This window comes from Poecile atricapillus, chromosome 31 (assembly GCF_030490865.1).
Source record: "Poecile atricapillus isolate bPoeAtr1 chromosome 31, bPoeAtr1.hap1, whole genome shotgun sequence".
Lineage (NCBI taxonomy): Eukaryota > Metazoa > Chordata > Aves > Passeriformes > Paridae > Poecile > Poecile atricapillus.
Window position 1 is genome coordinate 2180548 of NC_081279.1, and position 71758 is coordinate 2252305.

Sequence of the window (71758 nt, forward strand, 5' to 3'; positions counted from 1 at the left end):
GGATTCAAACCCAATCTGAATCCCTGGGCCGTCCGTCACAAGGGGTTTGGAGTGAGACAATGGAACTCGTTGCCTCCCCCGAGGCACATCACAACATCTGCTCCTTTTTTTTTTTTCCCCTTCAAAGTTTAATTTGGAGCTTAAAAATGTTTCCAATGTTTCCAAAACTTACAGCATAAAACTTACAGCTCTGCTTTGCTCTGTGGGACACTAAAAACTCAATAACAAAACATGTTAAGCAAACAAACAAACAGAAAAAAACTAAATTAAAAACAAACACTTAAACAGTGATGGTACTTAATACAAACGTAACGCTTTTTTAGTTCAGTCTCTTCCAGTTCTGGAGTTTCTTTCAGGAAGGGCGCAGCTCTTAGATCTCCTCTCACGAGGGGCAGAGTTCTTAGATCTCCAGCTTCGGCTCTGGTCTCGTAGGTGTGGGCGTTGCCACTTGAGATGTTCTTGGTGAAACGCTGGCTTTCAGAGCTCGGTTCCAGGTTTGATTTCCCCAGAGGGGGTGTTGCCCACCATGGAAAAGGCACAGCCCCCAGGGGTGGAGCAGCCAAAGAAAGGGCTGGGAGCGAAGCAGGAGTTACTGGGGGAAGGGAAGGTTGGGGGCCAGAAAAGAAGGAGCAAGGCGGGAAAAAAGGAATCCCAGACCGCGTGGGCAGTGCCATCTTGGGAAGAGGGCAGGGTCCGGGATGGACTTTTCCGGCCAGGGAACGGGAATATGGAAAGACAGGGGGTGAAGGAGGACACGGAACGGCGGGCAGACGGCAGCAGACCCGCAGCACTCTGGATGTTCCCCGTCCCTTGCCTGCCTTCAGGAAAACAGGGGATGGGATGGCAGAAAGACACCGGGGTGACGGGGAGTCGGCAGCAACCCCGAGCCATCTTGGCATTTTTCACCCTTTGTCCTGCCCTTAGGAACAGAAGAGAGGGGAAGATACAGGGAGGTATACACCAAAAAAAAAGAGGGACTTCACAGAAGCCAAAAAACAGTCCACAGGAAGGGCCATACTGTCCACAATAGCCAATAATCGTCCATAATGTTAATCTCGTCCATAAAGGTCCTTCCCATCTATATAAAAAAACCAAAACCCTCCATAATACGTCTCGTTGGGTGATGTTAGATGTTTGTCCCAGTGTCTGGTCTCTCGGCTCCCCCACCTCCATAAGCCCTTTTCCCCCATGGCCCTGAGGCACTCCCAACTTGGCCCTCCTGCCAGGTATTCTCGACTCCTCCTTTCTAAGGCGGGAGTCTCTCCGGCTCTCGAGCCATCAGCCGGGGATTTACGGAGTGTCCATGGAGCCGCTCCTGCTGTTCTCCTGGTGCCTCGCTGGATGCCGTGCATTCTCCACCATTTGTTGCAGTCCGCAACTGCAGGATCAGGTCCAGGGATGATATTTTCTGGAAACCGGCATGTACTACAACGAGAAGCGCCTCTGTTCATGAAACCATTTCTTCAGCACGGGAACAACTCAGATCCAGAACAGAGAGCCCCCAACAAAGGCAGGGCAGGGGTTTTTGAGGGACAGAACCCTTGAGGGTCTCCACCTTTGAGGGTGGAGTTCAGGGTCAGGGACCACTAGAAACACAACAAGGGAGAAACCCCCCAGGGACTGAAACCCAATCAGAACCCCTGGGCCACCCTTCACAAGGGGTTTGGGGTGGGACAACTTCATCCAGGGCTCCCACGCCCATCTCCCAAAGCAGGAGGTCAAAATTCACTAGCTTGGCTTACAGCCATGCCTCTCCTGTAACAATGCTTATCTGAAACTAACTCTTTGCCTCCCTGAAGCACCTCCCAACAGTTTATGCTGTCTCTTTCCATGTTGATCACTCTCTCTCTCTTCCCCTATCTCTGGAAAAAAGGATGAATTTGCAAGACTCACCTGAGTAGGGAGCAGGTTCAAGTCTTGCCCAGGCCTTGTGGATGGTCCCGGGATCTCTGCCGGAGCAGCGGCTGGAGCTGTCTGCACTAGAAGATTTTTTCCCATGGCTGCTGTGGGGAGTGTGGCCATTATCTGAGCACGCTGCAAGCTCCTATCTTTCCCTGCATATCTTTAGTGGGCAGTGTGTGGTGAAACTGAGCAGCGGCAGCAAGTGCAGGCCAGGCAGGGAGCGGCCTGGCCCGGCAGCCCCGCTGTGCAAGGCCCAGCCAAGCCTCTGAGAAGGGGCTCCTGTCACTTGCCAGTCTCCATCCTCCCCGGGAAGCGCAGAGCTGCGGCCAGCCCCGCTCCCCTCCCGTGGCCTTGGCTGGCCTGGGGGGAAGGAGGCTGAAGGGGAGCCCTGGTACCTCTTGAAAAGGCGGAAAGCAAAGAGAGCAAGGAATTGCCGGCCTTAGGTCTTCAAGTGCTGTTCCCAGGTTGATGTCACTTTTCAATGGTCCCAACTGCTGTCAGTTCTCAGCATCGGCCATTTGTTGGCCAGGAGAAAAACTTGGTGGCATTTTGAGGAGATCTGGGGAATTTTGAGGGATTTTTGTCGAAGTTTCTAAGATCTTGAGCAGATTGAAATAATTTTGTGGGATTTTTGTGGATTTTTGTGAGATTTTTGTGGAATCTGTAAAATATTTATAGAATTTTGTGTGATATTGAAAAGATTTAAATAATTTTCTGGGATTTTTGTAGAATTTGTGGGATTTGTCTGGAATTTTGAGGGATTTTTCTTTAATTGTTGGAAATTTGTGGGGATTTTGTGGGATGTTTCTGGAATTTGGTAAGGTTTTGAGATTATTTAAAGAATTTTGTGGTATTTTTCTCAAATTTTGCAGATTTTTCTGCTATTCTGTGGTATTTTGAGGAGACTTGAAGAATTTTGAAGGATTTTTCTTAAATTTTGAGATTTGTGGAGATTTTGTGGGATGTTTCTTAAATTTGATGGGTTTTGAAAAAATGTAGGGAATTTTGTGGGATTTCTCTGGAATTTTTGGGCTTTTTTCAAGAATACTGAGGATTTCAGAGGAGACCTGAAGAATTTGGAGGAATTTTTCTTAGATTTTATGGAAATTTGTGAGGATTTTTTTGGATTTTTGTGGAATTTTGTTGGATATTGAGGGGAGGTAGGGATTTTGTTGGATTCTTCATAATGTGGTATTTTCTGGATTTTTTTGGGGATTTTGCGGAGACTTCAAGAAGTTTGAGGAATTTTTCTTATATCTTGTGGAAACTTCTGGAGATTTTGAGAGATTATTTTTAATTTTTGTGGACATTTGTGGAGATTTTGTGGGATGCTACTGCAATTTTGTGGGATATTGTGGAGATTTAGGGAATGTTCTGGGATTCTTCCGTAATTTGGTGGGATATAGAGGAGACTTGATGAATTTTGCGGGATTTTTCTTAGATTTTGTGGACATTTGTGGAGATTTTGTGGGATGTTTCTGGAACTGGGTAGGGTATTGTGAAGATTTAGGGAATTTTGAGGGATTTATCTGGAATTTTGTGGGCCTTTTCAAGGGCTTTGTGTGGTTTTGAGGAGAGTTGAAGAATTTTGAGGAATTTTTCTTAGATTTTGTGGAAACTTGTGGAGGTTTTGTGGGATTTTTTGTGGAATTTCGTGGGATATAGAGAAGATTTGGGTATTTTGAGGGATTTTTCATGTATTTTGTGAGAATTTGTGGAGATTTTGTGGGATGTTTCTGAAATTCAGTTGGGTTTTGAGAAGAAGTGGGGAATTTTGTGGGACTTCTCTGGAATTTTGTGTATTTTTCTGGAATTCTGTGGGATTCTGCGGAGACTTGAACAATTTTGAAGATTTTTTTTTTAGATTTTGTGAGAATTTCTGGAGATTCTGTAGGATTTTGTGGAATTTTGTGGGCCTTTTCAAGGACTTTGTGGGATTTTGAGCAAACTAGAAGAATTTTGAGGAATTTTTCTTAGACTTCGTGGAAACTTGTTGAGGTTTCGTGTGATGTTTGTGGAATTTTGTAGGATATTGAGGAGATTTAGGGATTTTGAGGGATTTTTCATGTATTTTGTGGGAATTTTTGGAGATTTTGCGAGATGATTCTGGAATTCAGTTGGATTTTGAGAAGTTTTAGGGAATTCTGTGGGATTTTTCAGGAATTTTGTTGGCTATTGAGGAGATTTTGTGGGATGTTTCTGGAATTTGGTAGGGTTTTGGAATGATTTAGGAAATTTTGTGGGATATTTCTGGAATTTTGTGGGGCTATTCAAGAATTTTGTGGTATTTTGAAAAGATTGAGCGAATTTTGTGGTGTTCTTGAATTTTGTGGGAATTTGTGGAGATTTTATGGGGTGTGAATTGTTATGGTTTTGAAATGATTTAGGGAATTTTGTGGGACTTCTCTTAAATTTTGTGGGATTATTAAAGAATTTTGTGGGATTCTGAGGTGACTTGATGAATTTTGAGGGATTTTTCAAGGATTTTGTGGAAACTTGTGGAGGTTTTGTGGGATTTTTGTGGAATTTTGTGGGATATTGAGGAGATTTAGGAATTTTGAGGTTTTTTCATGTAATTTGATGGAAATTTGTGGAGATTTTATGGGGTGTTTCTGGAATTTGGTAGAGTTTTCAGAAGATTTAGTGAATTTTGAGGGATTTTTGTGGGATTGTGTGGGAATCGGTGGAGATTTTGTGAGACATTCCTGTGAATTGTTATGGTTTTGAAATGATTTAGGGAATTTTGTGGGACTTCTCTTGAGTTTTGTGGGATTTTTCAAGAATTTTGTGGGATTCTGAGGCGACTTGAAGAATTTTGAGGGATTTTTCAAGGATTTTGTGGGTATTTGTGGAGATTTTGTAAGATGTTTCTGGAATTCAGTTGGCTTTTGAGACAATTTAGAGAATTTTGTGGCGTATTCCTGGAATTTGGTACAGTTTTAAAGTGATTTAGAGAATTTTGTGTGATTTTCCTTGAATTTGATGGAAATTAGTGGGGAATTTGTGGGATGTTTCTGGAATTTGGTAGGATTTTGAGAAGATTTTGTGAATTTTGTAGGATTTTTCAGGAATTTAGTGTATTTTTCCTGTGAATTGTGTGGGATTCTGAGGAGGTTTGAAGAATTTTGTGGGATTTTTCTTAGATTTTGTGAGATTGTGAGGCAGCTTGAAGAATTTTGAGGGATTTTTCATGTATTTTGTGGGAATATGTGGAGATTTTGTGGGATCTTTCTGGAATTTGGTAGGGTTTTGGAATGATTTAGGAAATTTTGTGGGATATTTCTTGAATTTTGTGGGATATTGAGGAGATTTTGGCATTTTGAGGGATTTTTCATGTATTTTGTGGGAATTTTTGGAGATTTTGCAAGATGATTCTGGAATTCAGTTGGGTTTTGAGAAAATTGAGAGAATTTTGTGGCGTATTCCTGGAATTTGGTATGGTTTTAAAATGATTTAGGGAATTTTGAGGGATTTTCCTTGAATTTGATGGAAATTTGTGTAGATTTTGTGGGATATTTCTGGAATTTGGTAGGGTTTTGGAATGATTTAGGAAAGTTTGTGGGATATTTCTGGAATTTTGTGGGGCTATTCAAGAATTTTGTGGTATTTTGAAAGGATTGAGGAAATTTTGTGGTGTGCTTGAATTTTGTGGGAATTTGTGGAGATTTGATGGGACGTTTCTGGAATTTGGTGGGGTTTTGAGTAGATTTTGTGAATTTTGTAGGGTTTTTCAGGAATTTTGTGTATTTTTCCTGTGAATTATGTGGGATTCTGAGGAGGCTTGAAGAATTTTGTGGAATTTTTCTTAGATTTTGTGAACATTTGTGGAGATTTTGTGTGATTTTTGTGGAATTTTGTGAGATTGTGAGGCGGGTTGGAGAATTTTGAGGGATTTTTCATGTATTTTGTGGGAATTTGTGGAGATTTTGTGGGATGTTTCTGAAATTCAGTTGGGTTTTGAGAAGATTTGGGGAATTTTGTGGGACTTCTCTGGAATTTTGTGGGGTTTTTCAGGAATTTTGTGGGATTTTGAGGAGATTTTGTGGAATTCTTGTGGAATTTGGTAGAGTTTTCAGAAGATTTAGGGAAATTTGAGAGATTTTTTTGAAATTTTGTAAGGCTTTTCAAGGATTTTGTGGAATTTAGAGGAGACTTGATGAATTTTGCTGGATTTTTCTTAGATTTTGTGAACCTTTGTGGAGATTTTGTGTGATTTTTGTGGAATTTTGTGAGATTGTGAGGCGGCTTGAAGAATTTTGAGGGATTTTTCATGTATTTTGTTGGATTTTGAGGAGATTTTGTGGGATTTTTCTGCAATTTGGTAAGCATTTGAGAAGATTTGTGAATTTTGGGGATATTTCAGGATTTTTGTGTATTTTTCCTGTGAATTTTGTGAAATTCTGAGGAGGCTTGAAGAATTTTGTGGAATTTTTCTTGGATTTTGTGGAAACTTGGGGAGGTTTGTTGTGATTTTTGTGGAATTTTGTGGGATATTGAGGAGATTTAGGGATTTTTGAGGGATTTTTCATGTATTCTGTGGTTATTTGTGGAGATTTTGTGGGATGTTTCTGGAATTCAGTTGGGTTTTGTGGAGATTTAGGGAATTTTGTGGCATATTCCTGGAATTTGGTATGGTTTTTAGGTGATTTCGGGAATTTTGTGGGATTACTCTTAAATTTTATGGAAATTGGTAGGGATTTTGTGGGATATTCCTGGAATTTGGTATGGTATTGAGGAGATGTAGGGAATTTTGTGGGATTTTTCTTGGATTTTGTGGAAATTGGTGTAGATTTTGTTGGATGTCTCTGGAATTTGTTGGGTTTTGACAAGACTTCGGGTATTTGGTGGGATTTTCAGGAGACTTGAAGAATTTTGAATGATTTTTCTTGAACTTTGTGGCAAGTTGTGTGTGCTGTTTCTTTAATATGGTGGGGTTTTGAGAAGGTTTAAGGAAATCTCTAAATATCTCTGGAATTTTGTGAGGTTTTTCAAAAATTTTGAGGCATTCTGAGGAGATTTTTAAAAATTTTGTGGAATTTTTCTCAGATTTTGTGGGATTTTTGTGGAATTTTGTTGGTTATTTATGAGATTTAGGGATTTTGAGGGATTTTTCTTGAATTTTGTGGGAATTTGCGGAGATTTTGTGGGATGTTTCTGGAATTTGGAATAATTTTCTGAATATTTAGGGAATTTTGTGGGATTTCTCTGGAATTTTATAATATTTTGGGAAAATTTAAATAATTTTAAGGGATTTTTCATGAGTTTTGTGGAAATTGCTGGAGATTATGTGGGATTTTTCTGGAATTTTGTGATTCTTTTAAAGGATTTTGTTGGATTCTGAGGGGACTTGAAGGCCCGTCTCCCCTAGGAACACGCACGTACTGCCCGCCCGAGTGGATCGGCCTTCGCTGCTACCACGGCGATGGGGCGACCATCTGGTCCCTGGGCGTGCTGCTGTTTGAGATGGTGTGCGGGTACTTACCCTTGGAGAAGGAGCGAGACATGGTCTTGGGGCAGCTCTTCTTCCCGCAGGAGGCCTCTCCAGGTTGCTATGGGGCCTGAAGAAGGCAGGCTTTGGCAGGTGGCAGCGCGCAGCCCAGCCCGGCCCTCCCGCAGCTGCGCGGGACGTCCATGTGCCCTCAAGGGCCGGCTGCAGCAGGTGGCCCGTGGCAGGCTGGCTGTGGCACGCTTGGCTGAAGGAGGGGACGCTTGTCCTGCCGTGCCGCTCTCCCGCCAAGGGCAGCTCCCAGCACACGCAGCGTGGCCCGGCTTCTGCAGGCGCCGGCAGCAGCTGGGCAGGAGCCTTCTGCAAGTGAGCGCCGCTTTCTGCCTTCTCTCCCCAGAGTGCCAACATCTGATCCGCTGCTGTTTGTCCAAGCACCCCATGGATCGGCCACTGCTGGAGCAGATCTTCTACCACCCTTGGGTGTTGGGCGGCCATTTCTGATGCCTTGCCGCAGCCTCTGCAGCACCCAGTTCCCGTGTCCCACGCAGGACTGAGGGCCCAGGAAATAAACAATCTGAAATCCACTGCAGGCTGGCAAGTCTGGTCCTTGTTAGCAACTTCAGCTAAGGGAACCTCTTGGCAAAAGGGGTAATCAGAGCGTTCCCTTCAGCCTTTGTCAAGCTTTTGATGCCTTTCCTCCAGGTTGTCCCTCAAAATCAGAGAGGGGTAGAGCCTGCACCAGTCCCCCCAAATCGGTGGGAGGCAGAGACTACTCCCAGGCCCCTCAAAACTGGAGGAGAATGGAGACAATCCCTGGGCCCCCAACACTGAAGGCAGATAAATACCCGCCCCCCCCCAAAATAAGAGATGGATGGAGCCCACAGCGGTCCCCAAGTCAGAGGGGGAAGGGGAGACTGCCAGCCCCCCTAATGATGAGGGGAATTGTGCCTGTGCCAGCCCCACAAATTGCAAGGGGACAGAGAACAGCCCTGGCCTGTCAAAGGGCAAGGAGCGGCCGGGGGCTGCCAGGATGGTGACAACACTGGCACCCCCCAAATCAGAGAGGGACAAAGAGCCCGCACAGGCTTCCCAGGAGAAGAAAGGGGGCAGCAAATATCCCCTGTACCCCTAAGTTGGAGGGGCAGAGTTACAATGCCCACCCCCCCCATAGCAGAGCAGGACAGACAAAAAAGATCCCACAAAAAGAGCATGGGGAACCAAGAGCACTGCTGGCCCCACAAAGGTAAGGAGGATGGAGAAACTCCCCATCTGTCTTTGTTTTGGAAGGAGGGCCTCCCCTGGAATGGAAATGTAGACCCCCTCCCTCCAAATCATTATAATTCGTAACTCAAGAGGCTCTCCGGCAGAGATCTGGGGATAGGTATAACAGTTCTTTACTAGTGTGTATAACGAGGCACACAAATAACAATAACTAAAGCGTTAACAACAAAACAGAACCAGGGACCCCGTGACAGCCTTCTCGGCCAACATGGGAAAGGATGGAGGAGAGGCTTTGCTTCACAAACCCCCTCGGGTTGGCAGTCAGTGCCAGTGCTCCTGCAGGGCTCTGAGGAACACTCAGCTGGAACAGCAGGGATGAGCTGAGATCCCGGGCCGGTGGCTGAGGTGGATCACCATCTCCACGGCGGTGCCTGGCACTGCCACACGTCCCGGCAGGACAGGGGGTGTGAGGCCACCAACGAAGAGGGAAGAAGGAGAAGGAGAAACAGCAGCTCTGTCTGGGTGATGGCAAATTCCCTTCTCTTTACCGCAACAGCTCCCAGCAAAGTCTCCTTCTCTGAAGCTGAAGAAGTCGCCAAACTGTTCCCACCATCCCCTTTTCCTGCCCCCTTCAGCCCTGGGCCAGGCCGAACTCTTTGTGTTTCTCAAGTACCACCCGCAGTCAGGTTTTCCCCCAACTAATGGGTAAAAATTCAACAGGTGAGCCAGAACTAAAAGAAGGACACCTAACCCCCAACAGCTTCTCATCTCCATCTCTTTGCACTCCAAAAGCCAGGAGGGATCGATCTGTCACCTCAAAACCACTCAATCCCACTGAAAACAGCTCCATTTTACCCCAAAAGGGCTCAATCCCAACTCAAAAGGGCTTGTTCCACCTTCGAAAATCTCAATCCCACACCAAAATTACTCAGTTCCACGGCTGCCAAGTGAGATGGAGTGGGAAGGTGTTCTGGTTTAGGGCAAATTTGGAAGAAAACCTCTGAATGGGGTCCCTGTAAAAAGCAAATTAAAGTTGCCCCTCCCCTGAATATTTCAGGAAAACATTTTCTTGGAGAAAAGTGGAAAAACGCAGCTTGCTTAACAATCCAAGTATCTACAAGCATGAGCAAGATGAATAATATTAAAGAATAAATCCTCTGGTTGTTTGAAGAGATGGCAAAGCCAGAAAAGTCCTTTCCATGGGGTGTAGCTCAGCTCGCTCAGTCTCTTATCAGTTCCTCCAGCGCTGGAAAGGGCCCAGGCCCCCGTGGGCCACAGCCGTGAGCTCCTGGGGTTTGTCTGGGTTCTCAGTCCAGAGCAGCTTTGAACAGATCCAAGGAAAAAGGCAAAAAACACTCTGGGGAACTCCTGTGCCTCAGCTAGCTAAAAACCAACTAAACTAAACTAAAAACTAACTAAAAAGGAAACTGAACTGAAGTGCCGAGAAGCAAAGGAGAGCTCTGTCCCACTGTCTGTCCCTGCTGCAGACAACACAGGCCAGGGAAGCGTGCGGGGCACTGAGTGCCATTTCTGCAAACAAACTGCAGCTTCTTCTTCCCCCCCTTGGCTCTCAGAGCCAGTCTTGAAGGTGCAGAACTTAATAGGCAGCAGAAACAGAGCAGACACCTGGGGATCCAAGGATCACAAAGTCACCCCAGGCCAGAAGGAGGTTGGGAGAAGTGGGATCCACATTTGGAGCGGTGGGATGGGGATTGTGTGGGGCTGGCTGGCTGGGCTGTATTTGATAGGAAATCAAACTTTCAGAGTTCCTGATTTCTGTCCCATTCATTTTCAGTCAGGTGCAGCTCTGTTTGCAGAGGGTCGCTGCGGCGCTCGAGACGGACACACGACGCAGCGAGGTTGGCACGGCAAGAGCAATCTTTATTGTTCAGAAGCTGCTTTTCCATGGTTGACTGCGGAGGCTGGGGAGCTGCCTGATTCAGAGATCCTGGCCCTTCCTTGGAGGCAAGATACTTTTTTCTAAGAGAGGGTAAAGTATCAGTCCCAGCAATCTTTGAGTTAGTTATGTTAAACTGTTACACTCCATTGCTGTTCTCCCCTGCCATCCCACCCCCATACCTGTATCCCAGTGTCATGGAGTTACTTTACCTTTAAGGAAAGTTGGAGTTGCTCGGGACTGTCTGGAGTCTTTTCTCCTGACCAATTATCGGTCATTGCTGAGAATTGACAGCAGTTTTAGCCATTGAAAAGGGGGATCAACTTGTGAACCCTACCTTAAAGTGTAAAACCAGAGCTTTTTTGTGCTCTTTGTTTCCTGGCTGTGAAAGGTAACTGAGCTCCGGCCTCTTGCTCTCTGCCTGGCCATGCGGCCGGGCGGGGGCTGGGCTGGGCCTGCCGTATCTCCCGGCTGGGAGATGGGGCCTGCGGGGGCTTACCCCGGGCCAAGCCCGGCCAGGCCGGTTCCTGGCTCGGCTGCAGGTTTTGCCGTGTTGGAATTTACCAGAAACTGCTGAGTGAAGAAGGAGAGGGGCTCTGGGCCTGCAGCAAGCAGAGACACCGACTACACTCTCTAGAGCAGCTATGAAGAACTTTCCATCGCAGACAGCTCCAGCTCCTGTTCAGCAGAGATCACTGAAACATCTACAAAAGCTTGGGCAGGATTTTAACTCTTTCTTACCCAGATGAGACTTGCGGATTAATCTTTTTATCCAGAGAGAGATAAGGAGAGTGATCAACATGAAAAGAGACTTTATAAACTACCAGTGACAGGAAAGAAAAGAAGCTTCAAGAAAGGTAGAGAATTAAGAAGATGCTTTAATTAAGCTGAAATATCTTTCTGTTAAAACTATGGGGATGGACAATGAAGTCCTGAAAAGAACTCCTTTAATTCATGACAGAGTATGGGGAGGAATAGAGTGTTCTAAGTAAAATTTGAGTAAAAGGTAGAGTGATTGTGGTATAGTGAAGTGCTAGAAACAGTAAAGCAAAAATTTGAAGCCTTGGCAGGGCAATGAGAAAAACTGTTTTCTGGTGAAGCTCACAGAAAACAGATGAAGAAAACTTTTGCTTTTGAATAACTTATCCTTAAAAATGCTATCCCCAAACTCATGACCCATAACACATTTCAGAGTGATGTGGAATGGGAGGGGTGAGCTCTGATAACAGCAGCTGTGGGCAGCTGGTATCAGCTGATAAACAGAAAACTATAACAAAAATAGTTTTCTTGTGAGAAACTCCATAAATTAACAGAAAGAAACTTCTGTTTCTCTACAGAGACTGGTGAAAAGACTGTAGAAAGAATTGGGACTGTTTAAACCATCAAAGTTCTAAAGTTTTTGTCTCTGTTGTCATGTGAACAAAGGAATGGTGGGCAGTAAGAAATGAAAAGGTTTTTCTGGAAGTTTATTCTGGTGTTCGTATTCTTGTAGTTTGTCAATAAACTTTCTTTATTCCTTTTAAGTTTTATGCTTGTTTTGCTCTTGTTTTAATCCATATCTCACAGCAAGAAATAAGTAATTTTTTTTTTCCCCTTTTGATAATTACTGGTTTAAACCCACGACACCCAGTTTCCCCCCAGCCCCTCTCCTCCCCTATAAATACCCCAGTTTTTCCCCTGTTCCAGAGAGAGCTGCTGTCACTGGCTCCCTTGGCCGAGGGCCCGGCTGTAATAAAGGCCAGTTCTCTGCGGAACGCCACACAGCGCTCTGCTCTCTCCCTCCGTGTCGCCTGCACGCTGCCGCTGAGCTGAGCTGAGCTGAAATCACTCGCCGGGCAGAGGACGTGTCTGTGCCCCGGGCAGCCCAACCGCGGACCGCTTTTCCGGGAGTCGCGGCACCCCTGCCACCTCCACCGCCGCGGCAACCTATGAGAAAACACAGCTGGGTTCTGCTCAGTGCATTTCAAACTACCTGGGGTATTTGAGACTTGCCCTTGCAAAGGCAGCATCTCAGGAAAAGTCCAAGTTTCTCTTCATGGACTCCCAGGATGTCTTGCCTTGGAAGGGACGTTAAAGCTCCTCTTCTTCCAACTCTCAGCACACTCACGACACCTTCCCCTAGACCAGCTTGCTCCAAGCCCCATCCAACCTGGCCTTGAACCCTTCCAAGGGTCAGACAATCACAGCTTCTCTGCAACCTGGTCTATTCCTCCCAGATCTAAAATCAGACCAAACTTAGCAGCCTCAGAGACAGATTTCTATTGAATATCTACATTTATCTAGGGAAGAAATATGGCAAAACTTGTTTGCATCTGACTTTGCAAAATCAACACGAGCTCTTCAGAAAGGGATGCCGCCCGCCCACTTTTCTTATTTTTCCCCATTTGGTGGAACATTTGCATTCTGTTGTTGTTTGGAGCAGTATTTTAATGCATCTGGCTGAGGCTGCTTCAAAAAGTCCAGCGAGATACCAGGGGGTGAGGGGTGGAAAACTGAGCTCTTACACATCCAGTACTTCTCTTGTTGGAAGTCTTCAATCCCACCTCTCTGCTGGGATGAAATAGGTGCAACTCATCCAATTTCTAAAGTATCGTGCATCAAGCTGACACTATTTTAAGACTTCAAAATAAAAAAGCCAATTGAAACAAACCTCTGCTCCTTTCCATTTTCTCTGTTCCACAGTTTAGGACAGAAGACAGGAGAGAAAGATTGTTTTGGCAACAATGTTTTCAGGACTCTAAAAAGAATATCAAAACAGCTCTGCCACACTCTCAGCTCTTGCAGTGCCAAAAAGCACTGGCTCTCTTTGCTCACAGAATCACAATTGTGGTGGCATTTCTAGCACACCACAGGACAGCGATGTTTTTCCTTTTCTCCTGGAAATACCAACAGCACTTCTGGCTAGCAAGGCAAACATGAGCCTCTTTTAGTGACCCTTGAAACTGGACATGTGAAATGAGGTACACAAAGCCCCAGGCCAGCTGAACCTGGGATCTCTGAATGGCTCTTCACATTCTTCCCAGGAAGATGAATGGCAAACACTATTTTGGCAGGGAAACTGCATCAGCTGGCAATTTGGTGTAGAAAATGTGCTTTCTGCTCCTCTCAGAGCCAAAACTCCTACCCATTTCTTGCAAGTCCTTCTTAGATAAGGACCATGTTCAACTGAGCGACAGTGAAGCCAAATGGCAATCCAGGAATCAATTGTCCTGTACACAATCTCCTCCATCCACGTGGAAGGTTACTCAGGGGCACACAGGAGGAAGGAGGAAACCCAAATGCATCATTGGACATAACCCAATTTCCTTTTTTATGAATGACTGGTGAAGTTGGAACAGCCAAACTCCAGAAAATGTAAACCAGGCTTGACTTTCCAGAAATGACTTTTGGCTGGCTTTAGCTGCATTCCCCAGCATCAGGATCACCAGGAGATATTTCCAGGTTTTGCTCTGCATCATCAGCTTGCCCAGACTTTGCTCAGTGTTTCACCAATGGAGAAGACAATGGATATTTTGCCAAAGCTCCTTTTAAACAACAAAGCTTGGGGCAGCACGACAGAAAAGAAGAAAAGAAAATCTTTGCCAGTTAGAACAGAGCCAGAGTCCCACCATTTTCCCCTCCACTTTTATTGATTTTCTACATTTAGAGGCAAAGCTTCCATCTCCAAAAGCTTCCATCTCTCACTTCCTGATGCTCTTTGCTACCCTTTAGCCTTCACCCCCCACGCATCGGACTGCTGTCCATGTGGGGCTGGGGATGCTCAGCCTGGAAAGAGAAGGTGCTGGGGAGGCCTCCCTGCAGCTCTAGGAAAGATGGGCACAGAGAGGAGAAGCCTTTCAACTGCAGGAGTGAGATTGAAGTTGCATCTAATGAAGCTGCTCTTTTCCACTCAGGCTGCTGGGGCACTGGCCCAGGCTGTGCACACAGCCTGGGGATGCTCCATCCTTGGCAACATCCAAGGCCAGCTGGGAGCAGGGCTCTGAGCAACATATTCTGGGGGAAGATTGCTCCGCTTGGAACAAGATGGTCTTTAGGGTCCCTTCCAAGCCCAGCCACCCAGGGATTCCATCATTCTATGGTCTCCGTTGTCCTCTTCAGCCTGGGCCTGGGCTCCTGGCAGTGATGTCACAGTGCACGCTCCAGCTAGAACTTCCAGCATCCAGCAACTGCCACAACACAACCTGTGATTGGTTCGTTGTGTCAGGACGCTCTTCACCCTGCTCCAAGCCAACCCCTGTCACCTTGTTTGTCACCAGCTACCCGATACCGTCCTCAGTCCTGAAAGCTCCCCATTCCTTGGATTTTGCTGCCCATCCCTGCAGGATGTCTGCATTTATTCCAAAGAAGGTATGGTACTATTCCATGGAGGTGGACACCCCGCAGCTGCCTGGGTGGGCTGGAGCTCTGTGGGATAGTGCTGGAAAGGGACCCCACTCTGAGATTTTGCTACCGCTGCAGGCTGTCATGGACAGAGAGGAGGAGATGGAGGTGGATACACAGATGGATATAGAAGAGAAAATGGAAGTGGATGAAGAGGACACCAGAGAGGAAGAAATGGAGGTGGAAATTGGTGACTACGTTGAGTTGATGGATGTTGATACAAAAGACGAGGAGGAGGACATGGTCTTGGGATGAAGACCGATGCCAGCAGCAGAACAGGCAGGTGCTCCCCACGGGCAGAGTGGGTCCCCTGCTGCCAGGCTGGGGCTGGGCTGGGCACTCCCTGCTCAGGGACACGCTAGCCCATGCACTGGATTCTGGTTGCCAACCCTGGCCTGGCCTGGCCTTGCTTTGGGCCACACAAGCCCTGTTCCAGTGCCTGGACCACAGCCCCCAGCCCCAGCCAGGCTCACTTCTGGCAGCAGAGTCCCCCTGTGCCAGTGTCCCAGCCTGGCAGCACATGGAACACCCCTCCATGCCTGACTGCACTGACCGTGCTACTTGTTTTTCTTCCAGGACTGAGGCACATCCCGAACAGAGATGCCACCCATCTGTATATACGTTTTGGAGTTGTTGTGTTCAGGATAGATGTTTTAGGGTTTGCTTAAGTTTTTTGTAAATACGTTTCATATAGTTTTGTTAGATAAGTTCTTAAGTTAATAGGTTCTATAGTTTGTTGTTGTTGTTGTTACAAATATTCTGACAATGTAAATATGTTGTGTAGTTCATTCTTGTTCCTTTTCTTCTACAAATAAACATTCTTTGTTTTTCACACCCCAGTTCTCTTTGCATTTGCTTCGGGCACATTTCCAAAGTTGTGCTTTCCACTCGCTCCAGGTTCCCAGGGCTGGATGTCCCGGAGGGAGCTGGCACAGCCACCCCAGCAGTGGCTCCCTGTGCACAGGGGGTCCCACTGACAGAGCTCACCCTCTCCTTGCAGTTTCTCTGGACCCACTTGGGAGCTGGAGGGGCAAATCCCAGTGGGCCCTGTCCCATGGCATCCCACATGGGAGCAGGGCTCAGCCTCATCCATGGCTCTTCCCTGGCTAGCCCCAGGGCTAAGGAGGCTGCACTGGGCTGCGGGCAGCCTGCTTCCTGGGCACCCTGAGGGGCTGGAGCCAGCCTGGAGGGAGCCTCAGCACAGGGGCCTCTGGCCTACATGCACCAACATTTCCTTTGCAAACCCCCTCTGTCACCACACTCTGCTACAAGCACAACATCAATTGTTCCTCCTACTTCAAGGGGAGACCTTAATTGGCACAAATTTGTCCCTTGGACTTTCTAGCACAGCAAATGGCAGCGCTTGCAATCCCTCTTCTGCACTCCCTGCTCAGGCACCAAAACACTGGAACCTGCCAGAACATCTTGAATTAGCACCAACCTGCAGAGAGTTACAGGGGGAGAACCTACCCCCAACCACACAGGGACATTGATGGGCTGGGGCAGAGATGAAACTAAAGTATTTTAATGCCAAGAGACAGGATTTTTTATTGCTGAATTCATTCTCCCACAACAAGAATGAAAGCTTTCAGTCTCCTCACCTGCCACACATGTCTATTGCCAAGGTTTGATTCTGGGTTACCACTGATTTTTATTCATCTCTTCACAACTCTGAAGCTCTTCCTGCCTAAGGTGCAGAGATGATATTTCAGAGCCAGATGAACTCAGCACAGCTTGTGCAACACGCAGGATTTCCAGACCCAGAGATTCAGGCCATGCAAACTGATACTTTTTCGTCTGTGTGCTAAGATCACTGGAAGGATGTCGGTGATGTACCACACACTTCTCAGAGCTGTCCCTTCTATCCAGCTCTCCCCAGTCACTTCACACACTTCACTCCAAGCAGGTTCTGATCGAGTTCAGTAGCACATGGGATTTCATCCTGGCTTTTCTTCATTTTCTCCTGAGCTGTCTCCAGACACAGTGTGTGGGCACTGCAGCAGCATTAACGGGGCACCTCCCTGACACTGAGATTCATGTCACAACTTTTCATCAAAAGCAGCAAAGAAATGATTCCCACTGGGTCCCACACGGCTCCCTGGCAACTTTGTGCTGCTGCAGCTCCAGCATCAGCTCTGGTACACAGGAATTTCAGGTGGAGACACACCGAAGGAATCAGCCATTCCCAGAGAAGAAACATCTGTTTGCATGGCCCAAATCCCCACAACACTGCAGACTCTGGTGACCCACACTCTGCATTTGCACTTCAGCCTCTGTGCCTCACTTTTCCTCTCACTGAAGTCCCCCCAGTTTCCCTCATGCTCAGATTCCCAAGAGAATTCAAAGCAGCATTAGGAGCAGGGATAGGTGAGGGGAGCTGTCCCAAGGCTCGACCAAATTTCTCAGGCCTGACAATTCTAGCCAAGGACAGAGGAAAAAGCTGCATGAAAGAGGTGTGAAATGAAAGCAGGAATCAAATTTAGGTAGAATGAGAGAAGCTGAAGAGCTTTTCAATGTTTGCAACAAGATTAGAAGCTCCAGGCACAGGAGGGATGGGACATTTTCCCCACTCTAACAACTCTGTGATGCAAATTGATGCTCAAATCCTTCTCCCCAGTTCTGGGACTTGTTCAGCCCCCAACATGGTGCTTAATTTTTCAAGCAAAGTGGAAGCTGGTCAGAGAGGTGGCTTGCAAATCAAAATCACAGCGGACAGCTTGGAAGCACCAGCCAGAGCAAAGAGAGGCAGAGCCTGGCCCTGGGGTGCAGCACAGCCACACAACACATTTCTGAAACTCTAAGACATGAAGGAATTTGCCACAGGAGATAGAGAAGGTGTCGCTATCCCTCTCCTCGGTGGGACCCCTCTGTCCCACCCCCCGTGGTGCGAGCCAGCTCGTCTCTGGGCACAGGCAGCGGAGGGGGTCCTGGAGTGGAAACAACACGGACTCAAAGTATCTAGACACAGGAGGCTCAAACTTGCTGGAATAATCCCGGGTTTATTGTCTGTGTTCCATCCGGGGCAAGAGAGAGACCAAAATGCTCAGGGTCTTATCTCTTATACCAGGGGGCAGGGGTGATTAGGGGATGCAGGAAGGTCACAGCCAATGGGAAGGGGGAAGGGAAAGAAGGTTCTCAGGTAGGAACTAACATTACACAACCCAGAGGTGAGTTTTACCCTTGGGAGGTACCAAGATTTTTAGATGCACTACAACACCTCACCCTTTTCTGTTATATGAAAATGAAAAACATGGATTTGAGTAAGAGGTAGGTTATTTCTACAAAAAGAAAAAAAGAGGAACAGAAATTTTTTAAAACATAATCACAGCTAAAGTATGCAGGTCAGAGGCTAGAGAGGTTTCTTCTTGCTCTCTTCAGCGGCGTCTTCTCTTGGAAGCAACAGCCACTTGCTTCTCCTTTTTTCTTGCTGGTGCTGGATTCTTTGGAACAAAAGGTTTTACAAATTTCTGAGGAATCCATCGGGGGCCTGAAGGGGGGGATACACACGCGTAACCACGCCCCCAGGTGACAAGTTCATAGGGACCCTTGGTCTGCCAAGTTTCAGAGTCTCTGATTAAAACCGGTGGATGTTGTGACAATTTAAACTGACCACCAATGTTAAAATGCCGGGTTACAGGAGGATTCATGTTTTCAAATGAGCAGTTTAGGAAGTTAATGGTAAACAGAGCTTTACAGAGTTTCTGTTGTGGAGACATCCACACTGCTTCACTGCCTTGCCTGGCTAGAACTTGTTTGAGCGTCTGGTGGGTACGCTCGATTACAGCCTGACCTGTGGGGGAGTGCGGGATGCCAGTTTTATGTTCCACTCCCCACTGCTGGACAAATTCCAGGAACTCCTTGGATTTATACGCTGGGCCATTATCTGTTTTAATTTCTTTAGGGATTCCCAATGCAGAAAAGGCCTGTACTAAATGTTGTTTAGCATGCACAGACTTTTCTCCTGCGTGAGCAGAGGCATACACCGCTCCTGAGTATGTATCAATACTCACATGTACATACTTAAGGCGGCCAAAACTGGGGATGTGAGTGATATCTGTTTGCCACACCTCACAGCTCTTAAGGCCTCGGGGATTAACTCCGATGCCTAATGATGGCACTGCCTGGAGCTGACAATTGGGACAGGTAGCCACGATGGCTTTAGCCTGGTCCCGTGTCAGCTGGAACTGACGGATCAGTCCTGGCACATTTTGATGGTATTGCTGGTGACTTATTTTTGCCTGCTGAAACACATCAGGGAGACATACTTTTTCCGCTGGGGCAGCAAGGGAATCAGCCCTTCGGTTTCCCTCAGCAATTTCACTTGGCAACGGTGTATGCGCCCTTATATGCATTACATAGAAAGGTTGTTCTCTATTTGAGACCAAGTAAATCAGTTTTGAAAGCAATCTAAAGAGATGTTCGTTCTCAATGTCTTTGAGAACTGCCTGTTCCGCTCTGGACACCACTCCTGCTACGTAGGCTGAGTCAGTAACTAAATTAATTGGTTCTGAAAATTTCTCAAAGGCTCTTACGACTGCAGCCAGTTCAGCTATCTGGGGTGACCCCTCTACAAACTCAACATCAGCTTCCCAAAGCTGAGTCTGTGGATTTCTCCAAGTCATCACCGACTTGTGGGACGTCCCAGATGCATCAGTGAACACTGTGAGCGCCTTGAGTGGCCTTCGGCTCCTTTTCTCACGAGGAATGAGATGGAATTCCTCATGAAACAATTTGTGTGATGGTGCATGAACTGAAATCTGCCCACTATAGCTGTCCAGAGCTAACTGGAGGTTAGCATTGCTCTGCAGCAGATGCTCAAACATCTCTTTGGTCAGTCTCTCAGGGGAGTGTTTGCCTTCTCCAGAGAGCCTGACTGGGAGGTGAATACACATAAAGTCACAACCTGCTAGTTCCCGCAGCCTTATCCTGGCCTTTTGAATCAGCTGAGCCATCAGCTCTTGTGGCTTGATGATAGTTTTGGGCCTTTGATGAGAGAGGAAGACCCACTCTATGATTAAGAGTGCATCTCTCTGCCCCTCAGCCCATTGGAATATTAACCCATGTAGGTGTGGTAACTTCCCCAGGACAATAAATTTGAAAGGCAGCTCAGGTTTGAAGCGGTGTGCCTGTCTTTCTGTCAAGGCCTTTTGTGCCTTTTCAATTACAGTTTTTGCTTCTGGAGTCAGCTCCCTGGGAGACAGTAACTCTCTCTCCCCTTTCAATAAATTGAGTAGGGGACTCAGGTCCTCATTTGTGAGACCTAGCCATGGTCTGACCCAGTTTAGTGACCCACATAGAGAATGGAGATCTGCTAGAGTTTTAGGATTACCAATAATTTCCAATTTTTGTGGAACAACAGTCCGTGCAGTAATTTCCAGGCCCAGGTATTTCCAAGGTGGCATCCTTTGAACTTTGTCTTCCTGCAACTGAAATCCAGCAGAGGTTAAAACTTTAACCACTAGGTCAAGGATATCTTTCAGTATGTTGTTATTGGGACATGAAATTAAAATATCATCCATGTAATGCAAAATGATAGCTTCTCTCTTTTCAGCATGCACTGAGGACAGCAATGACCCCACATACCACTGGCAGATGAAAGGGCTGGCTTTCATCCCCTGAGGTAATACTGTCCAGTGGTACCGTTTCATTGGAGCTTCCCTGTTAATTGTAGGAATGGAAAAGGCAAACCTTGGTGCATCCTCTGGGTGCAGGGGAATTTGAAAAAAACCAATCTTTAATATCAAGTACCGCTAGTAGCCAATCCTGTGGTAGCATGGTGGGAGATGGCATTCCTGGTTGGAGAGATCCCATATCTTGTATTTTTTTGTTTATTTCTCTTAAATCTTGAAGGAGACGCCATTTATCTTTCCCTGGCTTTTTTATTACAAACACCGGGGAATTCCAAGGGCTGGTTGTTTCTACTATGTGTCCTTTAGCCAATTCTTCTTCCACTAATTTTTCTAGCGCCCCAAGTTTTTGTTTGCTGAGAGGCCACTGGTTCACCCAAATTGGATCATTATCTAGCCAAGATAACTTTTGGACCGGACGCTCTGCAGTGGCCTCTATCAAAAATCCTGAGGTGTCTCAGGAATTGTTAATTTGACCCCCCATTGCGACATGGTATCTCTCCCCCACAAGGGACACTTGTAGTCAATTACAAAAGGTCGGACACTAGCTATTCTACCGTCCGGACCTTCGATCTGGACGATATCTTTAGCAACTTTTGCCAGTTTCATTCCTCCAACACCCTGTATTTTCCCTGCCACCGGTTGTAATTCCCAATGTGAGGGCCACACCTTCTCCGGTATGATGGTTACATCTGCCCCAGTATCAATTAACCCTTCTACATGGAGATGTTCTGATTTATGTGTTAAATTACACCCCATAATGGGCTTATCTTCACCCACTACTTCTGCCCAGTAGACTCCCGGTGCTTTGTCATCTACTGGGACTTCTGCTGGAACAGGGATCACCTGGGCTATTACCTGCCCTTTGTCTATATAGAAAGGTGGTTGAGGGCACCTAGCTAAGAGAATGAGATGTGTTAGGTCTCCCATAATTGTCATGGAAGCCACCTCTATCTCTATTGGTGTGTGTGCTGTGTCTCCAATAACAAAATACCTACTATCCAGTCCAGCCAGGTCTTGTGAATTTTCCTGCAAATCTACTTCAACAACAGCCCAGCGGTCAGATCTGAAACAAAAAGCTTTAGAAGTTACAAGTCTGAATCGCTTTTGTGGTTGCCAGACCTTATTAGGCAAACATTCCTCACAATTATATTTCTGCAGTCTCCCACCCCGCTCCCTTTCCTCCCCTTTTCCCATTAAAACAGAGTCCTTTTTCTGCTGTTTCCCTTGTTGCTGGGTCTGAGGACAGTTCCTTGCAAAATGTCCTGGCCTCTTGCACTGGAAACAGATGATGTGCTGTAGCTGTCCTGGTGGCATCTGTGGCTTGTTCATTCCTGGTGTCACTGCTGCCACTGTCCCTGGGTTGCCCGGTTTCTTGTCGTGTACACTGTACAAGTCTGCTTTCTGGGCACACGCTTCAATCATATCTGCTATGGTGGGTGGAGGGTTAATAGGTAGACTCAGAATTACTTGACGACAAGCCTCGTTGGCATTTCTTTGGTCTATTTCTTTAAGCAGTTCCATCTGGGCCACTGATTCTTTAACTTGTCTCTGTATCTGTAGTCTCAGACGATCTACAAACTGTAAGAAACTCTCACATGGAAACTGGTTAATATTAACATAATTGACTTGAATATCAGCTGTTGGTAATTGGTAAAAAATGTTTTCAGCTACATCACAAACTTTATCTGCAACAAACTTTGTTAATATTCTCACTTGATCGGCAGGGTTAATCCAATTTCCCTCCCCACATAAATGTTCTACAGTGATTTCATTGTTCTCTCTATCATGTGCATTTTGATTACTTTGTTTGAGTTCAGCTAGGAGTTTTGTTAACTATCTTTTCCATAAACTTTCCCAAAGATCATATTCAGAGGGAGTTAGCAAACACCGAAATACATTTTTAATATCTGCAGGAATTAAATCCAGTGATTTCAATGTAGTTCTTATCATTCCCTTTAAGATTTCACTATCACGACCAAAATCATTTTTAATTTTACAAATATCTTTGATTACTTGGTAATTGAAAGGCTGATGTTGTAATCTCATTGCTCCTCTGTTGTGATTGTATACAACAGGGGCTGCTGTTACTATAACTTCATTTTCTCCAGGGCTGCCATTCCCTGGGCTTCTTTGCTCACCCCCGCCAGGCTCCGGGGTGCCTGTTCCTTCCCCACACCTGTGGAGAGACACAGCTCCTCCCCCGCAGGAGCCGGGCAGGGGGCCACCCCCCCGCACACCGGGCTCCGGGGGTCCAAATCCCCCCACGCCGGGCTCCGGGGCTCCCATTCCCTCATCGGGCTTGTGGAGGGACTCAGCCCCACCCCCGCTGGAGCCAGGAGGGGGTCTGTGCTCCCCCCCTTCAGGCCCGGCAGGCAGGCACCCCCCCATCGGCAGGCAGGGCCGGGACACCCCTCCCCCTGCCCCTCTGCAGGAGCAAGGGATGTAACTCTCTCTCTCCCCGCCCCTCCTCCCCACGGGACAGGGGCCCGAGGGATAGGGGATAGGGTTACAGCCTCGGGGGGCAGGGTCATAGGGTGGGGCCAAGCAGGGCTGGGAGGTGGAGCAGGGTGGAACATCAGAGGGAACAAAGGGCTTGAGATGAGGGGTATGGGTGGAAACCGGTGGGTGGGAGGGGTCATGGGTAGGAGAAAGGGGGTACAATGGAGGATTCACCATGTGGCCAGGTAACACGTGGCCACTGCCATTTTGGCTCTCTGCCATGTGGGGAGAGGAAGATCCATTTTCTGTAACACTGACAGGGTATAGGGAGGGAGCCTTGACGGCTTGTGAGGCAGGACTGGGTGACTGAGAGAGACACACCGGACTAGAACTTGTATTGTTTGTCTCGGGTATCTTTTCTATTGGGGGAATAGAGGTTTTGGGGGAAAAGTTAGGGAAGTTAGATGGATACTGTGGTGCTTGTTTGTCTTCCGTTTTTATTTCTCTGTTAACTAATTCTTTTCGAATTAAAAGAAAAACTGGGAGGAATTTCAGGGCCAATTTGTCTCCTCCTTCTATTTTTAAGGTTAATAAATTTCCAATTTTATCCCAGGCAGTTACTGAATCTAATTTCAACAATTCGATCTGTTCACTTTGCTGAGTCAAATATGATACAAACTGTTTTATCTTATGTTTTGAAATTTTTACATTTGTGGTTCTTAAAAATGTCTGTATTTTTTGTGTATGACTCCTTTCTTGTGTGCATAGCCGGGCTCCCATTTTGGAGGTCACAGCAGCTCTGCACACAATCTGTCTATTTTCCCTACCACAGAAAACAAAGTCGCACCAAAAGGATTACAATTGAACTCACACTATACAGGTAGCAGGGAGAATCCCTCTCCCCCCCCCCACCCCGTCTCTGCCCATGGCTGGGGGAGCCCCACACGCTCGGGGCTGCTGCCGCTGGGAAGGAGTTACACAGAACACAGACCCCCGGGGTCTGTTTCACTCTCCACCCCTCCCAGCCTGGTGTCGGAGTTCAATCTTACCTTTTTTCTGTCCTTTTCTGGCAGTGTGGAAGGATACTTGTTGCCCTGGAATCGGTCCTCTGGTGCTGGAGGATTTTCGACTCCTTTTCGGAAACATTTTTTGCTGTTTTAAACTGCATCCAAAGTCTCCAAAGAACGGCTCACCCTGGCTCCGATAAGCCTTTACGTGGGCCTGTGCAGCCCCTCGTTGGGCGCCATTCTGTCGCTATCCCTCTCCTCGGTGGGACCCCTCTGTCCCACCCCCCGTGGTGCGAGCCAGCTCGTCTCTGGGCACAGGCGGAGGAGGGGGTCCTGGAGTGGATACAACACGGACTCAAAGTATCAAGACACAGGAGGCTCAAACTTGCTGGAATAATCCCGGGTTTATTGTCTGTGTTCCATCCGGGGCAAGAGAGAGACCGAAATGCTCAGGGTCTTATCTCTTATACCAGGGGGCAGGGGTGATTAGGGGATGCAGGAAGGTCACAGCCAATGGGAAGGGGGAAGGGAAAGAAGGTTCTCAGGTAGGAACTAACATTACACAACCCAGAGGTGAGTTTTACCCTTGGGAGGTACCAAGATTTTTAGATGCACTACAACAACGAGGCACACAAACAACAATAACTAAAGCGTTAACAACAAAATAGAACCAGGGACGCCGTTACAGCCTTCTCGGCCAACATGGGAAAGGATGGAGGAGAGGCTTTGCTTCACAAACCCCCTCGGGTTGGCAGTCAGTGCCAGTGCTCCTGCAGGGCTCTGAGGAACACTCAGCTGGAACAGCAGGGATGAGCTGAGATCCCGGGCCGGTGGCTGAGGTGGATCAGTAGCTCAGTGGTGGTGCCTGGCATTGCCACACGTCCTGGCAGGACAGGGGGTGTGAGGCCACCAACGAAGAGGGAAGAAGGAGAAGGAGAAGCAGCAGCTCCGTCTGGGTAATGGCAAATTCCCTACTCTCAGCAGCAACAGCTGCCAGCAAAGTGTCCTTCTCTGAAGCTGAAGAAGCTGCCAAACTCTGCCCATCCTCCCCTTTTCCTGCCCTCTTCAGCCCTGGGCCCAGCCGAAATCTTTGTGTTTCTCAAGTACCACCCGCAGTCAGGTTTTCCCCGCAACTAATGGGTAAAAATTCCACAGTTGAGCCAGAACTAAAAGAAGGACACATAACCACCAACAGCTTCTCATCTCCATCTCTTTGCACTCCCAAAACCAGGAGGGATCGATCTGTCACCTCAAAACCACTCAATCCCACTGAAAACAGCTCCATTTTACCCCAAAAGGGCTCAATCCCAACTCAAAAGGGCTTGTTCCTCCTCAGAAAATCTCAATCCCACACCAAAATTACTCAGTTCCACTGCTGCCAGGTGAGATGGAGGTGGAAGGTGTTCTGGTTTAGGGCAAATTTGGAAGAAAACCTCTGAATGGGGTCCCTGTAAAAGACAAATTAAAGTTGTCCCTCCCCTGACTGTTTCAGTAAAAATATTTTCTTGGAGAAAAGTGGAAAAACAGAGTTTACTTAACAATCAAAGTATCTACAAGCATGAGCAAGATGAATAATATTAAAGAATAAATCCTCTGGTTGTTTGAAGAGATGGCAAAGCCAGAAAAGTCCTTTCCATGGGGTGTAGCTCAGCTCGTTCAGTCTCTTATCAGTTCCTCCGGCGCTGGAAAGGGCCCAGGCCCAGGCCCCCGTGGGCCACAGCCGTGAGCTCCCGGGGTTTGTCTGGGTTCTCAGTCCAGAGCAGCTTTGAACAGATCCAAGGAAAAAGGCAAAAAACACTCTGGGGAACTCCTGTGCCTCAGCTAGCTAAAAACCAACTAAACTAAACTAAAAACTAATGAAAAAGGAAACTGAACTAAAGTGCCTAGAAGCACAGGAGAGCTCTGTCCCACTGTCTGTCCCTGCAGCAGACAACACAGGCCAGGGAAGCGTGCGGGGCAGTGAGTGCCATTTCTGCAAACAAACTGCAGCTTCTTCTTCCCCCCCTTGGCTCTCAGAGCCAGTCTTGAAGGTGCAGAACTTAATAGGCAGCAGAAACAGAACAGACACCTGGGGATCCAAGGATCACAAAGTCACCCCAGGCCAGAAGGAGGCTGGGAGAAGTGGGATCCACATTTGGAGCGGTGGGATGGGGATTGTGTGGGGCTGGCTGGCTGGGCTGTATTTGATAGAAAATCAAACTTTCAGAGTTCCTGATTTCTGTCCCATTCATTTTCAGTCAGGTGCAGCTCTGTTTGCAGAGGGTCGCTGTGGCGCTCGAGACGGACACATGACGCAGTGAGGTTGGCACGGCAAGAGCAATCTTTATTGTTCAGAAGCTGCTTTTCAATGATTCAGAGTGGGGGCTGGGTAACCTGGTGATTCAGAGATCCTGGCCATCCTTTGGAAGCAAGATACTTTTTTCTAAGAGAGAGAAAAGTACCACTCCCAGAAATCTTTGAGTTAGTTATGTTAAACTGTTACACTCCATTGCTGTTCTCCCCTGCCACCCCACCCCAATACCTGTATCCCAGTTTCCCCCCAGCCCCTCTCCTCCCCTATAAATACCCCAGTTTTTCCCCTGTTCCAGAGAGCTGCTGTCACTGGCTCCCTTGGCCGAGGGCCCGGCTGTAATAAAGGCCAGTTCTCTGCGGAACACCACACAGCGCTCTGCTCTCTCCCTCCGTGTTGCCTGCACGCTGCCGCTGAGCTGAGCTGAGCTGAAATCACTCGCCGGGCAGAGGACGTGTCTGTGCCCCGGGCAGCCCAACCGCGGACCGCTTTTCCGGGAGTCACGGCACCCCTGCCACCTCCACCGCCTCGGCAACCTATGAGAAAGCACAGCTGGGTTCTGCTCAGGGCATTTCAAACTACCTGGGGTGTTTGGGACTTGCCCTTGCAAAGGCAGCATCTCAGGAAAAGTCCAAGTTTCTCTTCATGGACTCCCAGGATGTCTTGCCTTGGAAGGGACCTTAAAGCTCCTCTTGTTCCAACTCTCAGCACACTCACGACACCTTCCCCTAGACCAGCTTGCTCCAAGCCCCATCCAACCTGTCCTTCAACTCTTCCAAGGGTCAGACAATCACAGCTTCTCTGCAACCTGGTCTATTCCTCCCACATCGAAAATCAGACCAAACTTAGCAGCCTCAGAGATAGATTTCTATTCAATAGCTCCATTTTTCTAGGAAAGAAATATGGCAAAACTTGTTTGCACCTAACTTTGCAAAATCAACACGAGCTCTTCAGAAAGGGATGCCGTCCACCCACTTTTCTTATTTTTCCCCATTTGGTGGAACATTGTCATTCTGTTGTTGTTTGGAGCAGTATTTTAATGCATCTGGCTGAGGCTGCTTTAAATAGTCCAGTGAGATACCAGGGGGTGAGGGGTGGAGAACTGAGCTCTTACACATCCAGTACTTCTCTTGTTGGAAGTCTTCAATCCCACCTCTCTGCTGGGATGAAATAGGTGCAACTCATCCAATTTCTAAAGTATCGTGCATCAAGCTGACACTATTTGAAGACTTCAAAATAGAAAAGCCATTTGAAACAAACCTCTGCTCCTTTCCATTTCCTCTGTTTCAGAGTTTAGGACAGAAGACAGGAGAGAAAGATTGTTTTGGCAACAATGCTTTCAGGACTCTAAAAAGAATATCAAAACCTCTCTGCCACACTCTCAGCTCTTGCAGTGCCGAAAATCACTGGCTGGCTTTGCTCACAGACTCACAATTGTGGTGGCATTTCTAGCACACCACAGGACAGCGATGTTTTTCCTTTTCTCCTGGAAATACCTACAGCACTTCTGGCTAGCAAGGCAAACATGAGCCTCTTTTAATGGCCCTTGAAACTGGACATGTGAAATGATGTACACAAAGCCAAAGGCCAGCTGAACCTGGGATTTCTGAATGGGTCTTCACATTCTTCCCAGGAAGATGAATGGCAATCACTATTTTGGCAGGGAAACTGCATCAGCTGGCAATTTGGTGTAGGAAATGTGCTTTCTGTTCCTCTCAGAGCCAAAACTCCTACCCATTTCTTGCAAGTCCTTCTTAGATAAGGACCATGTTCAACTGAGTGACAGTGAAGCCAAATGGCAATGCAGGAATCAATTGTCCTGTACACAATCTCCTCCATCCACGTGGAAGGTTACTCAGGGGCACACAGGAGGAAGGAAGAAACCCAAATGCATCATTGGATATAAAGTCAGACGTGTTGAGGGATGAAGAAATCTTGCAGAGCTATGGAAAGCTCCCCTGAAAAGCCAGTTCAGGAAGAGCCTGAGCTGTTTTGTGCTTCTAGGCCTGAAGATGCTCAGGATCTTTCCCAGATGCTCAGCAGGCAATAGGATTGTGCCTGAATCTGGCTCTGGAAATGCCAGTGCCTCAACTGAGAGCTGTGGCAATGATTTCCATTGCATGGAGAGGGGCCACAGTCCTGCAAGAGTCTTTCAGCAGAGCAAACAGCAGCCTGGAGGGTGGGCAATGCTGCATCTGTACCACTGCATGCTCATCCTTCACCGTAATGCAGAGCTGCCCCCCAAGCTGCCATGGATCACTTTTTGGATTTCTCCTGTTGGATATATTTTGGAGAAGTTGTTCTAGGTGGCTTTGGATGGTGATCCTGTAGGAAGCAGCCATTCACCTGCTGTGATATCCTTACAACTAATCCTAACTTCTCATTCCCTTGGGTTTTATTTGGGGTTTTTTATCTGTTTGTTTGATTGGTTTGTTTGGGGTTGTTTGTTTGTGTTTTTGTCTCCTTTGGTTTGAGTTGTTTCCTTTTTTATAAATGACTGGTGAAGTTGGAACAGTTCAACTCCTAAAAATGTAAACCAGGCTTGACTTTCCAGAAATGACTTTGGGCTGACTTTAGCTGCATTCCCCAGGATCAGGATCCCCAGTAGATATTTCCAGGTTTTGCTCTGCATCTTCAGCCTGCCCAGATGTTGTTCAGTGTTTCACCAATGGAGAAGACAATGGATATTTTGCCAAACCTCCTTTCAAACAACAAAACTTGGGGCAGCACGACACAAAAGAAGAAAAGAAAATCTTCGCCAGTTAGAACAGAGCCAGAGTGCCACCATTTTCCCCTCCACTTTTATTGATTTTCTACATTTAGAGGCAAAGCTTCCAGCTCCAAAAGCTTCCATCTCTCACTTCCTGATGCTATTTGCTACCCTTTAGCCTTCACCCCCACGCATCGGACTGCTGTCCATGTGGGGCTGGGGAAGCTCAGCCTGGAAAGAGAAGGTGCTGGGGAGGCCTCCCTGCAGCTCTAGGAAAGATGGGCACAGAGAGGAGAAGCCTTTCAAGTGCAGGAGTGAGATTGAAGTTGCATCTAATGAAGCTGCTCTTTTCCACTCAGGCTGCTGGGGCACTGGCCCAGGCTGTGCACACAGCCTGGGGATGCTCCATCCTTGGCAACATCCAAGGCCAGCTGGGAGCAGGGCTCTGAGCAACATATTCTGGGGGAAGATTGCTCCGCTTGGAACAAGATGGTCTTTAGGGTCCCTTCCAAGCCCAGCCACCCAGGGATTCCATCATTCTATGGTCTCCGTTGTCCTCTTCAGCCTGGGCCTGGGCTCCTGGCAGTGATGTCATAGTGCACGCTCCAGCTAGAACTTCCAGCATCCAGCAACGGCCACAACACAACCTGTGATTGCCTCGTAGTGTCAGGACGCTTTTCACGGTGCTCCAGGCGTACCCCAGTCACCTTGTTTCCACCTGCTCCCCGATTACCCCAGCAGTCCCTAAAGCTCCCCATTGCCTGCATTTTGTTCTCCATCCTGCACCATGTCTGCCTTTGCTCCAAAGAAGGTATGGTACTGTTCCATGGAGGTGGACAGCCCCCAGCTGCCTGGGTGGGCTGGAGCTGTGTGGGATAGTGCTGGAAAGGGACCCCACTCTGAGATTTTGCTACCTCTGCAGGCTGCCACAGACACAGTGGAGGAGATGGAAGTTGATACACCAGTTAACACTGAAGAGAGAATGGAAGTGGACGAAGAGAACACCGGAGATGAAGAGATGGACATAGATGTGGACGAGATGGAAGAAGAAATGGAGGTGGAAATTCAAGAAGATATTGAGGAGATGGAAATTGATATAGAAGACGAGGAGGAGGACATGGTGTTGGGATGAAGACCAATGCCAGCAGTAGAACAGGCAGGTGCTCCCCACGGGCAGAGCGGGTCCTCTGCTGCCAGGCTGGGCCTGGGCTGGGCACTCCCTGCTCAGGGACACGCTAGCCCATGCACTGGATTCTGGTGGCCTTCCCTGGCCTGGCCTGGCCTTGCTTTGGGCCACACAAGCCCTGTTCCAGTGCCTGGGCCACAGCCCCCAGCCCCAGCCAGGCTCACTTCTGGCAGCAGAGTCCCCCTGTGCCAGTGTCCCAGCCCGGGAGCACATGGAACACCCCTCCATGCCTGACTGCACTGACCGTGCCACTTGTTTTTCTTCCAGGACTGCGGGACATCCCAGACAGAGATGCCACCCATCTGTATATATGTTTTGGAGTTGTTGCATTCAGATAGACATTTTAGAGTTTGTTTTAGTGTTCTGTAAATATGTTCCATGTAGTTTAGTTAGATATGTTCTTAGGTTAATAGGTTCTATAGTTTGTTGTTGTTGTTGTTACAAATATTCTTACCATGTAAATATGTTGTGTAGTTCATTCTTGTTCATTTTCTTCTACAAATAAACATTCTTTGTTTTTCACACCCCAGTTCTCTTTGCATTTGCTTCGGGCACATTTGCAAAGTTGTGCTCTCCACTCACTCCAGGTTCCCAGGGCTGGATGTCCCGGAGGGAGCTGGCACAGCCACCCCAGCAGTGGCTCCCTGTGCACAGGGGGTCCCACTGACAGAGCTCACCCTCTCCTTGCAGTTTCTCTGGACACACCTGGGAGCTGGAGGGGCAAATCCCAGTGGGCCCTGTCCCATGGCATCCCACATGGGAGCAGGGCTGAGCCTCATGCATGGCTCTTCCCTGGCTAGCCCCAGGGCTAAGGAGGCTGCACTGGGCTGCGGGCAGCCTGCTTCCTGGGCACCCTGAGGGGCTGGAGCCAGCCTGGAGGGAGCCTCAGCACAGGGGCCTCTGGCCTACATGCACCAACATTTCCTTTGGAAACCCCCTCTGTCACCACACTCTGCTACAAGCACAACATCAATTGTCCCTCCTACTTCAAGGGGAGACCTTAATTGGCATAAATTTGTCCCTTGGACTTTCTAGCACAGCAAATATCAGCGCTTGGAATCCCTGTTCTGCACTCCCAAAGCTGGTCACACTTCAGGCCCTTTGTACACCCATTTCCTGATGTGCATCTCACAGTGAGGTGAGATGTGAGCTCTCAGCACACTCAGGACACCTTCCCCTAGACCAGGTTGCTCCAAGCCCCATCCAACCTGGCCTTGAACCCTTCCAAGGGTGAGACAATCACAGACCTGTACTATTCCTCCCAGATCTAAAATCATACCAAACTTAGCAGCCTCAGAGATAGATTTCTATTAAATATCTACATTTTTCTAGGAAAGAAATATGGCAAAACTTGTTTGCATCTGACTTCGCAAAATCAACACGAGCTCTTCAGAAAGGGCTGACGCCCACTTTTCTTATTTTTCCCCATTTGGTGGAACATTGTCATTCTGTTGTTGTTTGGAGCAGTATTTTAATGTATCTGGCTGAGGCTGCTTCAAATAGTCCAGCGAGATACCAGGGTGTGAGGGGTGGAGAACTGAGCTCTTACACATCCAGTACTTCTGTTGTTGGAAGTCTTCAATCCCACCTCTCTGCTGGGATGAAATAGGTGCTACTAATCCAACTTCTAAAGTATCATGCATCAAGCTGACACTATTTTAAGACTAAAAAATTAAAAAGCCAATTGAAACAAACCTCTGCTCCTTTCCATTTTCTCTGTTCCACAGTTTAGGACAGAAGACAGGAGAGAAAGATTGTTCAGGGAACAATGTTTTCAGGACTCTAAAAAGAATATCAAAACCGCTCTGCCACACTCTCAGCTGCTGCAGCCCCAAAAAGCACTGGCTCTCTTTGCTCACAGACTTACAATTGTGGTGGCATTTCTAGCACACCTCAGGACAGCGATGTTTCTCCTTTTCTCCTGGAAATACCTACAGCACTTCTGCGTAGCAAGGCAAACATGAGCCTCTTTTAGTGGCCCTTGAAACTGGACATGTGAAATGATGTACACAAACCAAAGGCCAGCTGAACCTGGGATCTCTGAATGGGTCTTCACATTCTTCCCGGGAAGATGAATGAGAATCACTATTTTGGCAGGGAAACTGTATCAGCTGGCAATTTGGTGTAGAAAATGTGCTTTCTGCTCCTCTCAGAGCCAAAACTCCTACCCATTTCTTGCAAGTCCTTCTTAGATAAGGACCATGTTCAGCTGAGCGACAGTGAAGCCAAATGGCAATCCAGGAATCAATTGTCCTGTACACAATCTCCTCCATCCACGTGCAAGGTTACTCAGGGGCACACAGGAGGAAGGAAGAAACCCAAATGCATCATTGGACATAAAGTCAGACGTGTTGAGGGATGAAGAAATCTTGCAGAGCTATGGAAAGCTCCCCTGAAAAGCCAGTTCAGGGAGAGCCTGAGCTGTTTTGTGCTTCTAGGCCTGAAGATGCTCAGGATCTTTCCCAGATGCTCAGCAGGCAATAGGATTGTGCCTGAATCTGGCTCTGGAAATGCCAGTGCCTCAACTGAGAGCTGTGGCAATGATTTCCATTGCATGGAGAGGGGCCACAGTCCTGCAAGAGTCTTTCAGCAGAGCAAACAGCAGCCTGGAGGGTGGGCAATGCTGCATCTGTACCACTGCATGCTCATCCTTCACCGTAATGCAGAGCTGCCCCCCAAGCTGCCATGGATCACTTTTTGGATTTCTCCTGTTGGATATATTTTGGAGAAGTTGTTCTAGGTGGCTTTGGATGGTGATCCTGTAGGAAGCAGCCATTCACCTGCTGTGATATCCTTACAACTAATCCTAACTTCTCATTCCCTTGGGTTTTATTTGGGGTTTTTTATCTGTTTGTTTGATTGGTTTGTTTGGGGTTGTTTGTTTGTGTTTTTGTCTCCTTTGGTTTGAGTTGTTTCCTTTTTTATAAATGACTGGTGAAGTTGGAACAGTTCAACTCCTAAAAATGTAAACCAGGCTTGACTTTCCAGAAATGACTTTGGGCTGACTTTAGCTGCATTCCCCAGGATCAGGATCCCCAGTAGATATTTCCAGGTTTTGCTCTGCATCTTCAGCCTGCCCAGATGTTGTTCAGTGTTTCACCAATGGAGAAGACAATGGATATTTTGCCAAACCTCCTTTCAAACAACAAAACTTGGGGCAGCACGACACAAAAGAAGAAAAGAAAATCTTCGCCAGTTAGAACAGAGCCAGAGTGCCACCATTTTCCCCTCCACTTTTATTGATTTTCTACATTTAGAGGCAAAGCTTCCAGCTCCAAAAGCTTCCATCTCTCACTTCCTGATGCTATTTGCTACCCTTTAGCCTTCACCCCCACGCATCGGACTGCTGTCCATGTGGGGCTGGGGAAGCTCAGCCTGGAAAGAGAAGGTGCTGGGGAGGCCTCCCTGCAGCTCTAGGAAAGATGGGCACAGAGAGGAGAAGCCTTTCAAGTGCAGGAGTGAGATTGAAGTTGCATCTAATGAAGCTGCTCTTTTCCACTCAGGCTGCTGGGGCACTGGCCCAGGCTGTGCACACAGCCTGGGGATGCTCCATCCTTGGCAACATCCAAGGCCAGCTGGGAGCAGGGCTCTGAGCAACATATTCTGGGGGAAGATTGCTCCGCTTGGAACAAGATGGTCTTTAGGGTCCCTTCCAAGCCCAGCCACCCAGGGATTCCATCATTCTATGGTCTCCGTTGTCCTCTTCAGCCTGGGCCTGGGCTCCTGGCAGTGATGTCATAGTGCACGCTCCAGCTAGAACTTCCAGCATCCAGCAACGGCCACAACACAACCTGTGATTGCCTCGTAGTGTCAGGACGCTTTTCACGGTGCTCCAGGCGTACCCCAGTCACCTTGTTTCCACCTGCTCCCCGATTACCCCAGCAGTCCCTAAAGCTCCCCATTGCCTGCATTTTGTTCTCCATCCTGCACCATGTCTGCCTTTGCTCCAAAGAAGGTATGGTACTGTTCCATGGAGGTGGACAGCCCCCAGCTGCCTGGGTGGGCTGGAGCTGTGTGGGATAGTGCTGGAAAGGGACCCCACTCTGAGATTTTGCTACCTCTGCAGGCTGCCACAGACACAGTGGAGGAGATGGAAGTTGATACACCAGTTAACACTGAAGAGAGAATGGAAGTGGACGAAGAGAACACCGGAGATGAAGAGATGGACATAGATGTGGACGAGATGGAAGAAGAAATGGAGGTGGAAATTCAAGAAGATATTGAGGAGATGGAAATTGATATAGAAGACGAGGAGGAGGACATGGTGTTGGGATGAAGACCAATGCCAGCAGTAGAACAGGCAGGTGCTCCCCACGGGCAGAGCGGGTCCTCTGCTGCCAGGCTGGGCCTGGGCTGGGCACTCCCTGCTCAGGGACACGCTAGCCCATGCACTGGATTCTGGTGGCCTTCCCTGGCCTGGCCTGGCCTTGCTTTGGGCCACACAAGCCCTGTTCCAGTGCCTGGGCCACAGCCCCCAGCCCCAGCCAGGCTCACTTCTGGCAGCAGAGTCCCCCTGTGCCAGTGTCCCAGCCCGGGAGCACATGGAACACCCCTCCATGCCTGACTGCACTGACCGTGCCACTTGTTTTTCTTCCAGGACTGCGGGACATCCCAGACAGAGATGCCACCCATCTGTATATATGTTTTGGAGTTGTTGCATTCAGATAGACATTTTAGAGTTTGTTTTAGTGTTCTGTAAATATGTTCCATGTAGTTTAGTTAGATATGTTCTTAGGTTAATAGGTTCTATAGTTTGTTGTTGTTGTTGTTACAAATATTCTTACCATGTAAATATGTTGTGTAGTTCATTCTTGTTCATTTTCTTCTACAAATAAACATTCTTTGTTTTTCACACCCCAGTTCTCTTTGCATTTGCTTCGGGCACATTTGCAAAGTTGTGCTCTCCACTCACTCCAGGTTCCCAGGGCTGGATGTCCCGGAGGGAGCTGGCACAGCCACCCCAGCAGTGGCTCCCTGTGCACAGGGGGTCCCACTGACAGAGCTCACCCTCTCCTTGCAGTTTCTCTGGACACACCTGGGAGCTGGAGGGGCAAATCCCAGTGGGCCCTGTCCCATGGCATCCCACATGGGAGCAGGGCTGAGCCTCATGCATGGCTCTTCCCTGGCTAGCCCCAGGGCTAAGGAGGCTGCACTGGGCTGCGGGCAGCCTGCTTCCTGGGCACCCTGAGGGGCTGGAGCCAGCCTGGAGGGAGCCTCAGCACAGGGGCCTCTGGCCTACATGCACCAACATTTCCTTTGGAAACCCCCTCTGTCACCACACTCTGCTACAAGCACAACATCAATTGTCCCTCCTACTTCAAGGGGAGACCTTAATTGGCATAAATTTGTCCCTTGGACTTTCTAGCACAGCAAATATCAGCGCTTGGAATCCCTGTTCTGCACTCCCAAAGCTGGTCACACTTCAGGCCCTTTGTACACCCATTTCCTGATGTGCATCTCACAGTGAGGTGAGATGTGAGCTCTCAGCACACTCAGGACACCTTCCCCTAGACCAGGTTGCTCCAAGCCCCATCCAACCTGGCCTTGAACCCTTCCAAGGGTGAGACAATCACAGACCTGTACTATTCCTCCCAGATCTAAAATCATACCAAACTTAGCAGCCTCAGAGATAGATTTCTATTAAATATCTACATTTTTCTAGGAAAGAAATATGGCAAAACTTGTTTGCATCTGACTTCGCAAAATCAACACGAGCTCTTCAGAAAGGGCTGACGCCCACTTTTCTTATTTTTCCCCATTTGGTGGAACATTGTCATTCTGTTGTTGTTTGGAGCAGTATTTTAATGTATCTGGCTGAGGCTGCTTCAAATAGTCCAGCGAGATACCAGGGTGTGAGGGGTGGAGAACTGAGCTCTTACACATCCAGTACTTCTGTTGTTGGAAGTCTTCAATCCCACCTCTCTGCTGGGATGAAATAGGTGCTACTAATCCAACTTCTAAAGTATCATGCATCAAGCTGACACTATTTTAAGACTAAAAAATTAAAAAGCCAATTGAAACAAACCTCTGCTCCTTTCCATTTTCTCTGTTCCACAGTTTAGGACAGAAGACAGGAGAGAAAGATTGTTCAGGGAACAATGTTTTCAGGACTCTAAAAAGAATATCAAAACCGCTCTGCCACACTCTCAGCTGCTGCAGCCCCAAAAAGCACTGGCTCTCTTTGCTCACAGACTTACAATTGTGGTGGCATTTCTAGCACACCTCAGGACAGCGATGTTTCTCCTTTTCTCCTGGAAATACCTACAGCACTTCTGCGTAGCAAGGCAAACATGAGCCTCTTTTAGTGGCCCTTGAAACTGGACATGTGAAATGATGTACACAAACCAAAGGCCAGCTGAACCTGGGATCTCTGAATGGGTCTTCACATTCTTCCCGGGAAGATGAATGAGAATCACTATTTTGGCAGGGAAACTGTATCAGCTGGCAATTTGGTGTAGAAAATGTGCTTTCTGCTCCTCTCAGAGCCAAAACTCCTACCCATTTCTTGCAAGTCCTTCTTAGATAAGGACCATGTTCAGCTGAGCGACAGTGAAGCCAAATGGCAATCCAGGAATCAATTGTCCTGTACACAATCTCCTCCATCCACGTGCAAGGTTACTCAGGGGCACACAGGAGGAAGGAAGAAACCCAAATGCATCATTGGACATAAAGTCAGACGTGTTGAGGGATGAAGAAATCTTGCAGAGCTATGGAAACCTGCCCTGAAAAGCCAGTTCAGGGAGAGCCTGAGCTGTTTTGTGCTTCTAGGCCTGAAGATGCTCAGGATCTTTCCCAGATGCTCAGCAGGCAGTAGGATTGTGCCTGAATCTGGCTCTGGAAATGCCAGTGCCTCAACTGAGAGCTGTGGCAATGATTTCCATTGCATGGAGAGGGGCCACAGTCCTGCAAGAGTCTTTCAGCAGAGTGAAGCCATAAAATAGATAGCCTTCGAGAAATAATGGGTTAAAACATAGAATATGAAGGGAACATCTGGAAGCAATAAACACAACGACAGGAGGGGAAGATAAGGAGGAAAAATCACCGACAAAGCGTAATTCAAGCCGAAGCTAAAGCATGCCTAATGTCAATATGACAAGTTGGCCCTAGGAGCTTAGGAACTCGGCCAACTACACCGGGAAAAGACCAAATTTGGAAAGAAGTTCAAAAGTTTAAGGAGGAAGACTCCTCGGAGACCCTCGCCCACGATGAAGGCCGACCGGAACGACCCCCGAAAAGATCCTCAAAATAGAAGTTTCCGCCCACGCCCCGCCTACGGCACGCCCCATATGAATATGCATGGATATGATGTAATTCCAAACCTAAAACTGTATAAAAGGCACGCTTTTGCTGTAAGACTTTGGAAAACTCCCTTTAGAGATTTCCCCAACGTGCACGTTGCTAATAAAATACCTCCTGTCTATCTGACTTAAACTGCGTCTCTTAGACAGTTATTTATCGCCTTTTGGGGCAAAATTCGGCATCAAGAGCAAACAGCAGCCTGGAGGGTGGGCAATGCTGCATCTGTGCCACTGCATGCTCATCCTTCACCGTAATGCAGAGCTGCCCCCAAAGCTGCCATGGATCACTTTTTAGATTTCTCCTGTTGGATATATTTTGGAGAAGTTGTTCTAGGTGGCTTTGGATGGTGATCCTGTAGGAAGCAGCCATTTGCCTTCTGTGATATCCTTACAACTAATATTAACTTCTCATTGCCTTTGGTTTTATTTGGGTTTTTTATTTGGAAGACAAAACTTCCATCTCCAAAAGCTTCCATGTCTCACTTCCTGATGCCATTTGCTACCCTTTAGCCTTCACCCCCACGCATTGGTAAGGAATTGAGGAGATTTAGGGGATTTTGTGGGATTTTTCTATGATTTTGTGGAAATGACTGGGGATTTTGTGGGATGTTTCTGGAATTCAGTTGGGTTTTGAGAAGATTTAGGGAATTTTGTGGCATATTCCTGGAATTCGGTATGGTTTTAAGGTGATTTAGGGAATTTTGAGGGATTTTCCTTGAATTTGATGGAAATGTGTGTAGATTTTGTGGGATGTTTCTGGAATTTGGTAGGGTTTTGGAATGATTTAGGAAATTTTGTGGGATATTTCTGGAATTTTGTGGGGCTATTCAAGAATTTTGTGGTATTTTGAAAAGATTGAGCGAATTTTGTGGTGTTCTTGAATTTTCTGGAAATTTGTGGAGATTTTATGGGGCGTTTCTGGAATTTGGTAGAGTTTTCAGAAGATTTAGGGAATTTTGAGGAATTTTTGTGGGATTTTTGTGGGAATCAATGGAGATTTTGTGGGACATTCCTGTGAATTGGTATGGTTTTGAAATGATTTAGGGAATTTTGTGGGACTTCTCTGGAATTTTGTGGGATTTTTCAAGAATTTTGTGGGATTCTGAGGAGACTTGAAGAATTTTGAGGGATTTTTCAAGGATTTTGTGGGAATTTGTGGAGATTTTGTGGGATGTTTCTGGAATTCAGTTGGGTTTAGAGGAAATTTAGAGAATTTTGTGGCATATTCCTGGAATTTGGTATGGTTTTACGGTGATTTAGAGAATTTTGTGTGATTTTCCTTGAATTTGATGGAAATTAGTGGGGATTTTGTGGGATGTTTCTGGAATTTGGTAGGGTTTTGTAAAAATTTTGTGAATTTTGTAGGATTTTTCAGGAATTTTGTGTATTTTTCCTGTGAATTGTGTGGGATTCTTAGGAGGCTTGAAGAATTTTGTGATATTTTTCTTAGATTTTGTGAACATTCGTGGAGATTTTGTGAGATTTTTCATAGATTTTGTGAGATTGTGAGGTGGCTTGAAGAATTTTGAGGGATTTTTCATGTATTTTGTGGGAATTTGTGGAGATTTTGTGGGATGTTTCTGAAATTCAGTTGGGTTTTGAGGAGATTTGGGGAATTTTGCGGGTCTTCCCTGGAATTTAGTGGGGTTTTTCAGGAATTTTGTGGGAATTTGTGGAGATTTTGCGGTATTTTTGTGGAATTTGGAAGAGTTTTCAGAAGATTTAGGGAAATTTGAGTGATTTTTTTGAAATTTTGTAAGGCTTTTCAAGGATTTTTAGGAATTAGAGGAGACTTGATGAATTTTGCGGGATTTTTCTTAGATTTTGTGGACATTTGTGGAGATTTTGTGGGATGTTTCTGGAATTTTGTGGGATTCTGCAGAGAACTGAAGAATTTTGAGGAATTTTTCTTAGACTTTGTGGACATTTCTGGAGATTTTTGTGAGATTTTTTCTGGAATTTTCTGAGATTCTGAGGCGGCTTGAAGAATTTTGTGGAATTTTTCTTGGATTTTGTGGAGAATTGTGGAGGTTTTGTGTGATTTTTGCGGGATTTTGTGGGATATTGAGGAGATTTAGGGATTTTGAGGGTTTTTTCATGTGTTTTGTTGGAATTTGTGGCGATTTTGTGGGATGTTTCTGGAATTCAGTTGGGATTTGAGAAGATTTAGGGAATTTTGTGGCATATTCCTGGAATTTGGTATGGTTTTTAGGTGATTTAGAGAATTTTGAGGGATTTTCCTTGAATTTGATGGAAATGTGTGTAGATTTTGTGGGATGTTTCAGGAATTTGGTAGTGTTTTGGAATGATTTAGGAAATTTTGTGGGATATTTCTGGAATTTTGTAGGATATTGAGGAGATTTTGGCATTTTGAGGGATTTTTCATGTATTTTGTGGGAATTTTTGGAGATTTTGCGAGATGATTCTGCAATTCAGTTGGGTTTTGAGAAGTTTTAGGGAATTTTGTGGGATTTTTCAGAAATTTTGTTGGATATTGAGGAGATTTTGTGGGATGTTTCTGGAATTTGGTAGGGTTTTGGAATGATTTAGGAAATTTTGTGGGATATTTCTGGAATTTTGTGGGTCTATTCAAGAATTTTGTGGTATTTTGAAAAGATTGAGCGAATTTTGTGTTGTTCTTCTTGAATTTTGTGGGAATTTGTGGAGATTTTATGGGACGTTTCTGGAATTTGGTAGAGTTTTCAGAAGATTTAGGGAATTTTGAGGGATTTTTGTGGGATTTTGTGGGAATGGGTGGAGATTTTGTGGGACATTCCTGTGAATTGGTATGGTTTTGAAATGATTTAGGGAATTTTGTGGGACTTCTCTGGAGTTTTGTGGGATTTTTCAAGGATTTTATGGGATTCTGAGGCGACTTGAAGAATTTTGAGGGATTTTTCAAGGATTTTGTGGGAATTTGTGGAGATTTTGTGGGATGTTTCTGGAATGTGGTAGGATTTTGAGAAGATTTAGTGAATTTTGGGGATTTTTCAGGAATTTTGTGTATTTTTCCTCTGAATTGTGTGGGATTCTGAGGAGGCTTGAAGAATTTTGTGGAATTTTTCTTAGATTTTGGGTACATTTGTGGAGATTTTGTGGGATTTTTGAGGAATTTTGTAGAGTTTTCAGAAGATTTAATGAATTTTAAGTGATTTTTTTGAAATTTTGTAAAGTCTGTTCAAGGATTTTGTGGGATTTCGAAGAGACGATCAATTTTGCTGGATTTTTCTTAGATTTTGTGGATATTTGTGGAGATTTTGTGGGATGTTTCTGGAATTTTGTGGGATTCTGCAGAGAATTGACGAATTTTGAGGTATTTTTCTTAGATTTTGTGAACTTTTCTGGAGATTTTTGTGAGATTTTTGTAGAATTTTGTGAGATTCTGAGGCGGCTTGAAGAATTTTGAGGGATTTTTCATGGATTTTGTGGGAATTTGTGGGGATTTTGTGGGATGTTTCTGCAATTTGGTAAGGGTTTGAGAAGATTTGGTGAATTTTGGGGATTTTTCAGGGATTTTGTGTATTTTTCCTGTGAATTGTGTGGGATTTTGAGGAGGCTTGAAGAATTTTTCTTGGATTATATGGAAACTTGTTAAGGTTTTGTGGGATTTTTGTGGAATTTTGTGGGATATTGAGGAGATTTTGGGATTTGGAGGTTTTTTTCATGTGTTTTGTGGGAATTTGTGGAGATTTTGTGGGATGTTTCTGGAATTCAGTTGGGTTTTGAGAAGATTTAGGGAATTTTGTGGCATATTCCTGGAATTTGGTATGGTTTTTAGGTGATTTAGAGAATTTTGAGGGATTTTCCTAGAATTTGATGGAAATTTGTGTAGATTTTGTGGGATGTTTCTGGAATTTTGTGGGGCTATTCCAGAATTTTGTGGTATTTTGAAAAGATTGAGCGAATTTTGTGGTGTTCTTGAATTTTGTGGGAATTTGTGCAGATTTTATGGGACGTTTCTGGAATTCGGTAGAGTTTTGAAAAGATTTAGGGAATTTGGAGGGATTTTTATGGGATTTTGTGGGAATGGGTGGAGATTTTGTGGGTCATTGCTGTGAATTGGTATGGTTTTGAAATGATTTAGGGAATTTTCTGGGACTTCTCTGGAATTTTGTGGGATGTTTCTGGAATTTGGTGGGGTTTTGAGAAGATTTAGGGAATTTTGTGTGGATTTTCCCAGAATTTTGTGTATTTTCCTGTGAATTGTGCGAAATTCTGAGGAGGCTTGAAGAATTTTGTGGAATTTTTCTTGGATTTTGTGGAAACTTGTGGAGGTTTTGTGTGAGTTTTGTGGAATTTTGTGGGATATTGAGGAGATTTAAGGATTTTGAGGTTTTTTTCATGTATTTTGTGGGAAGTTGTGGAGATTTTGTGGGATGTTTCTGGAATTCAGTTGGGTTTTGAGAAGACATAGGGAATTTTGTGGGATTTTTCAGGAATTTTGTTGGATATTGAGGAGATTTTGTGGGACGTTTCTGGAGTTTCAGTTGGGTTTTGAGAAGATTTTGTGAATTTTGTGGCATATTCCTGGAATTTGGTATGGTTTTTAGGTGATTTAGGGAATTTTGAGGGATTTTCCTTGAATTTGATGGAAATGTGTGTAGATTTGGTGGGATGTTTCTAGAATTTGGTAGGGTATTTGAATGATTTAGGAAATTTTGTGGGATATTTCTGGAATTTTGTGGGGCTATTCAAGAATTTGGTGGTATTTTGAAAAGATTGAGCGAATTTTGTGTTGTTCTTCTTGAATTTTGTGAGAATTTGTGGAGATTTTATGGGGCGTTTCTGGAATTTGGTAGAGTTTTCAGAAGATTTAGGGAATTTTGAGGGATTTTTGTGGGACTTTGTGGGAATTTGTGGAGATTTTGTAAGGTGTGGAATTCAGTTGGGTTTAGAGAAAATTTAGAGAATTTTGTGGCATATTCCTGGAATTTGGTATGGTTTTACGGTGATTTAGAGAATTTTGAGGGATTTTCCTTGAATTTGATGGAAATTAGTAGGGATTTTGTGGGATGTTTCTGGAATTTGGTAGGGTTATGTGAAGATTTTGTGAATTTTGTGGGATTTTCCAGGAATTTTGTGTATTTTTCCTGTGAATTGTGCGAGATTCTGAGGAGGCTTGAAGAATTTTGTGGAATTTTTCTTGGATTTTGTGGAAGCTTGTGGAGGTTTTGTGGGAGTTTTGTGGAATTTTGTGGGATATTGAGGAGACTTAAGGATTTTGAGTGATTTTTCATGTATTTTGTGGGAATTTATGGAGATTTTGTGGGATGTTTCTGGAATTCAGTTGGCTTTTGAGAAAATTTAGAGAATTTTGTGGCATATTCCTGGAATTTGGTATGATTTTAAGGTGATTTAGGGAATTGTGTGGTATTACTCTTAAATTTGATGGAAATTAGTGGGCATTTTGTGGGATGTTTCTGGAATTTGGTGGGGTTTTGAGAAGATTTTGAGAATTTTGTGTGGATTTTCCCAGAATTTTGTGTATTTTCCTGTGAATTGTGCGAAATTCTGAGGAGGCTTGAAGAATTTTGTGGAATTTTTCTTGGATTTTGTGGAAGCTTGTGGAGGTTTTGTGTGAGTTTTGTGGAATTTTGTGGGATATTGAGGAGATTTAAGGATTTTGAGGTTTTTTTCATGTATTTTGTGGGAAGTTGTGGAGATTTTGTGGGATGTTTCTGCAATTCAGTTGGGTTTTGAGAAGACTTAGGGAATTTTGTGGGATTTTTCAGGAATTTTGTTGGATATTGAGGAGATTTTGTGGGACGTTTCTGGAATTTGGTAGGGTTTTGGGAAGATTTTGTGAATTTTGTAGGATTTTCCCGGAATTTTGTGTATTTTTCCTGTGAATTGTGTGGGATTCTGAGGAGGCATGAAGAATTTTGTGGAATTTTTCTTGGATTTTGTGGCAACGTGTGGAGGTTTTGACTGATTTTTGTGGAATTTCGTGGGATATTGAGGAGATTTAAGGATTTTGAGGTTTTTTTCATGTATTTTGTGGGAAGTTGTGGAGATTTTGTGGGATGTTTCTGCAATTCAGTTGGGTTTTGAGAAGACTTAGGGAATTTTGTGGGATTTTTCAGGAATTTTGTTGGATATTGAGGAGATTTTGTGGGACGTTTCTGGAGTTTCAGTTGGGTTTTGAGAAGATTTTGTGAATTTTGTGGCATATTCCTGGAATTTGGTATGGTTTTTAGGTGATTTAGGGAATTTTGAGGGATTTTCCTTGAATTTGATGGAAATGTGTGTAGATTTGGTGGGATGTTTCTAGAATTTGGTAGGGTATTGGAATGATTTAGGAAATTTTGTGGGATATTTCTGGAATTTTGTGGGGCTATTCAAGAATTTGGTGGTATTTTGAAAAGATTGAGCGAATTTTGTGTTGTTCTTCTTGAATTTTGTGGGAATTTGTGAAGATTTTATGGGGCGTTTCTGGAATTTGGTAGAGTTTTCAGAAGATTTAGGGAATTTGGAGGGATTTTTTTGGGATTTTGTGGGAATTTGTGGAGATTTTGTAAGGTGTGGAATTCAGTTGGGTTTAGAGAAAATTTAGAGAATTTTGTGGCGTATTCCTGGAATTTGGTATGGTTTTACGGTGATTTAGAGAATTTTGAGGGATTTTCCTTGAATTTGATGGAAATTAGTGGGGATTTTGTGGGATGTTTCTGGAATTTGGTAGGGTTATGTGAAGATTTTGAGAATTTTGTGTGGATTTTCCAGGAATTTTGTGTATTTTCCTGTGAATTGTGCGAAATTCTGAGGAGGCTTGAAGAATTTTGTGGATTTTTTCTTGGATTTTGTGGAAACTTGTGGAGGTTTTGTGTGAGTTTTGTGGAATTTCGTGGGATATTGAGGAGATTTAAAAATTTTGAGGTTTTTTTCATGTATTTTGTGGGAAGTTGTGGAGATTTTGTGGGATGTTTCTGGAATTCAGTTGGGTTTTGAGAAGATTTAGGGAATTTTGTGGCATATTCCTGGAATTTGGTATGGTTTTTAGGTAATTTAGGGAATTTTGAGGGATTTTCCTTGAATTTGATGGAAATGTGTGTAGATTTGGTGGGATGTTTCTAGAATTTGGTAGGGTATTGAGAAGATTTTGTGAATTTTGTGGGATTTTCCAGGAATTTTGTGTATTTTTCCTGTGAATTGTGCGAGATTCTGAGGAGGCTTGAAGAATTTTGTGGAATTTTTCTTGGATTTTGTGGAAACTTGTGGAGGTTTTGTGTGATTTTTGTGGAATTTTGTGGGATATTGAGGAGATTTAAGGATTTTGAGGGATTTTTCATGTATTTTGTGGGAAGTTGTGGAGATTTTGTAAGGCGTGGAATTCAGTTGGGTTTAGAGAAAATTTAGAGAATTTTGTGGCATATTCCTGGAATTTGGTATGGTTTTAAGGTGATTTAGAGAATTTTGAGAGATTTTCCTTGAATTAGATGGAAATTAGTAGGGATTTTGTGGGATGTTTCTGGAATTTGGTAGGGTTATGTGAAGATTTTGTGAATTTTGTGGGATTTTCCAGGAATTTTGTGTATTTTTCCTGTGAATTGTGCGAGATTCTGAGGAGGCTTGAAGAATTTTGTGGAATTTTTCTTGGATTTTGTGGAAGCTTGTGGAGGTTTTGTGGGATTTTTGTGGAATTTTGTGGGATATCCTGGAGATTTAAGGATTTTGAGGTTTTTTTCATGTATTTTGTGGGAAGTTGTGGAGATTTTGTGGGATGTTTCTGGAATTCAGAGGGCTTTTGATGGAAATTTAGAGAATTTTGTGGCATATTCCTGGAATTTGGTATGGTTTTACGGTGATTTAGGGAATTTTGAGGCATTTTCCTTGTATTTGATGGAAATTAGTGGGGATTTTGTGGGATCTTTCTGGAATTTGGTGGGGTTTTAAGAAAGTTTTGAGAATTTTGTGTGGATTTTCCCAGAATTTTGTGTATTTTTCCTGTGAATTGTGCAAAATTCTGAGGAGGCTTGAAGAATTTTGTAGAATTTTTCTTGGATTTTGTGGAAACTTGTGGAGGTTTTGTGTGATTTTTGTGGAATTTTGTGGGATATTGAGGAGATTTAAGGATTTTGAGGTTTTTTTCATGTATTTTGTGGGAAGTTGTGGAGATTTTGTGGGATGTTTCTGGAATTCAGTTGGGTTTTGAGAAGATTTAGGGAATTTTGTGGGATTTTTCAGGAATTTTGTGGGAAGTTGTGGAGATCTTGAGGGATGTTTTTGGAATTTTTGGGTTTTGAGAAGATTTAGGGAATTTTGTGGCATATTCCTTGAATTTGGTATGGTTTTAAGGTGATTTAGGGAATTTTGAGGGATTTTCCTTGAATTTGATGGAAATTTGTGTAGATTTTGTGGGATGTTTCTGGAATTTGGTAGGGTTTTGGAATGATTTAGGAAATTTTGTGGGATATTTCTGGAATTTTGTGGGGCTATTCAAGAATTTTGTGGTATTTTGAAAAGATTGAGCGAATTTTGTGGTGTTCTTGAATTTTGTGGGAATTTGTGGAGATTTTATGGGGCGTTTCTGGAATTTGGTAGAGTTTTCAGAAGATTTAGGGAATTTGGAGGGATTTTTGTGGGATTTTGTGGGAATGGGTGGAGATTTTGTGGGACATTCCTGTGAATTGGTATGGTTTTGAAATGATTTAGGGAATTTTGTATGACTTGTCTGGAATTTTGAGGATTTATCTGCTATTATGTGGTATTTTGAGGGGACTTGAAGAATTTTGAAGGATTTTTCTTAGATTTTGAGATTTGTGGAGATTTTGTGGGATGTTTCTTAAATTTGATGGGGTTTTGAAAAAATTTAGGGAATTTTCTGGGAATTTCTCTGGAATTTTTGGGCATTTTTCAGGAATTCTAAGGGTTTCAACGGAGATTTGAAGAATTTTGAGGAATTTTTCTTAGATTTTATAAAAATTTGTGGGGATTTTGTATAATTTTGTGGAATTTTGTTGGATATTGAGGAGATTTAGGGATTTTGTTGGATTTTTTGTAATGTGATATTTTCTGGAATTTTGTGGGATTTTGAGGAGACTTCAAGAAATTTGAGGGATTTTTCTTGATTTTTGTGGAAATTTCTGGAGATTTTGAGCTTTTTTTATTTTTGTGTACATTTGTGGAGTTTTTGTGGGATGTTACTGCAATTTTTTGGGATATTGAGGAGATTTAGGGAATGTTGTGGGATTTTTCCTTAATTTGGTGGGATATAGGGGAGTTTTAGGGAATTTTGATGTATTTTTCTTGAGTTTTGTGGAAATTGGTGGAGATTTTGTGTGATGTTTCTGGAATTTGGTAGGGTTTTGAGCAAATTTAGAGAATTTTGTGAAATTTTACTGGAATTTCGTTGGATTTTTCTGGGATTTTGTGGAATTTTGAGGAGACTTGAAGAATTCTGAGGGATTTTTCTTGAATTTTTTGGAAATTTGTGGAGATTTTGAGGGATTTTTCTGCAATTTGGTAGGGTTTTGAGGAGACTTGAAGAATTTTGAGGAATTTTTCTTGAATTTTGTGGGATACTGGATAGATTTTGTGGGGTTTCTCTGGAATTTGGTGGGGCTTTTCAAGAATTTTGTGAGATTCTGAGGTAACTTGAAGAATTTTGAAGAATTTTTCTTAGATTTTGTGGAAACTTGTGGAGATTTTGTGGGATTTTTGTGGAATTTTGGGGGGTATTTAGGAGATTTTGTGGGATGTTTCTGGAATTTGTTGGGTTTTGGAATGGTTTAGGAAACTGTGGAATATTTCTGGAATTTTGTGGGACTTTTCATGAATTTGGTGGCATTTTGAAAAGATTTATGGAATTTTATGGTGTTTTTCTTGAATTTTGTGGACATTTGTGGAAAATTTTATGGGGCGTTTCTGGAATTTGGTAGAGTTTTCAGGAGATTCAGGGAATTTTGAGGGATTTTTGTCGGATTTGGTAGAGTTTTCTGTATATTTAAGGAATTTTGTGGGACTTCTTTGGAATTTTGTTGTATTTTTCTGGAATTTTCTGATATTTTGGGAAAATGTAAATCATTTTGAAGGATTTTTCTTGAGTTTTGTGGAAATTGGTGGAGATTTTGTGGGAACTTTGTGGGGCTTTTGAAGAATTTTGCTGGATTTTTCTGGATTTTTGTGGGATATTGAAGAGATTTTTTAAGATATTGAGGAGATTTTGTGGGATGTTTCTAGAATCTGGTAGGGTTTTGAGAAGATTTAGGGAATGCGGTGGGTATTTTCTGGAACGTTGTAGATTTTTCTGGATTCGTGTAGGATTCTGAGGAGGCTTGAAGAAATTTGAGGAATTTTCCTTAGATTTTGTGGAAATTCCTGGAGATTTTGTAAGATTTTTTTGGAAGTTTGTGGGGCTTTAATGCAATTTTGTGAAATGTTGAGAAAACTTCAATAATTTTCTGGGATATTTATGGAATTTTGTGGAATTTTTTTGGAGTGTTGTGGAATTTCTTAGATTTTGTATAATTTTGAGGAGATTTGAAGAATTGCGAGGGATTTTATTTGGATTTGGTAGAGATTTCATGGAATGTTCCTGGAATTTGGTAGGGTTTTGAGGAAATTTAGGGAAGTTTGAGGGATTTTTCTTGAATTTTGGGGAATTTTGTGGGGATTTTGTGGGATGCTTCTGGAATTTGGTGGAGCTTTTCAAGAATTTTGAGGGATTCTAAAGATAGTTGAAGAATTTTGAGGAATTTTTCACCTATTTTGTGGGAATTTGTGGAGATTTTGTGGGATGTTTCTGGAATTCAGTTGGGTTTTGAGAAGATTGAGGGAATTTAGAGGGATTTTTATTGAATTTTGGGGAAACTTGTGGGGATTTTGAGGGATTTTTCTGGAATTTGGTGGGATTTTTGTGGAATTTTGTAGGATATTGAAAAGATTTAAGGATTATGTGGGATTTTGCATGGATTTTGAGGACATTTGTGGAGATTTCGTGGGATGTTTGTGGAATTTTTAGAGTTTTCAGAAGATTTGGGGAATTTTGTGGGATTTTTATGGAATTTTGTAACTCTTTTCAAGGATTTTGTGGGGTTTTGAGAAGACTTGAAGAATTTCCAGGAATTTTTCTAAGATTCTGTGGAAATTTATGGAGATTTTGTGGGATTTTTGTGGAATTTGGTAGAGTTTTCAGAAGACTTGGGGAAATTTGTGGGATTTTTCTGACATTATGTGTGGCTTTTGAAAAATTTTGTGGGAGTTTTGAGGAATTTTGTGGAACTTTACTGCAATATCATGGGATCCTGAGAAAATTTCAAGAATTTTGTGGGGCTTTTATGGAATTTTGTGGAATTTGTGGAGATTTTGTGAGATATTTCTGAAATTTGGTAGGGTTTTGAAAAGATTTTTTGGGAATTTTGTGGGATGATTCTGGAACTTTGAGGGACTTTTCTGGAGTTTTGTGGGATTCTGCAGAGACTTGACGAATTAGCAGGAATTTTTTTTTGATTTTGTGGAAATTTGTGTAGATTTTGTGGAATGTTTCTGGAATTTGGATGGTTTTTGAGAATATTTGTGGAGATTTTGTGAAAGTTTTTTGGAATATTGTGGCATTTCTTAGATTTTGCATAATTTTGAAAAGAATTGAAGAATTGCGAGAAATTCTTCTTAAATTTTGTGGACATTTGTGGAGATTTTGTGGGATGTTCCTGGAATTTGGTAAGGTTTTGAGAAGATTTTAGGATTTTTGTGGGATTTTTCATGAATTTTGTAGATTTTTCTGGAATTCTGTGAAATTCTGAGGAGCTTGAAGAATTTTCAGGAATTTTTTTTAGATTTTGTGGAAATTTGTGGAGATTCTGTGGGATTTTTCTGGAATTTTGTGGGCCTTTTTAAGGACTTTGTGTGGTTTTGAGGAAACCTGAAGAATTTTGATGAATTTTTCTTAGATTTTGCGGTAACTTGAGGAGCTTTTGTGTGACTTTTGTAAAATTTTGTGGGATATTGAGGAGATTTACTGATTTTGAGGGATTTTTCATGGATTTTGTGGGAATTTGTGGAGATTGTGTGGGATGTTTCTGGAATTTGGTTGGGTTTTGAGAAGATTTAGGGAATTTTGAGGGATTTTTATGGAATTTTGTGGGAAATTGTGGAGATTTTATGGGGCGTTTCTGGACTTTGGAAGAGTTTTCAGAAATTTTAGGGAATTTTGTGGGAGTTTTGTGGGATTTTGTGGGAATCAGTGGGGATTTTGTGGGACATTCCTGTGAATTGGTATGGTTTTGAAATGATTTAGGGAATTTTGTGGGACTTCCCTGGAATTTTGTGAGGCTTTTCAAGGATTTTGTTATATTTTGAAGAGACTTGAAGGCCCGTCTCCCCTAGGAACACGCACGCACTGCCCGCCCGAGTGGATCGGCCTTCGCTGCTACCACGGCGATGGGGCGACCATCTGGTCCCTGGGCGTGCTGCTGTTTGAGATGGTGTGCGGGTACTTACCCTTGGAGAAGGAGCGAGACATCGTCTTGGGGCAGCTCTTCTTCCCGCAGGAGGCCTCTCCAGGTTGCTATGGGGCCTGAAGAAGGCAGGCTTTGGCAGGTGGCAGCGCGCAGCCCAGCCCGGCCCTCCCGCAGCTGCGCGGGACGTCCATGTGCCCTCAAGGGCCGGCTGCAGCAGGTGGCCCGTGGCAGGCTGGCTGTGGCACGCTTGGCTGAAGGAGGGGACGCTTGTCCTGCCGTGCCGCTCTCCCGCCAAGGGCAGCTCCCAGCACACGCAGCGTGGCCCGGCTTCTGCAGGCGCCGGCAGCAGCTGGGCAGGAGCCTTCTGCAAGTGAGCGCCGCTTTCTGCCTTCTCTCCCCAGAGTGCCAACATCTGATCCGCTGCTGTTTGTCCAAGCACCCCATGGATCGGCCAGTGCTGGAGCAGATCTTCTACCACCCTTGGGTGTTGGGCGGCCATTTCTGATGCCTTGCCGCAGCCTCTGCAGCACCCAGTTCCCGTGTCCCACGCAGGACTGAGGGCCCAGGAAATAAAAGAACCCGAAACCCGGTGCGGGCTGGCAAGTCTGGTCCTTGTTAGCAACTTCAGCTAAGGGAACCTCTTGGCAAAAGGGGTAATCAGAGCGTTCCCTTCAGCCTTTGTCAAGCTTTTGATGCCTTTCCTCCAGGTTGTCCCTCAAAATCAGATGGGGTTGGAGTCTGCACCAGTCCCCCCAAATCAGTGGGAGGCAGAGACTACTCCCAGGCACCACAAAATTGGAGGAGGATGGAGACGATCCCTGGGCCCACAACACTGAAGGGAGATAAATACCCAGCCCCCCCAAAAATAAGAGATGGATGGAGCCCACAGCAGCCCCCAAGTCAGAGGGGGAAGGGGAGACTGCCAGCCCCCCTAAAGATGAGGGGAATTTTGCCTGTGCCAGCCCCACAAATTGCAAGGGGACAGAGAACAGCCCTGGCCTGGCAAAGGGCAAAGAGCGGCCGGGGGCTGCCAGGATGGTGACAACACTGGCACCCCCCAAATCAGAGAGGGACAAAGAGCCTGCACAGGCTTCCCAGGAGAAGAAAGGGGGCAGCAAATATCCCCTGTCCCCCTAAGTTGGAGGGGCACAGACACAACGCCCACCCCCCTATAGTGGAGGGGGACAGACACAAAAGACCCCACGAAAAGAGCATGGAGAACCAAGAGCACTGCCGGCCCCACCAAAGGTAAGGAGGATGGAGAAACTCCCCATCTGTCTTTGTTTTGGAAGACAGGTGTCTGCTAGGGAGGGCAGGGGCCTCCTCTGGATTGAAAATGTAGACCCCCACCTTCTGAGTCATTATAATTTGTAACTCAAGGGGCTCTCAGACAGAGATCTGGGGATAGGAATAGCAGTTCTTTACTGTATACACACTTTAGCGTGTATAACGAGGCACACAAACAACAATAACTACAGCATTAACAACAAAACAGAACCAGGGACCCCGTGACAGCCTTCTCGGCCGGGACAGGAAAGGATGGAGGAGAGGCTTTGCTTCACAAACCCCCTCGGGTTGGCAGTCAGTGCCAGTGCTCCTGCAGGGCTCTGAGGAACACTCAGCTGGAACAGCAGGGATGAGCTGAGATCCTGGGCCGGTGGCTGAGGTACATCAGCAGCTCCATGGCGGTGCCGGGCACTGCCGCACGTCCCGGCAGGACAGAGGGTGTGAAGCCACCAAGGAAGAGGGAAGAAGGAGAAGGAGAAACAGCAGCTCCATCTGGGTGATGGCAAATTCCCTTCTCTCTGCAGCAACAGCTCCCAGCAAAGTGTCCTTCTCTGAAGCTGAAGAAGCCGCCAAACTGTGCCCACCTTCCCCTTTTCCTGCCCCCTTCAGCCCTGGGCCCAACCGAACTCATTGTGTTTCTCAAGTATCACATGCAGTCAGGTTTTTCCCACAACTAATGCGTAAAAATTCCACAGCTGAGCCAGAACAAAAAGAAGGAAACCTAACCCCCAACAGCTTCTCATCTCCATCTCTTTGCACTCCAAAAGCCAGGAGGGATTGATCTGTCACCTCGAAACAACTCAATCCCACTGAAAACAGCTCCATTTTACCCCAAAAGGGCTCAATCCCAACTCAAAAGGGCTTGTTCCGCCTCAGAAAATCTCAATCCCACACTAAAATTACTCAGTTCCACTGCTGCCAGGTGAGATGGAGTGGGAAGCTGTTCTGGTTTAGGGCAAATTTGGAAGAAAACCTCTGAATGGAGTCCCTCTAAAAAGGAAATTAAAGTTGTCCCTTGAATATGAAGAATATGAATAATATGAATAATATGAATAATATTAAAGAATAAATCCTCTGGCTGTTTGAAGAGATGGCAAAGCCAGAAAAGTCCTTTCCATGGGGTGTAGCTCAGCTCGCTCAGTCTCTTATCAGTTCCTCTGGCGCTGGAAAGGGCCCAGGCCCAGGCCCCCGTGGGCCACAGCCGTGAGCTCCCGGGGTTTGTCTGGGTTCTCAGTCCAGAGCAGCTTTGAACAGATCCAAGGAAAAAGGCAAAAAACACTCTGGGGAACTCCTGTGCCGCAGCTAGCTAAAAACCAACTAAACTAAACTAAAAACTAACTAAAAAGGAAACTGAACTGAAGTGCCTAGAAGCAAAGGAGAGCTCTGTCCCACTGTCTGTCCCTGCTGCAGACAGCAAAGGCCAGGGAAGCATGCGGGGCACTGAGTGCCATTTCTGCAAACAAACTGCAGCTTCTTCTTCCCCCCCTTGGCTCTCAGAGCCAGTCTTGAAGGTGCAGAACTTAATAGGCAGCAGAAACAGAACAGACGCCTGGGGATCCAAGGATCACAAAGTCACCCCAGGCCAGAAGGAGGTTGGGAGAAGTGGGATCCACATTTGGAGCGGTGGGATGGGGATTGTGTGGGGCTGGCTGGCTGGGCTGTATTTGATAGGAAATCAAACTTTCAGAGTTCCTGATTTCTGTCCCATTCATTTTCAGTCAGGTGCAGCTCTGTTTGCAGAGTGTCGCTGTGGTGCTTGAGACGGACACACGACGCAGCGAGGTTGGCACGGCAAGAGCAATCTTTATTGTTCAGAAGCTGCTTTTCCATGGTTGACTGCGGAGGCTGGGGAACTGCCTGATTCAGAGATCCTGGCCCTCCCTTGGAGGCAAGATACTTTTTTCTAAGAGAGGGTAAAGTATCACTCCCAGCAATCTTTGAGTTAGTTATGTTAAACTGTTACACTCCATTGCTGTTCTCCCCTGCCACCCCACCCCAATACCTGTATCCCAGTGTCATGGAGTTACTTTACCTTTAAGGAAAGTTGGAGTTGCTCGGGACTGCCTGGAGTCTTTTCTCCTGACCAATTATCGGTCATTGCTGAGAATTGACAGCAGTTTTAGCCATTGAAAAGGGGGATCAACTTGTGAACCCTACCTTAAAGTGTAAAACCAGAGCTTTTTTGTGCTCTTTGTTTCCTGGCTGTGAAAGGTAACTGAGCTGCGGCCTCTCGCTCTCTGCCTGGACATGCGGCCGGGCGGGGGCTGGGCTGGGCCTGCCGTATCTCCCGGCTGGGAGATGGGGCCTGCGGGGGCTTACCCCGGGCCAAGCCGGGCCAGGCCGGTTCCTGGCTCGGCTGCAGGTTTTGCCGTGATGGAATTTACCAGAAACTGCTGAGTGAAGAAGGAGAGGGGCTCTGGGCCTGCAGCAAGCAGAGACACCGACCACACTCTCTAGAGCAGCTATGAAGAACTTTCCATCGCAGACAGCTCCAGCTCCTGTTCAGCAGAGATCACCGAACCATCTACAAAAGCTTGGGCAGGATTTTAACTCTTTCTTACCCAGATGAGAAAGGTGGATTAATCTTTTTATCCAGAGAGAGATAAGGAGAGTGATCAACATGAAAAGAGACTTTATAAACTACCAGTGACAGGAAAGAAAAGAAGCTTCAAGAAAGGTAGAGAATTAAGAAGATGCTTTAATTAAGCTGAAATATCTTTCTGTTAAAACTATGGGGATGGACAATGAAGTCCTGAAAAGAACTCCTTTAATTCATGACAGAGTATGGGGAGGAATAGAGTGTTCTAAGTAAAATTTGAGTAAAAGGTAGAGTGATTGTGGTATAGTGAAGTGCTAGAAACAGTAAAGCAAAAATTTGAAGCCTTGGCAGGGCAATGAGAAAAACTGTATTCTGGTGAAGCTCACAGAAAACAGATGAAGAAAACTTTTGCTTTTGAATAACTTATCCTTAAAAATGCTATCCCCAAACTCATGACCCATAACACATTTCAGAGTGATGCGGAATGGGAGGGGTGAGCTCTGATAACAGCAGCTGTGGGCAGCTGATATCAGCTGATAAACAGAAAACTATAACAAAAATAGTTTTCTTGTGAGAAACTCCATAAATTAACAGAAAGAAACTTCTGTTTCTCTACAGAGACTGGTGAAAAGACTGTAGAAAGAATTGGGACTGTTTAAACCATCAAAGTTCTAAAGTTTTTGTCTCTGTTGTCATGTGAACAAAGGAATGGTGGGCAGTAAGAAATGAAAAGGTTTTTCTGGAAGTTTATTCTGGTGTTCGTATTCTTGTAGTTTGTCAATAAACTTTCTTTATTCCTTTTAAGTTTTATGCTTGTTTTGCTCTTGTTTTAATCCATATCTCACAGCAAGAAATAAGTAATTTTTTTTCCCCCTTTTGATAATTACTGGTTTAAAACCACGACACTCAGTTTCCCCCCAGCCCCTCTCCTCCCCTATAAATACCCCAGATTATCCCCTGTTCCAGAGAGCTGCTGTCACTGGCTCCCATGGCCGAGGGCCCGGCTGTAATAAAGGCCAGTTCTCTGCAGAACGCCACACAGCGCTCTGCTCTCTCCCTCCGTGTCGCCTGCACGCTGCCGCTGAGCTGAGCTGAGCTGAAATCACTCGCCGGGCAGAGGACGTGTCTGTGCCCCGGGCAGCCCAACCGCGGACCGCTTTTCCGGGAGTCGCGGCACCCCTGCCACCTCCACCGCCGCGGCAACCTATGAGAAAGCACAGCTGGGTTCTGCTCAGGCCATTTCAAACTACCTGGGGTATTTGGGACTTGCCCTTGCAAAGGCAGCATCTCAGGAAAAGTCCAAGTTTCTCTTCATGGACTCCCAGGATGTCTTGCCTTGGAAGGGACCTTAAAGCTCCTCTTGTTCCAACTCTCAGCACACTCAGGACACCTTCCCCTAGACCAGCTTGCTCCAAGCCCCATCCAACCTGACCTTGAACCCTTCCAAGGGTCAGACAATCACAGCTTCTCTGCAACCTGGTCTATTCCTCCCACATCGAAAATCATACCCAACTTAGCAGCCTCAGAGACAGATTTCTATTGAATATCTACATTTATCTAGGGAAGAAATATGGCAAAACTTGTTTGCGTCTGACTTCGCAAAATCAACACGAGCTCTTCAGAAAGGGATGCCGCCCACCCACTTTTCTTATTTTTCCCCATTTGGTGGAACATTGTCATTCTGTTGTTGTTTGGAGCAGTATTTTAATGCATCTGGCTGAGGCTGCTTTAAATAGTCCAGTGAGATACCAGGGGGTGAGGGGTGGAGAACTGAGCTCTTACACATCCAGTACTTCTCTTGTTGGAAGTCTTCAATCCCACCTCTCTGCTGGGATGAAATAGGTGCAACTCATCCAATTTCTAAAGTATCGTGCATCAAGCTGACACTATTTGAAGACTTCAAAATAAAAAAGCCAATTGAAACAAACCTCTGCTCCTTTCCATTTTCTCTGTTCCACAGTTTAGGACAGAAGACAGGAGAGAAAGATTGTTTTGGCAACAATGTTTTCAGGACTCTAAAAAGAATATCAAAACCTCTCTGCCACACTCTCAGCTCTTGCAGTGCCAAAAAGCACTGGCTCTCTTTGCTCACAGACCCACAATTGTGGTGGCATTTCTAGCACACCACAGGACAGCGATGTTTTTCCTTTTCTCCTGGAAATACCTACAGCACTTCTGGCTAGCAAGGCAAACATGAGCCTCTTTTAGTGGCCCTTGAAATTGGACATGTGAAATGAGCTACAAAAGCCAAAGGCCAGCTGAACCTGGGATCTCTGAATGGCTCTTCACATTCTTCCCAGGAAGATGAATGAGAATCACTATTTTGGCAGGGAAACTGCATCAGCTGGCAATTTGGTGTAGAAAATGTGCTTTCTGCTCCTCTCAGAGCCAAAACTCCTACCCATTTCTTGCAAGTCCTTCTTAGATAAGGACCATGTTCAACTGGGCAACAGTGAAGCCAAATGGCAATCCAGGAATCAATTGTCCTGTACACAATCTCCTCCATCCACGTGGAAGGTTACTCAGGGGCACACAGGAGTAAGGAGGAAACCCAAATGCATCATTGGACATAACCCAATTTCCTTTTTTATGAATGACTGGTGAAGTTGGAACAGCCAAACTCCAGAAAATGTAAACCAGGCTTGACTTTCCAGAAATGACTTTTGGCTGGCTTTAGCTGCATTCCCCAGCATCAGGATCACCAGGAGATATTTCCAGGTTTTGCTCTGCATCTTCAGCCTGCCCAGATGTTGTTCAGTGTTTCACCAATGGAGAAGACAATGGATATTTTGCCAAAGCTCCTTTTAAACAACAAAGCTTGGGGCAGCACGACAGAAAAGAAGAAAAGAAAATCTTTGCCAGTTAGAACAGAGCCAGAGTGCCACCATTTTCCCCTCCACTTTTATTGATTTTCTACATTTAGAGGCAAAGCTTCCATCTCCAAAAGCTTCCATCTCTCACTTCCTGATGCTCTTTGCTACCCTTTAGCCTTCACCCCCCACGCATCGGACTGCTGTCCATGTGGGGCTGGGGATGCTCAGCCTGGAAAGAGAAGGTGCTGGGGAGGCCTCCCTGCAGCTCTAGGAAAGATGGGCACAGAGAGGAGAAGCCTTTCAAGTGCAGGAGTGAGATTGAAGTTGCATCTAATGAAGCTGCTCTTTTCCACTCAGGCTGCTGGGGCACTGGCCCAGGCTGTGCACACAGGCTGGGGATGCTCCATCCTTGGCAACATCCAAGGCCAGCTGGGAGCAGGGCTCTGAGCAACATATTCTGGGGAAAGATTGCTCCGCTTGGAACAAGATGGTCTTTAGGGTCCCTTCCAAGCCCAGCCACCCAGGGATTCCATCATTCTATGGTCTCCGTTGTCCTCTTCAGCCTGGGCCTGGGCTCCTGGCAGTGATGTCACAGTGCATGCTCCAGCTAGAACTTCCAGCATCCAGCAACGGCCACAACACAACCTGTGATTGCCTCGTTGTGTCAGGACGCTCTTCACCCTGCTCCAAGCCAACCCCTGTCACCTTGTTTGTCACCAGCTACCCGATACCGTCCTCAGTCCTGAAAGCTCCCCATTCCTTGGATTTTGCTGCCCATCCCTGCAGGATGTCTGCATTTATTCCAAAGAAGGTATGGTACTATTCCATGGAGGTGGACACCCCGCAGCTGCCTGGGTGGGCTGGAGCTCTGTGGGAGAGTGCTGGAAAGGGACCCCACTCTGAGATTTTGCTACCTCTGCAGGCTGTCATGGACAGAGAGGAGGAGATGGAGGTGGATACACAGATGGATATAGAAGAGAAAATGGAAGTGGATGAAGAGGACACCAGAGAGGAAGAAATGGAGGTGGAAATTGGTGACTACGTTGAGTTGATGGATGTTGATACAAAAGACGAGGAGGAGGACATGGTCTTGGGATGAAGACCGATGCCAGCAGCAGAACAGGCAGGTGCTCCCCACGGGCAGAGCGGGTCCCCTGCTGCCAGGCTGGGGCTGGGCTGGGCACTCCCTGCTCAGGGACATGCTAGCCCATGCACTGGATTCTGGTGGCCTTCCCTGGCCTGGCCTGGCCTTGCTTTGGGCCACACAAGCCCTGTTCCAGTGCCTGGGCCACAGCCCCCAGCCCCAGCCAGGCTCACTTCTGGCAGCAGAGTCCCCCTGTGCCAGTGTCCCAGCCCGGGAGCACATGGAACACCCCTCCATGCCTGACTGCACTGACCGTGCTACTTGTTTTTCTTCCAGGACTGAGGCACATCCCAAACAGAGATGCCACCCTTCTGTACATACGTTTTGGAGTTGTTGTGTTCAGGATAGATGTTTTAGGGTTTGCTTAAGTTTTTTGTAAATACGTTTCATATAGTTTTGTTAGATAAGTTCTTAAGTTAATAGGTTCTATAGTTTGTTGTTGTTGTTGTTACAAATATTCTGACAATGTAAATATGTTGTGTAGTTCATTCTTGTTCCTTTTCTTCTACAAATAAACATTCTTTGTTTTTCACACCCCAGTTCTCTTTGCATTTTCTTCGGGCACATTTGCAAAGTTGTGCTTTCCACTCACTCCAGGTTCCCAGGGCTGGATGTCCCGGAGGGAGCTGGCACAGCCACCCCAGCAGTGGCTCCCTGTGCACAGGGGGTCCCACTGACAGAGCTCACCCTCTCCTTGCAGTTTCTCTGGACCCACTTGGGAGCTGGAGGGGCAAATCCCAGTGGGCCCTGTCCCATGGCATCCCACATGGGAGCAGGGCTCAGCCTCATGCATGGCTCTTCCCTGGCTAGCCCCAGGGCTAAGGAGGCTGCACTGGGCTGCGGGCAGCCTGCTTCCTGGGCACCCTGAGGGGCTGGAGCCAGCCTGGAGGGAGCCTCAGCACAGGGGCCTCTGGCCTACATGCACCAACATTTCCTTTGCAAACCCCCTCTGTCACCACACTCTGCTACAAGCACAACATCAATTGTTCCTCCTACTTCAAGGGGAGACCTTAATTGGCACAAATTTGTCCCTTGGACTTTCTAGCACAGCAAATGGCAGCGCTTGCAATCCCTCTTCTGCACTCCCTGCTCAGGCACCAAAACATTGGAACCTGCCAGAACATCTTGAATTAGCACCAACCTGCAGAGAGCTACAGGGGGAGAACCTACCCCCAACCACACAGGGACATTGATGGGCTGGGACAGAGCTGAAACTAAAGTATTTTAATGCCAAGAGACAGGATGTTTTATTGCTGAATTCATTCTCCCACAACAAGAATGAAAGCTTTCAGTCTCCTCACCTGCCACACATGTCTATTGCCAAGGTTTGATTCTGGGTTACCACTGATTTTTATTCATCTCTTCACAACTCTGAAGCTCTTCCTGCCTAAGGTGCAGAGATGATATTTCAGAGCCAGATGAACTCAGCACAGCTTGTGAAACATGCAGGATTTCCAGACCCAGAGATTCAGGCCATGCAAACTGATACTTTTTTGTCTCTGTGCAAATATCACTGGAAGGATGTCGGTGATGTACCACACACTTCTCAGAGCTGTCCCTTCTATACAGCTCTCCCCAGTCACTTCACACACTTCACTCCAAGCAGGTTCTGATCGAGTTCAGTAGCACATGGGATTTCATCCTGGCTTTTCTTCATTTTCTCCTGAGCTGTCTCCAGACACAGTGTGTGGGCACTGCAGCAGCATTAACGGGGCACCTCCCTGACACTGAGATTCATGTCACAACTTTTCATCAAAAGCAGCAAAGAAATGATTCCCACTGGGTCCCACACGGCTCCCTGGCAACTTTGTGCTGCTGCAGCTCCAGCATCAGCTCTGGTACACAGGAATTTCAGGTGGAGACACACCGAAGGAATCAGCCATTCCCAGAGAAGAAACATCTGTTTGAGTGGCCCAAATCCCCACAACACTGCAGACTCTGGTGACCCACACTCTGCATTTGCACTTCAGCCTCTGTGCCTCACTTTTCCTCTCACTAAAGTCCCCCCAGTTTCCCTCATGCTCAGATTCCCAAGAGAATTCAAAGCAGCATTAGGAGCAGGGAGAGATGATGGGAGCTGTCCCAAGGCTCGACCAAATTTCTCAGGCCTGACAATTCTAGCCAAGGACAGAGGAAAAAGCTGCATGAAAGAGGTGTGAAATGAAAGCAGGAATCAAATTTAGGTAGAATGAGAGAAGCTGAAGAGCTTTTCAATGTTTGCAACAAGATTAGAAGCTCCAGGCACAGGAGGGATGGGACATTTTCCCCACTCTAACAACTCTGTGATGCAAATTGATGCTCAAATCCTTCTCCCCAGCTCTGGGACTTGTTCAGCCCCCAACATGGTGCTTAATTTTTCAAGCAAAGTGGAAGCTGGTCAGAGAGGTGGCTTGCAAATCAAAATCACAGCGGACAGCTTGGAAGCACCAGCCAGAGCAAAGAGAGGCAGAGCCTGGCCCTGGGGTGCAGCACAGCCACACAACACATTTCTGAAACTCTAAGACATGAAGGAATTTGCCACAGGAGATAGAGAAGGTGTCGCTATCCCTCTCCTCGGTGGGACCCCTCTGTCCCACCCCCCGTGGTGCGAGCCAGCTCGTCTCTGGGGACAGGCGGAGGAGGGGGTCCTGGAGTGGAAACAACACGGACTCAAAGTATCTAGACACAGGAGGCTCAAACTTGCTGGAATAATCCCGGGTTTATTGTCTGTGTTCCATCCGGGGCAAGAGAGAGACCAAAATGCTCAGGGTCTTATCTCTTATACCAGGGGGCAGGGGTGATTAGGGGATGCAGGAAGGTCACAGCCAATGGGAAGGGGGAAGGGAAAGAAGGTTCTCAGGTAGGAACTAACATTACACAACCCAGAGGTGAGTTTTACCCTTGGGAGGTACCAAGATTTTTAGATGCACTACAACACCTCACCCTTTTCTGTTATATGAAAATGAAAAACATGGATTTGAGTAAGAGGTAGGTTATTTCTACAAAAAGAAAAAAAGAGGAACAGAAATTTTTTAAAACATAATCACAGCTAAAGTATGCAGGTCAGAGGCTAGAGAGGTTTCTTCTTGCTCTCTTCAGCGGCGTCTTCTCTTGGAAGCAACAGCCACTTGCTTCTCCTTTTTTCTTGCTGGTGCTGGATTCTTTGGAACAAAAGGTTTTACAAATTTCTGAGGAATCCATCGGGGGCCTGAAGGGGTGGAGACACACGCGTAACCACGCCCCCAGGTGACAAGTTCATAGGGACCCTTGGTCTGCCAAGTTTCAGAGTCTCTGATTAAAACCGGTGGATGTTGTGACAATTTAAACTGACCACCGATGTTAAAATGCCGGGTTACAGGAGGATTCATGTTTTCAAATGAGCAGTTTAGGAAGTTAATGGTGAACAGAGATTTACAGAGTTTCTGCTGCGGAGACATCCACACTGCTTCACTGCCTTGCCTGGCTAGAACTTGTTTGAGCGTCTGGTGGGTACGCTCAATCACAGCTTGACCTGTGGGGGAATGGGGGATGCCAGTTTTATGTTCCACTCCCCACTGCTGGACAAATTCCAGGAACTCCTTGGATTTATACGCTGGGCCATTATCTGTTTTAATTTCTTTAGGGATTCCCAATGCAGAAAAGGCCTGTACTAAATGTTGTTTAGCATGCACAGACTTTTCTCCTGCGTGAGCAGAGGCATACACCGCTCCTGAGTATGTATCAATACTCACATGTACATACTTAAGGCGGCCAAAACTGGGGATGTGAGTGATATCTGTTTGCCACACCTCACAGCTCTTAAGGCCTCGGGGATTAACCCCCAGGCCTAATGATGGCACTGCCTGGAGCTGACAATTAGGACAGGTAGCCACGATGGCTTTAGCCTGGTCCCGTGTCAGCTGGAACTGACGGATCAGTCCTGGCACATTTTGATGGTATTGCTGGTGACTTATTTTTGCCTGCTGAAACACATCAGGGAGACATTTTCCGCTGGGGCAGCAAGGGAATCAGCCCTCCGGTTTCCCTCAGCAATTTCACCTGGCAACGGTGTATGCGCCCTTATATGCATTACATAGAAAGGTTGTTCTCTATTTGAGACCAAGTAAATCAGTTTTGAAAGCAATCTAAAGAGATGTTCGTTCTCAATGTCTTTGAGAACTGCCTGTTCCGCTCTGGACACCACTCCTGCTACGTAGGCTGAGTCAGTAACTAAATTAATTGGTTCTGAAAATTTCTCAAAGGCTCTCACGACTGCAGCCAGTTCAGCTATCTGGGGTGACCCCTCTACAAACTCAACATCAGCTTCCCAAAGCTGAGTCTGTGGATTTCTCCAAGTCATCACCGACTTGTGGGACGTCCCAGATGCATCAGTGAACACTGTGAGCGCCTTGAGTGGCCTTCAGCTCCTTTTCTCACGAGGAATGAGATGGAATTCCTCATGAAACAATTTGTGTGATGGTGCATGAACTGAAATCTGCCCACTATAGCTGTCCAGAGCTAACTGGAGGTTAGCATTGCTCTGCAGCAGATGCTCAAACATCTCTTTGGTCAGTCTCTCAGGGGAGTGTTTGCCTTCTCCAGAGAGCCTGACTGGGAGGTGAATACACATAAAGTCACAACCTGCTAGTTCTCGCAGCCTTATCCTGGCCTTTTGAATCAGCTGAGCCATCAGCTCTTGTGGCTTGGTGATAGTTTTGGGCCTTTGATGAGAGAGGAAGACCCACTCTATGATTAAGAGTGCATCTCTCTGCCCCTCAGCCCATTGGAATATTAACCCATGTAGGTGTGGTAACTTCCCCAGGACAATAAATTTGAAAGGCAGCTCAGGTTTGAAGCGGTGTGCCTGTCTTTCTGTCAAGGCCTTTTGTGCCTTTTCAATTACAGTTTTTGCTTCTGGAGTCAGCTCCCTGGGAGACAGTAACTCTCTCTCCCCTTTCAATAAATTGAGTAGGGGACTCAGGTCCTCATTTGTGAGACCTAGCCATGGTCTGACCCAGTTTAGTGACCCACATAGAGAATGGAGATCTGCTAGAGTTTTAGGATTACCAATAATTTCCAATTTTTGTGGAACAACAGTCCGTGCAGTAATTTCCAGGCCCAGGTATTTCCAAGGTGGCATCCTTTGAACTTTGTCTTCCTGCAACTGAAATCCAGCAGAGGTTAAAACTTTAACCACTAGGTCAAGGGTATCTTTCAGTATGTTGTTATTGGGACATGAAATTAAAATATCATCCATGTAATGCAAAATGATAGCTTCTCTCTTTTCAGCACGCACTGAGGACAGCAATGACCCCACATACCACTGGCAGATGAAAGGGCTGGCTTTCATCCCCTGAGGTAATACTGTCCAGTGGTACCGTTTCATTGGAACTTCCCTGTTAATTGTAGGAATGGAAAAGGCAAACCTTGGTGCATCCTCTGGGTGCAGGGGAATTTGAAAAAAACCAATCTTTAATATCAAGTACCGCTAGTAGCCAATCCTGTGGTAGCATGGTGGGAGATGGCATTCCTGGTTGGAGAGATCCCATATCTTGTATTTTTTTGTTTATTTCTCTTAAATCTTGAAGGAGACGCCATTTATCTTTCCCTGGCTTTTTTATTACAAACACCGGGGAATTCCAAGGGCTGGTTGTTTCTACTATGTGTCCTTTAGCCAATTCTTCTTCCACTAATTTTTCTAGCGCCCCAAGTTTTTGTTTGCTGAGAGGCCACTGGTTCACCCAAATTGGATCATTATCTAGCCAAGATAACTTTTGGACCGGACGCTCTGCAGTGGCCTCTATCAAAAATCCTGAGGTGTCTCAGGAATTGTTAATTTGACCCCCCATTGCGACATGGTATCTCTCCCCCACAAGGGACACTTGTAGTCAATTACAAAAGGTCGGACACTAGCTATTCTACCGTCCGGACCTTCGATCTGGACGATATCTTTAGCAACTTTTGCCAGTTTCATTCCTCCAACACCCTGTATTTTCCCTGCCACCGGTTGTAATTCCCAATGTGAGGGCCACACCTTCTCCGGTATGATGGTTACATCTGCCCCAGTATCAATTAACCCTTCTACATGGAGATGTTCTGATTTATGTGTTAAATTACACCCCATAATGGGCTTATCTTCACCCACTACTTCTGCCCAGTAGACTCCCGGTGCTTTGTCATCTACTGGGACTTCTGTTGGAATAGGGATCACCTGGGCTATTACCTGCCCTTTGTCTATATAGAAAGGTGGTTGAGGGCACCTAGCTAAGAGAATGAGATGTGTTAGGTCTCCCATAATTGTCATGGAAGCCACCTCAATCTCTATTGGTGTGTGTGCTGTGTCTCCAATAACAAAATACCTACTATCCAGTCCAGCCAGGTCTTGTGAATTTTCCTGCAAATCTACTTCAACAACAGCCCAGCGGTCAGATCTGAAACAAAAAGCTTTAGAAGTTACAAGTCTGAATCGCTTTTGTGGTTGCCAGACCTTATTAGGCAAACATTCCTCACAATTATATTTCTGCAGTCTCCCACCCCGCTCCCTTTCCTCCCCTTTTCCCATTAAAACAGAGTCCTTTTTCTGCTGTTTCCCTTGTTGCTGAGTTTGAGGACAGTTCCTTGCAAAATGTCCTGGCCTCTTGCACTGGAAACAGATGATGTGCTGTAGCTGTCCTGGTGGCATCTGTGGCTTGTTCATTCCTGGTGTCACTGCTGCCACTGTCCCTGGGTTGCCCAGTTTCTTGTCGTGTACACTGTACAAGTCTGCTTTCTGGGCACACGCTTCAATCATATCTGCTATGGTGGGTGGAGGGTTAATAGGTAGACTCAGAATTACTTGACGACAAGCCTCGTTGGCATTTCTTTGGTCTATTTCTTTAAGCAGTTCTATCTGGGCCACTGGTTCTTTAACTTGTCTCTGTATCTGTAGTCTCAGACGATCTACAAACTGTAAGAAACTCTCACATGGAAACTGGTTAATATTAACATAATTGACTTGAATATCAGCTGTTGGTAATTGGTAAAAAATGTTTTCAGCTACATCACAAACTTTATCTGCAACAAACTTTGTTAATATTCTCACTTGATCGGCAGGGTTAATCCAATTTCTCTCCCCACATAAATGTTCTAAAGTGATTTCATTGTTCTCTGTATCATGTGCATTTTGATTACTTTGTTTGAGTTCAGCTAGGAGTTTTGTTAACGATCTTTTCCATAAACTTTCCCAAAGATCATATTCAGAGGGAGTTAGCAAACACCGAAATACATTTTTAATATCTGCAGGAATTAAATCCAGTGATTTCAATGTAGTTCTTATCATTCCCCTTAAGATTTCACTATCACGACCAAAATAATTTTTAATTTTACAAATATCTTTGATTACTTGGTAATTGAAAGGCTGATGTTGTAATCTCATTGCTCCTCTGTTGTGATTGTATACAACAGGGGCTGCTGTTACTATAACTTCATTTTCTCCAGGGCTGCCATTCCCTGGGCTTCTTTGCTCGCCCCCGCCAGGCTCCGGGGTGCCTGTTCCTTCCCCACACCTGTGGAGAGACACAGCTCCTCCCCCGCAGGAGCCGGGCAGGGGGCCGCCCCCCCGCACACCGGGCTCCGGGGGTCCAAATCCCCCCACGCCGGGCTCCGGGGCTCCCATTCCCTCATCGGGCTTGTGGAGGGACTCAGCCCCACCCCCGCTGGAGCCAGGAGGGGGTCCGTGCTCCCCCCCTTCAGGCCCGGCAGGCAGGCACCCCCCCATCGGCGGGCAGGGCCAGGACACCCCTCCCCCTGCCCCTCTGCAGGAGCAAGGGATGTAACTCCCTCTCTCCCCGCCCCTCCTCCCCACGGGACAGGGGCCGGAGGGATAGGGGATAGGGTTACAGCCTCGGGGGGCTGGGTCATAGGGTGGGGCCAAGCAGGGCTGGGAGGTGGAGCAGGGTGGAACATCAGAGGGAACAAAGGGCTTGAGATGAGGGGTATGGGTGGAAACCGGTGGGTGGGAGGGGTCATGGGTAGGAGAAAGGGGGTACAATGGAGGATTCACCATGTGGCCAGGTAACACGTGGCCACTGCCATTTTGGCTCTCTGCCATGTGGGGAGAGGAAGATCCATTTTCTGTAACACTGACAGGGTATAGGGAGGGAGCCTTGATGGCTTGTGAGGCAGGACTGGGTGACTGAGAGAGACACACCGGACTAGAACTTGTATTGTTTGTCTCGGGTATCTTTTCTATTGGGGGAATAGAGGTTTTGGGGGAAAAGTTAGGGAAGTTAGATGGATACTGTGGTGCTTGTTTGTCTTCCGTTTTTATTTCTCTGTTAACTAATTCTTTTCAAATTAAAAGAAAAACCGGGAGGAATTTCAGGGCCAATTTGTCTCCTCCTTCTATTTTTAAGGTTAATAAATTTCCAATTTTATCCCAGGCAGTTACTGAATCTAATTTCAACAATTCGATCTGTTCACTTTGCTGAGTCAAATATGATACAAACTGTTTTATCTTATGTTTTGAAATTTTTACATTTGTGGTTCTTAAAAATGTCTGTATTTTTTGTGTATGACTCCTTTCTTGTGTGCATAGCCGGGCTCCCATTTTGGAGGTCACAGCAGCTCTGCACACAATCTGTCTATTTTCCCTACCACAGAAAACAAAGTCGCACCAAAAGGATTACAATTGAACTCACACTATACAGGTAGCAGGGAGAATCCCTCTCCCCCCCCCCACCCCGTCTCTGCCCATGGCTGGGGGAGCCCCACACGCTCGGGGCTGCTGCCGCTGGGAAGGAGTTACACAGAACACAGACCCCCGGGGTCTGTTTCACTCTCCACCCCTCCCAGCCCGGTGTCAGAGTTCAATCTTACCTTTTTTCTGTCGTTTTCTGGCAGTGTGGAAGGATACTTGTTGCCCTGGAATCGGCCCTCTGGTGCTGGAGGATTTTTGACTCCTTTTCGGAAACATTTTTTGCTGTTTTAAACTGCATCTAAAGTCTCCAAAGAACGGCTCACCCTGGCTCCGATAAGCCTTTACGTGGGCCTGTGCAGCCCCTCGTTGGGCGCCATTCTGTCGCTATCCCTCTCCTCGGTGGGACCCCTCTGTCCCACCCCCCGTGGTGCGAGCCAGCTCGTCTCTGGGCACAGGCAGCGGAGGGGATCCTGGAGTGGATACAACACGGACTCAAAGTATCAAGACACAGGAGGCTCAAACTTGCTGGAATAATCCCGGGTTTATTGTCTGTGTTCCATCCGGTGCAAGAGAGAGACCAAAATGCTCAGGGTCTTATCACTTATACCAGGGGGCAGGGGTGATTAGGGGATGCAGGAAGGTCACAGCCAATGGGAAGGGGAAGGGAAAGAAGGTTCTCAGGTAGGAACTAACATTACACAACCCAGAGGTGAGTTTTACCCTTGGGAGGTACCAAGATTTTTAGATGCACTACAACAACGAGGCACACAAACAACAATAACTAAAGCGTTAACAACAAAATAGAACCAGGGACCCCGTGACAGCCTTCTCGGCCAACATGGGAAAGGATGGAGGAGAGGCTTTGCTTCACAAACCCCCTCGGGTTGGCAGTCAGTGCCAGTGCTCCTGCAGGGCTCTGAGGAACACTCAGCTGGAGCAGCAGGGATGAGCTGAGATCCCGGGCCGGTGGCTGAGGTAGATCAGCAGCTCCGTGGCGGTGCCTGGCACTGCCACACGTCCCGACAGGACAGGGGGTGTGAGGCCACCAACGAAGAAAGAAGAAGGAGAAGGAGAAGCAGCAGCTCCGTCTGGGTGATGGTGAATTTCCTTCTCTCCGCAGCAACAGCTCCCAGCTAAGTGTCCTTCTCTGAAGCTGAAGAAGCTGCCAAACTGTGCCCATCCTCCCCTTTTCCTGCCCCCTTCAGCCCTGGGCCCAACCGAACTCTTTGTGTTTCTCAAGTACCACCCGCAGTCAGGTTTTCCCCCAATTAATGGGTAAAAATTCAACAAGTGAGCCAGAACTAAAAGAAGGACACCTAACCCCCAACAGCTTCTCATCTCCATCTCTTTGCACTCCAAAAGCCAGGAGGGATCGATCTGTCACCTCAAAACCACTCAATCCCACTGAAAACAGCTCCATTTTACCCCAAAAGGGCTCAATCCCAACTCAAAAGGGCTTGTTCCACCTCAGAAAATCTCAATCCCACACCAAAATTACTCAGTTCCACTGCTGCCAGGTGAGATGGAGTTGGAAGATGTTCTGGTTTAGGGCAAATTTGGAAGAAAACCTCTGAATGGGGTCCCTGTAAAAAACAAATTAAAGTTGTCCCTCCCCTGACTGTTTCAGTAAAAATATTTTCTTGGAGAAAAGTGGAAAAACGCAGTTTACTTAACAATCCAAGTATCTACAAGCATGAGCAAGATGAATAATATTAAAGAATAAATCCTCTGGCTGCTTGAAGAGATGGCAAAGCCAGAAAAGTCCTTTCCATGGGGTGTAGCTCAGCTCGCTCAGTCTCTTATCAGTTCCTCCGGCGCTGGAAAGGGCCCAGGCCCAGGCCCCCGTGGGCCACAGCCGTGAGCTCCCGGGGTTTGTCTGGGTTCTCAGTCCAGAGCAGCTTTGAACAGATCCAAGGAAAAAGGCAAAAAACACTCTGGGGAACTTCTGTGCCTCAGCTAGCTAAAAACCAACTAAACTAAACTAAAAACTAACTAAAAAGGAAACTGAACTGAAGTGCCTAGAAGCAAAGGAGAGCTCTGTCCCACTGTTTGTCCCTGCTGCAGACAACACAGGCCGGGGAAGTGTGCCAGGCACTGAGTGCCATTTCTGCAAACAAACTGCAGCTTCTTCTTCCCCCCCTTGGCTCTCAGAGCCAGTCTTGAAGGTGCAGAACTTAATAGGCAGCAGAAACAGAACAGACACCTGGGGATCCAAGGATCACAAAGTCACCCCAGGCCAGAAGGAGGCTGGGAGAAGTGGGATCCACATTTGGAGCGGTGGGATGGGGATTGTGTGGGGCTGGCTGGCTGGGCTGTATTGGATAGGAAATCAAACTTTCAGAGTTCCTGATTTGTGTCCCATTCATTTTCAGTCAGGTGCAGCTCTGTTTGCAGAGTGTCGCTGTGGCACTCGAGACGGACACACGACGCAGCGAGGTTGGCACGGCAAGAGCAATCTTTATTGTTCAGAAGCTGCTTTTCAATTATTCACAGTGGGGGCTGGGTAACCTGGTGATTCAGAGATCCTGGCCATCCTTTGGAAGCAAGATACTTTTTTCTAAGAGAGAGAAAAGTACCACTCTCAGAAATCTTTGAGTAAGTTATGTTAAACTGTTACACTCCATTGCTGTTCTCCTCTGCCATCCCACCCCAATACCTGTATCCCAGTTTTCCCCCAGCCCCTCTCCTCCCCTATAAATACCCCAATTTATCCCCTGTTCCACAGAGCTGCTGTCACTGGCTCCCTTGGCCGAGGGCCCGGCTGTAATAAAGGCCAGTTCTCTGCGGAACGCCACACAGCGCTCTGCTCTCTCCCTCCGTGTCGCCTGCACGCTGCCGCTGAGCTGAGCTGAGCTGAAATCACTCGCCGGGCAGAGGACGTGTCTGTGCCCCGGGCAGCCCAACCGCGGACCGCTTTTCCGGGAGTCGCGGCACCCCTGCCAGCTCCACCGCCTCGGCAACCTATGAGAAAGCACAGCTGGGTTCTGCTCAGGCCATTTCAAACTACCTGGGGTGTTTGGGACTTGCCCTTGCAAAGGCAGCATCTCAGGAAAAGTCCAAGTTTCTCTTCATGGACTCCCAGGATGTGTTGCCTTGGAAGGGACCTTAAAGCTCCTCTTGTTCCAACTCTCAGCACACTCAGGACACCTTCCCCTAGACCAGCTTGCTCCAAGCCCATCCAACCTGGCCTTCAACTCTTCCAAGGGTCAGACAATCAGAGCTTCTCTGCAACCTGGTCTATTCCTCCCACATCTAAAATCAGACCAAACTTAGCTGCCTCAGAGATAGATTTCTATTCAATAGCTCCATTTATCTAGGAAAGAAATATGGCAAAACTTGTTTGCACCTAATTTTGCAAAATCAACACGAGCTCTTCAGAAAGGGCTGCCGCCCACCCACTTTGCTTATTTTTCCCTATTTGGTGGAACATTTGCATTCTGTTGTTGTTTGGAGCAGTATTTTAATGTATCTGGCTGAGGCTGCTTAAAATAGTCCAGCGAGATACCAGGGTGTGAGGGGTGGAAAACTGAGCTCTTACACATCCAGTACTTCTCTTGTTGGAAGTCTTCAATCCCACCTCTCTGCTGGGATGAAATAGGTGCTACTCATCCAATTTCTAAAGTATCGTGCATCAAGCTGACATTATTTGAAGACTTCAAAATAAAAAAGGCAATTGAAACGAACCTCTGCTCCTTTCCATTTTCTCTGTTCCACAGTTTATGACAGAAGACAGGAGAGAAAGATTGTTTTGGGAACAATGTTTTCAAGACTCTAAAAAGAGTATCAAAACCTCTCTGCCACACTCTCAGCTCTTGCAGTGCCAAAAAGCACTGGCTGGCTTTGCTCACAGAGTCACAATTGTGGTGGCATTTCTACCATGCCACAGGACAGCGATTTTTTTCTTTTTCTCCTGGAAATACCTACAGCACTTCTGGCTAGCAAGGCAAACATGAGCCTCTTTTAGTGGCCCTTGAAACTGGACATGTGAAATGATGTACACAAAGCCAAAGGCCAGCTGAACCTGGGATCTCTGAATGGGTCTTCACATTCTTTCCGGGAAGATGAATGAGAATCACTATTTTGGCAGGGAAACTGCATCAGCTGGCAATTTGGAGTAGAAAATGTGCTTTCTGCTCCTCTCAGAGCCAAAACTCCTACCCATTTCTTGCAAGTCCTTCTTAGATAAGGACCACGTTCAACTGAGTGACAGTGAAGCCAAATGGCAATCCAGGAATCAATTGTCCTGTACACAATCTCCTCCATCCACGTGCAAGGTTACTCAGGGGCACACACGACGAAGGAAGAAACCCAAATTCATCATTGGACATAAAGTCAGACGTGTTGAGGGATGAAGAAATCTTGCAGAGCTATGGAAACCTGCCCTGAAAAGCCAGTTCAGGGAGAGCCTGAGCTGTTTTGTGCTTCTAGGCCTGAAGATGCTCAGGATCTTTCCCAGATGCTCAGCAGGCAGTAGGATTGTGCCTGAATCTGGCTCTGGAAATGCCAGTGCCTCAACTGAGAGCTGTGGCAATGATTTCCATTGCATGGAGAGGGGCCACAGTCCTGCAAGAGTCTTTCAGCAGAGCAAACAGCAGCCTGGAGGGTGGGCAATGCTGCATCTGTACCACTGCATGCTCATCCTTCACCGTACTGCAGAGCTGCCCCCAAAGCTGCCATGGATCACTTTTTAGATTTCTCCTGTTGGATATATTTTGGAGAAGTTGTTCTAGGTGGCATTTGATGGAGATCCTGTAAGAAGCAGCCATTCGCCTGCTGTGATATCCTTACAACTAATCCTAACTTCTCACTGCCTTTGGTTTTATTTGGGTTTTTTTATCCATTTGTTTGATTGGTTCGTTTGGGTTTGTTTGTTTGTGTTTTTGTCTCTTTTGGTTTGAGATTTTTTCCTTTTTTATAAAGGACTGGTGAAGTTGGCACAGCCCAACTCCAGAAGATGTAAACCAGGCTTGACTTTCCAGAAATGACTTTTGGCTGGCTTTAGCTGCATTCCCCAGGATCAGGATCACCAGGAGATATTGGCAGGTTTTGCTCTGCATCTTCAGCTTGCCCTGACTTTGCTCAGTGTTTCACCAATGGAGAAGACAATGGATATTTTGCCAAACCTCCTTTCAAACAACCAAACTTGTGGCAGCACGACAGAAAAGAAGAAAATATTTCCCAGTTAGAACAGAGCCAGAGTCCCACCATTTTCCCCTCCACTTTTATTGATTTTCTACATTTAGAGGCAAAGCTTTGTTACCACTGAAGATGAATAGATCACACGGACACAGGTCGAGGTGTGGTGAAAAGAAGAGCCGAGTTTATTTTCCCTCCCAGGATTTATAGGCTTCTGACCACGGCCAGGGATTGGATGGTCAGGATAACACTTTCTCACTGCACTGGCCATGAGAGATGCCCATCACAACACGTGTAACAGAAAGAATGTACACATATCTATGTTTACAGTTACTGTCCTGGGAAAGTCTTCAGAAAACCATGTTAGCAAGCTCAGAAGCTGAGTTTTCAGGGCGACAAAGCT